Below are 72089 nucleotides of genomic sequence, written 5' to 3' on the forward strand. Positions count from 1 at the left end.
TGGGCCGCGGCTCCCGAATTCAAGTCCGGAGCCCCAATGCGACTCACCTCCTGGCTAGAGAAGGGCCTGAATTGGTCCTCGTCGCATGAGCTGACAGCGCTGCAAACGAGCATCCAAAGCATGGTGGACAAGAACATCAAGCTCGTCAACGTGGTCCGGGTGATGCTGGTTCGACGGATCCTTCCTTGCCAGAGCCGGACTTGCCATTTATGGGAGTTCGATCCGGCCGAGCACCAGACTTTGCACGGTTCTTCGGAACTACGCACGAAGATATCTGGAAGGTGCTCTTCAAGGGCAACCGCCGGAGACGACCAAGGACCGTCGGCACGCCCTGGCCCATCCCGCCAGCGCGGTAAGTCTTTCGGGTTTCAAGGTGTATCCTTTACTTTCTTGTTCAGGGAAGATACCTAAACCTCACTTGTTACTATCGTTTTTCAGGGATGGACAAAGAAGGCGGAGCAGATTAAGTGTCCGGCTCCACTGCCCGAGGAACCAGCCATCCCGCTCCTGACGAAGATGCTGGTTCCAGCGCCCTACAAGGCGCCGGAGAAGAAGGCCAAGAAGAAGGCCAAGGGGGCCAGAGGTGGCCTCCGCCGCAAGGGTGCTTCGGACGTGACGCCTGAAGACAATGAGACTCGCTCCTCCGCCGCCGAAGACGATGACGAGGAGGAGGAGGAAAGCAACTCCCCCTGAGTGGGAGAGGAAGAATAGGGCGGCCTCCACGAATCTGGAGGCATAGGCGTCCAAGAGGGGGAACGGCTCCCTCGCGGACAACTCCGCATGGGATGTCGACAGCAGCCCGGAGCCGCGCCCCCGAAACAAGCCCCTGGCCGAATCGTGAGTACTAAAACACCTGGACGCATCCATATATCCGGCCTCTCTACTTCATCGTCTTAACATGTTGAATCATTCACTTGCAGTCCGGCTCGGTCCAACCTCGAGCGATCCTAATCCCCGGGGAATTCGCTGGACCCGAAGGCGATGGACAGCGGGCCACAGCCGGAGGCCTCCTCCCCCAAGGCCATGGATGACACCGAGGTGTTGTCCCAAAGGATCCCTGGCCAGGGAGAGACTCAGGAGGACACCAGGGCAGCGCCGGAGGGTAAAACCTCGGCCGCCGGACACATGGGGGAGCAAATCCCCATGGAGATTGGCGATGGGGGCCGTGTTCAGTTTGGCTCCCAGCCGAATACGGTCCCGGAGACCTATGCGGCTCCAAAATCCGGCCAGCAGCCTCCTTCGAAAGAAGGAGGTGCGCATATTCCGCTGGTGACCTCTGTCCAACCAGAGGCACCGGATGCTCTCCGGGAAGCGCTACGAAGTGCTTCCATCGTGGAGGAACACCGTACCCTCATGGGTGCGGTGATTGAGAAGATTCAGTCCGCGAAGAGCGGTCTACCGAAGCCTGCAGAAGTCTTCTAACAGGCTTTGAGGTAAGCAACGTAATTACCTAAAAAGAATGTCACAGTATAGACAGTAGCCTCTGAGACTCTATTCGGTGTTCGGAAAGAAAAGCCGAAAAGAGGACCAAAGAATCTTCGCAGGAGACTAACCATATGTGTCTATGTGATTAAGCAGGCGTCGTTGCTGACTGCGACCTCCCACGCTGCCGAAGTCTCTGGACTGAAGCAGAGACTGGAGCGGGCCGAGGACGAGCTCGGCCAAGCAAGGAAGCAGATAGAGGATAAACAAGGTATGCAATGACCTGCTGTGTATTCGGAAAAAATAAATGATGTGTATTGACCAGAGTGCCACGATATTTGTAGGAGCGGCTCCGAGGTCGAGGCCCTTAAAAAGGCGCTGGCCGAGGCCGAGGAGAAAGCTGCCAAGGAGCAAGCCGCCCGTGAAAAGCACGAGGCCAGGCTCGATGAGGTCCAGCAAGAGCTTCAGGATGCCGTGAAGAAATGTGAGTCCTTGGAGCGCAAGAGTGCGGATCAAGAGTCCGAACTTGCCAAGGCTCGCCAGAGCGCACAAGATGCCTGGGTGGAAGCCCAGGGCGCCCTCCAGGAAATCCAAGAGGCTAAGAAAATTACGGCAGGTAAGGACTTCATTATGCAAAGCAAATATATGAAGAAGAAGTATCTCTTACTAACCCAGATTTGGAGTTCTCCAAGGGCATTTGCGGATCTACCGCACGGTGTTTCTGACGCTGCGTCATTCTTCCGAGCCAAAGAAGGGAGCTCATGGAGAAGCTGTTTTGGTCGCAGTACCTTGCGCCAGAACATTCGGTGCCCTTTAGCGACCACCTAAAACAGCTGGTCGAGCTGCATATGGTGGCCGAACTAGCCATGAAGGATGTAATAATCCGGTTGTGGCCTGCCGAAGCTATACCCAGCAGCTACTTCGTACTCGTGAAGCGGTTGGTCGACGCTTGCCCCCGGCTTGACGTTATCAAGCGATCGGTCTGCATCGAGGGTGCGCGGATGGCCTTCACCCGCGTCAAAGTGCAGTAGGCGAAGATGAACGCCGTCAAGCTCGCGACCGAGGGACCGCCCGAGGGCAAGGAGCACCGCATGCCCGAGCTATATTTTGATAATGTCCTGGAGGGATTCCGCATTGTGGCGGCGCAGTGTGCCAAAGATGTAATCTTTGAATGAGAACATTTGTATTACCTTGCCCTGTATTATGAAACAAGTCAATTATGTAAGATAATATGTGTTAAAAAAATTCCTCCTGTGCGGCCGTTTTATGAAATCTGAGAGTTGGCAAGTCGTCGGCTTCAGCCCCCACTTAGGTAGTACGGGGGTGTTCGGGATGGAATCTAAACACTCTTGATCCAATTGTTTGGTCCTTGAAGGAGGTGTTTAGCGCAACGAACAAGGCAATCGGACTATGTGGCTTTATCACCCTCACTTAGCCATAGGAGTTTGACAATAAAATTTTAGGCGCAGCCCCTAGTATTCGTAAGTTCGAACTTGGGGTACTGTAAACACCTGATCGGATAGAACCAATTCATCGCGAAATGCGGAAAAAATCGCTAAAGATTTGAAACCTCCGAAGAGCTGACCGGCTCTCGCCGCATCATTGTCGGTGTCAAAACCGGCGGATCTCGGGTAGGGGGTCCCGAACTGTGCGTCTAAGGCAGATGGTAACATGAGGCGGGGGACACGATGTTTACCCAGTTGCGGGCCCTCTCGATGGAGGTAATACCCTACTTCCTGCTTGATTGATCTTGATGATATGAGTATTACAAGAGTTGATCTACCACGAGATCGTAGACGCTAAACCCTAGAAGCTAGCCTATGGTATGATTGGTGTTGTCCTACGGACTAAACCCTCTGGTTTATATAGACACCAGAGGGGGCTAGGGTTACACAGAGTCGGTTTACAAGGGAGTAGATATGCATATCCGTATTGCCAAGCTTGCCTTCCACGCCAAGGAGAGTCCCATCCGGACACGGGTCGAAGTCTTCAATCTTGTATCTTCATAGTCCAACAGTTCGGCCAAAGGATATAGTCCGGCTGTCCAAGGACCCTCTAATCCAGGACTCCCTCAGCAGCCCTTGAACCAGGCTTCAATGACGATGAGTCCGGCGCGCAGATTGTCTTCGGCATTACAAGGTGGGTTCCTTCTCCGAATACTTCATAGAAGATTTTGAACACGAGGATAGTGTACGGCTCTGCAAAACAAATTCCACATACCACCGTAGAGAGAATAATATTTCTACAAATCTAATCTGCTCACACATTCTGTAGTGTGACATCACACCACGGCCCGGCCATTATTCGAACCATTTTTCATAACCAACCACTGCACATATCGCGAGGCAGTTTTCTTGGCACGTCTTGTCGAAGCAGAGATCGTGTCCCCTTATCATGGGATTCTCATCAGTACGGGTGTGGGTAACCCAACTGCGCCATCAATTACGGCGCTTGGGGAATAGGCGAGTTTACCAGGCAAGTGGGGAGGCGCATAGTTTCTTCCGCCCTTATAAAGGGACAAAGATTCACCCTTTTCACCCACGCCTTCTTCCTCCTTGCTCATCCATTCCTGCGCACTCGAGCTCCGGCGCCGAAGTTCACGTTTTTCTCCTCAAACCACTCCAAGCATGTCCGGAGCGGGAGGCAAGTGGATGGTCTCCTCCGTTATGGAGGAGGACATCACAAAGCTGCAGAGAGCCGGATATCTGGCCGCGGATATCGCACACCGGCTGCCAGATGCGGGGCAGATCATCCCTACTCCAGAACCCCATGAGAGGGTTGTTTTTCTTACCCACTTCGTCCGCGGACTGGGATTTCCCCTCCACCCGTTTGTCCGCGGGCTCATGTTCTACTACAGGCTGGACTTTCACGATCTGGCCCCCAATTTCATCCTCAACATCTCGGCGTTTATCGTCGTGTGCGAGGCCTTCCTCCGCATCGAGCCCCACTTCGGCCTGTGGCTGAAGACCTTCAATGTTAAACCGAAGGTGGTGGTCGGCCAGCAAGCGGAGTGCGGAGGCGCCATGGTGGGAAAAATGCCCAACGTCACCTGGTTCGAAGGCTCCTATGTGGAGACCATAAAGGGGTGGCAATCGGGGTGGTTCTACATCACTGAGCCGCACGACACCAAATGGGTGGCGGCCCCCGAATTTCGATCCGGAATCCCCATGCGGCTCACCTCCTCGAAAGAGAAGGGTCTGTCCTGGGGTTCCTCGGTAGAGCTGACCAGACTCCAGACATGCATCAAAAACATGATGAGCAAGAAAATCAAGCTCGTCAACGTGGTCCAAGTCATGCTCTTCCACCGGATTCTCCCGTGTCAAACACGGGCATTCAATATGTGGGAGTTCGACCCAGCCGAGCACCAGACGCTGCGAGAGCTCTTCGACACGACGCACAAGGACGTCTGGAAGGTGCTGTTCAAGGGCGCCGAGGTACCTCCTCCCCTTACCGAGGACCGCGGACTCAGCGCAAAGCGCCTGCCAATCCGGTAAGTTTTTTACATCTCATAAGATGTTCTTTTCCCCAGTATAACCCTGCGCGGGATCTAAGCCTTCACGCCTTTTAACAGGACTGGGTAGCGACAGCGGAGCAGATCGATTGTCCGACTCCCCTGCCCGAAGATCTAGCACATGCTCTTCTAACGAAGATGCTGGTTCCGGCACCTTATGAGGTGCCAGAGAAGAAGGCCAAGAAGAAGGCCACGGGGACCAGGAAAGGTCTCTGGCGCAAGGTGATATCGGACTCATCATCCGAAAGCACTGAGGTGCACTCCTCCCACGAAAACGAGGAGGAGGAAGAGGAAAGTCCCCCCCCCCCCAGCCGGGGGGGACAGGAAAAGGAAGGCCGCCCCGTGTGGGGCGGCCGAAGGGTCCAAGAAGGGACAAACCCTCCTTCCGGACAACTCCACCGCCGCCGCCTTCAGCGAAGAGGAGTGGTCGCCAGGGACAAGCCCCTGGCGAAGTCGTAAGTATCCGGATACCATAATAGTTTTGGTATGTTTCATTTTATTGCTCCTTATCATGCCGAACATGATCATGCAGTCCCTGCAAGGCCCATATCGGTGTATCCTCTTCGGAGGAGTCTTTGGGTGAGTCGGAGATGAACAGTGATTCGCTCCCGACCGCCTCCTCCCCCCACCCTACGGACAACGTCGAGGTGTTGTCTTAAAGGGCACTGAACCAAGGGGAGATAGTCCCGGAAGCGCCCCAAGGCGACATTCCGGACACTGGGCGCATGGGGAGCAAGACTCCCATGGGCCCACATGGCGGGGGCGGCAAGCTTGGCCCCCAGCCGAACACTGTGCCGGAACCTCCCGTGGTTCCAGACTCTGTCAGGCGACCCCTCACTAAGGGGGGCGAGCCATCTGTGCCGATGACCTCTGTCTATCCAGAGGCATCGGACAACTTGCTGGAAGCGCTTCGTGGCGCTTCCATTGATGAAGAGCACCGCACTATCATGAGTGCGGTGGTCAAGAAGGTTCAATACGCCAAAAGCGGACTGACTGAAGCCTGTGCCAGCCTCCTAACAGGCTTTGAGGTAAGTAATCAAATTATAAGAAAATATTACGGCATAGACAGTAGCCCCTGATGCTCTGTTTGGCGTTCGCGGAGGAAGGCCGAATAGAGGATCAAATAATAATCGCAGGAGTCTAATCAGAATATGTGTATGTGCATATGCAGGCTTCACTGTTGGCCGCTACCGCACGTACTGCGGAGGTCGCCGCACTGAAGCGGGACCTTGAGCGGTCCAAGGAAGAGCTCGGCCTTACCAAGAGGCAGCTCGAAGAGAACAAAGGTAAGAAATACCCCGTCTGTATATTGATAAGAAAAAAAGGGTGGTTTCTTAGATCATAGGATCGTCTTGAATTTTGCTAGGGGCCACGACCGAAGTGGCGACCCTGAAGAAGGCGCTGTCCGAGGCCGAAGACAAAGCGGCCAAGGAGCGCGTCGAGCGAGAGAAACAAGAGGCCCAAGTAGGCGAGGTGCAGCAAGAGCTCCAGGCTCTCGTCAAGCAGCACGAGTCCTTGGAGCTTGACTCTAAGACGCAAGGGTCCGAGCTTGCGAAGGCCCTCGAAAGTGCACAACATGCCAAGGCCGAAGCCCAAAAGGCCCTCCAGGAAATTGAGGCGGTTAAGAAGATAGCGGCGGGTAAGGCATTCATTATGCAAAGCAAGCATGTGAAGGAAACTTTCTTTTTACTTACCCGAGTTCGGAGCTCTCCAGGAGCATTCGCAGATCTACCCCGTAGTGTGTCAGATGCCGCGGAGTTCTACCGGGCCGAAGAGGGGAGCTCGACGGAGAAGTTGTTCTAGTCTCAGTACACTGGGACTGAACATCCGATGCCCTTGAGCGACCAGTTGAAGCAACTGGTCGAACTTCACAAGGCGGCCGAACAGGCCATGAGGGGCCTTTTAGTCCGGATGTGGCCTGGCGAGCCCCTGCCTGGCAGCTACTTCGGCCTGGTAAGGCGGCTTTTGGATGCCTGCCCAAGGCTTGAAGTCATAAAGCGGTCCGTATGTATTGAGGGTGCCCGCAGGGCCTGTTGGAAATATGCCCTAGAGGCAATAATAAATTGGTTATTATTATATTTCCTTCTTCATGATAATCGTTTATTATCCATGCTAGAATTGTATTGATAGGAAACTCAGATACATGTGTGGATACATGGACAACACCATGTCCCTAGTAAGCCTCTAGTTGACTAGCTCGTTGATTAATAGATGGTTATGGTTTCCTGACCATGGACATTGGATGTCGTTGATAACGGGATCACATCATTAGGAGAATGATGTGATGGACAAGACCCAATCCTAAGCCTAGCACAAGATCGTGTAGTTCGTTTGCTCAGAGATTTTCTTATGTCAAGTATCATTTCCTTAGACCATGAGATTGTGCAACTCTCGGATACCGTAGGAATGCTTTGGGTGTACCAAACGTCACAACGTAACTGGGCGGCTATAAAGGTGCACTACAGGTATCTCCGAAAGTGTCTGTTGGGTTGGCACGAATCGAGACTGGGATTTGTCACTCCGTGTAAACGGAGAGGTATCTCTGGGCCCACTCGGTAGGACATCATCATAATGTGCACAATGTGACCAAGGAGTTGATCACGGGATGACGTGAGTTACGGAACAAGTAAAGAGACTTGCCGGTAACGAGATTGAACAAGGTATCGGGATACCGACGATCGAATCTCGGGCAAGTAACATACTGATAGACAAAGGGAATTGTATACGGGATTGATTGAATCCCCGACATCGTGGTTCATCCGATGAGATCATCGTGGAACATGTGGGAGCCAACATGGGTATCCAGATCCCGCTGTTGGTTATTGACCGGAGAACGTCTCGGTCATGTCTGCATGGTTCCCGAACCCGTAGGGTCTACACACTTAAGGTTCGATGACGCTAGGGTTATAGGGAATAGATATACGTGGTTACCGAATGTTGTTCGGAGTCCCGGATGAGATCCCGGACGTCACGAGGAGTTCCGGAATGGTCCGGAGGTAAAGATTTATATATGGGAAGTCTTGTTTTGGTCACCGGAAAAGTTTCGCGTGCTATCGGTAACGTACCGGGACCACCGGGAGGGTCCCGGGGGTCCACCAGGTGGGGCCACCAGCCCCAGAAGGCTGCGTGGGCCAAGTGTGGGAGGGGACCAGCTCCAGGTTGGCTGGTGCGCCCCCCCACCAAGGCCCAAGGCGCAGGGAGAGTGGGAGGGGGCAAACCCTAGGTCCAGATGGGCCTTAAGGCCCACCCTAGTGGCGCCCCCCTCTCTCCTCCCCTTGGCCGCACCCTAGATGGGTTTTGGGGGCTGCCGCCACCCCTAGGGAGGGAACCCTAGATGGGGGCGCAGCCCCTCCCCCTCCCCTATATATACTTGAGGTTTTGGGGCTGCCATACAGACGAGAACGTCTCTCTCTTGGCGCAGCCCTACCCCTCTCCCTCCTCCTCTCCCGCGATGCTTGGCGAAGCCCTGCAGGATTGCCACGCTCCTCCACCACCACCACGCCGTCGTGCTGCTTCTGGACGGAGTCTTCCCCAACCTCTCCCTCTCTCCTTGCTGGATCAAGGCGTGGGAGACGTCACCGGGCTGCACGTGTGTTGAACGCGGAGGCGCCGTGGTTCGGCGCTTATATCGGAATCAACCGCGATCTGAATCGCTACGAGTACGACTCCTTCATCCGCGTTCTTGCAACGCTTCCGCTTAGCGATCTACAAGGGTATGTAGATGCACTCCCCTTCCCTCGTTGCTAGATTACTCCATAGATTGATCTTGGTGATGCGTAGAAAATTTTGAATTTCTGCTACGTTCCCCAACAGTGGCATCATGAGCCAGGTTTATGCGTAGTTTCTATGCACGAGTAGAACACAAAGTAGTTGTGGGCGTCGATTTTGTCAATTTACTTGCTGTTACTAGTCTTATCTTGATTCTCCGGCATCGTGGGATGAAGCGGCCCGGACCGACCTTACACGTACTCTTACGTGAGACAGGTTCCACCGACTGATATGCACTAGTTGCATAAGGTGGCTAGCGGGTGTCTGTCTCTCCCACTTTAGTCGGATCGGATTTGATGAAAAGGGTCCTTATGAAGGGTAAATAGAAATTGGCATATCACGTTGTGGCTTTTGCGTAGGTAAGAAACGTTCTTGCTAGAATCCCATAGCAGCCACGTAAAACATGCAACAACAATTAGAAGACGTCTAACTTGTTTTTGCAGGGTATGCTATGTGATGTGATATGGTCAAAAGGATGTGATGAATGATATATGTGATGTATGAGATTGATCATGCTCTTGTAATAGGAATCACGACTTGCATGTCGATGAGTATGACAACCGGCAGGAGCCATAGGAGTTGTCTTAATTTATTGTATGACCTGTGTGTCAATGAAAACGCCATGTAATTACTTTACTTTATTGCTAACCGTTAGCCATAGTAGTAGAAGTAATAGTTGGCGAGACAACTTCATGAAGACACAATGATGGAGATCATGATGATGGAGATCATGGTGTCATGCCGGTGACGAAGGTGATCATGCCGCGCCTCGGAGATGGAGATCAAAGGCGCAAGATGATATTGGCCATATCACGTCACTTTATGATTTGCATGTGATGTTTGTCATGTTTACATCTTATTTGCTTAGAACGACGGTAGCATAAATAAGATGATCCCTCACTAAATTTCAAGAGACGTGTTCCCCATAACTGTGCACCGTTGCGAAGGTTCGTTGTTTCGAAGCACCACGTGATGATCGGGTGTGATAGATTCTAACGTTCAAATACAATGGGTGTTGACGAGCCTAGCATGTACAGACATGGCCTCGGAACACATGCAAAACACTTAGGTTGACTTGACGAGCCTAGCATGTACAGACATGGCCTCGGAACACAAGAGACCGAAAGGTCGAACATGAGTCGTATAGTAGATACGATCAACATGGAGATGTTCACCGATGATGACTAGTCCGTCTCACGTGATGATCGGACACGGCCTAGTTTGACTCGGATCATGTATCACTTAGATGACTAGAGGGATGTCTATCTGAGTGGGAGTTCATTAAATAATCAGATGAACTTCATTATCATGAACATAGTCAAAAGGTCTTTGCAAATTATGTCATAGCTTACGCTTTAGTTCTACTGTTTAGATATGTTCCTAGAGAAAATTTAGTTGAAAGTTAATAGTAGCAATTATGCGGACTGGGTCCGTAAACTGAGGATTGTCCTCATTGCTGCACAGAAGGCTTATGTCCTTAATGCACCGCTCGGTGTGTTGAACCTCAGCGTCGTCTGTAGATGTTGCGAAACATCTGACATACACGTTTTGATGACTACGTGATAGTTCAGTGCGTAATGCTAACGGTTTAGAATTGTGGCACCAAAGACGTTTTGAAACGTTGCAGAACATATGAGATGTTCCGAAGACTGAAATTGGGATTTCAGACTAGTGCCCATGTCAAGAGGTATGAGACCTCTGACAAGTTTCTTAAGCCTACAGACTAAGGGAGAAAAGCTCAATCGTTGAGAGTGTGCTCAGATTGTCTGAGTACCACAATCGCTTGTATCGAGTGGGAGTTAATCTTCCAGATGAGATAGTGATGGTTCTCCATAGTCACTGCCACAAAGCTATTGGAGCTTCGTGATGAACTATAACATATCAGGGATAGATATGATGATCCTTGAGCTATTCGCGATGTTTGAGACCGCGAAAGAAGAAATCAAGTAGGAGCATCAATTGTTGATGGTTAGTAAAACCACTAGTTTCAAGAAGGGCAAGGGAAGAAGGGATACTTCATGAAACAACAAATCAGTTGCTGCTCTAGTGAAGAATCCCAAGGTTGAACCCAAACCCGAGACTGAGTGCTTCTGTAATGAGGGAAACGGTCACTGAAGCAGAACTACCCTAGATACTTGGTAGATGAGAAGGCAGGCAAGGTCGACAGAAGTATATTGGATATACATTATATGAATGTGTACTTTACTAGTACTCCTAGCAGCACCAGGGTATTAGATACCGGTTCGGTTGCTAAGTGTTAGTAACTCGAAATAAAAGCTGCGGAATAAACGGATACTAGCTAAAGGTGAGATGACGATATGTGTTGGAAGTGTTTCCAAGGTTGATGTGATCAAGCATCGCATGCTCCCTCTACCATCGAGATTGGTGTTAAACCTAAATAATTGTTATTTGGTGTTTGCGTTGAGCATAAACATGATTGGATTATGTTTATCGCAATACGGTTATTCATTTAAGGAGAATAATGGTTACTCTGTTTATTTGAATAATACCTTCAATGGTCTTGCACCTAAAATGAATCTCGATCGCAGTGATACACATGTTCGTGCCAAAAGATATAAAAATAGTAATGATAGTACCACATACTTGTGGCACTGCCATTTGAGTCATATTGGTATAGAACGCATGAAGAAGCTCCATGTAGATGGACCTTTGGACTCACTCATTTTTGAAAAGATTGAGACATGCGAACCATGTCTATTGGTATATATGCATGAAGAAACTCCATGCAGATGGATCGTTTGGACTCACTTGATTTTGAATCACTTGAGACATGCAAATCATACCACATGGGCAAGATGACCGAAAGGCCTCGTTTTCAGTAAGATGGAACAAGAGAGCAACTTGTTGGAAGTAATACATTTGATGTGTGCAGTCCAATGAGTGCTGAGGCACGCAGTGGATATCGATATGTTCTTACTTCACAGATGATTTGAGTAGATGCTGAGAATATTTACTTGATGAAACACAAGTCTGAATTATTGAAAGGTTCAAGTAATTTCAGAGTGAATTTGAAGATCGTCGTGACAAGAAGGATAAAATGTCTATGGAGATGAACATCTGAGTTACGAGTTCACACAATTAAGACATTGTGGAAAGGGTTTCACAATTAATACCGCCTGGAACACCACAATGTGATGGTGTGTCCGAACATCATAACTGCACCCTATTGGATATGGTGCATACCATGATGTCTCTTTACCACTATCGTTTATGGGTTAGGCATTAGAGACAACCGCATTCACTTTAAATAGGGCACCACGCAATTCCGTTGAGACGACACCATTTAGAGAAACCTAAGTTGTCGTTTCTTAAAAGTTTGGGGCTGCGATGCTTATGCGAAAAAGTTTCAGGCTGATAAGCTCGAACCCAAAGCGGATAAATGCATCTTCATAAGAATACCCAAAACAGTTGGGTATACCTCCTGTTTCAGATTTGGAAGCAAAAGTAATTGCTTCTAGAAACGGTTCCTTTCTCGAGGAAAAGTTTCTCTTGAAAGAATTGAGTGGGAGGATGGTGGAGACTTGATGAGGTTATTGAACCATAACTTCAACTAGTGTGTAGCAGGGCACAGGAAGTTGTTCCTGTGGCACCTACACCAATTGAAGTGGAAGCTTATGATAGTGATCATGAAACTTCGGATCAAGTCACTACCAAACCTCGTAGGACGACGAGGATGCGTACTACTTAAGAGTAATGCGTGTTCCTGTCTTGGAAGTTATGTTGCTAGATAACAATGAACCTACAAGCTATGGAGAAGCGATGGTGGGCCCGGATTCCGACGAATGGCTCGAGGCCATAAAATCCGAGAGAGGATCCATGTACTTGATGGTCGTAAGGCTGTTGGGTGCAGATGGATTTTAAAAGGAAGACAGACAATAATGGTAAGTGTCACCATTAAGAAAGCTCGGCTTGTCGTTAAAATGTTTTCCGACAAGTTCAAGGAGTTGACTACGATGAGACTTTCTCACTCGTAGCGATGCTAAGAGTCTGTTGGAATTGTATTAGCAGTCTTGCAGATAGGATGTCAAAACATTGTTTCCTCGAAGATTTTCTTGAGGAAAGGTTGTATGTGATACAACCAGAAGGTTTTTGTCAATCCTGAAAGATGCTAACAAGTGTGCAAAGCTCCAGCAATCCTTCTAAGGACTGGAGTAAGCATCTCGGAGTTGGAATGTACGCTTTGATGAGATGATCAAAGATTTTGGGTTTATACAAAGTTTATGAGAAACTTGTATTTCCAAAGAAGTGAGCGGGAGCACTATAGAATTTCTGATGAGTATATGTTGTTGACATATTGTTGATCCGAAATGATGTAAAAATTTCTGGAAAGCATAAAGGGTTGTTTGAAAGGAGTTTTTCAAAGGAAGACCTGGATAAAGCTGCTTACATATTGGGCATCAAGATCTATAGAGATAGATCAAGACGCCTGATGATACTTTCAAAGAACGCACACCTTGACATGATTTTGAAAGAGTTCAAAATAGATCAGCAAAGAAGGAGTTCTTGGCTGTGTTACAAGGTGTGAGCATTGAGTAAGACTCAAGACCTGACCACAGCAGAAGAGAGAGAAAGGACGAAGGTCGTCCCCTATGCTTTAGACGTAGGCTCTACAGTATGCTATGCTGTGTACCACACATGAAGTGTGCCTTGCCATGAGTTGGTCAAGGGGTACAATAGTGATCCGGGAATGGATCACATGATAGCGGTCGAACTTATCCTTAGTATCTAGTGGACTATGGAATTTTCTCGATTATGGAGGTGAAAAGGAGTTCGTCGTAAAGGGTTACGTCGATGCGAACTTTGACACTAATCCGGATGACTCTGAGTAGTAAACCGGATTCGTATAGTAGAGCAGTTATTTGAAATGGCTCCAAATAGCGCGTGGTAGCATCCACAAGATGACATAGATATTCGTAAAGCACACGGATCTGAAAGGTTCAGACCCGTTGACTAATAACCTCTCTCACAAGCATAACATGATCAAACCAGAACTCATTGAGTGTTAATCACATAGTGATGTGAACTAGATTGTTGACTCTAGTAAACTCTTTAGATGTTGGTCACATGGTGATGTGACCTGTGAGCGTTAATCACATGGTGATGTGAACTAGATTATTGACTCTAGTGCAAGTGGGAGACTGTTGGAAATATGCCCTAGAGGCAATAATAAATTGGTTATTATTATATTTCCTTGTTCATGATAATCGTTTATTATCCATGCTAGAATTGTATTGATAGGAAACTCAGATACATGTGTGGATACATGGACAACACCATGTCCCTAGTAAGCCTCTAGTTGACTAGCTCGTTGATCAATAGATGGTTACAGTTTCCTGACCATGGACATTGGATGTCGTTGATAACGGGATCACATCATTAGGAGAATGATGTGATGGACAAGACCCAATCCTAAGCCTAGCACAAGATCGTGCAGTTCGTTTGCTCAGAGATTTTCTTATGTCAAGTATCATTTCCTTAGACCATGAGATTGTGCAACTCCCGGATACCGTAGGAATGCTTTGGGTGTACCAAACGTCACAACGTAACTGGGTGGCTATAAAGGTGCACTACAGGTATCTCCGAAAGTGTCTGTTGGGTTGGCACGAATCGAGACTGGGATTTGTCACTCCGTGTAAACGGAGAGGTATCTCTGGGCCCACTCGGTAGGACATCATCATAATGTGCACAATGTGACCAAGGAGTTGATCACGGGATGATGTGAGTTACGGAACGAGTAAAGAGACTTGCCGGTGACGAGATTGAACAAGGTATCGGGATACCGACGATCGAATCTCGGGCAAGTAACATACCGATAGATAAAGGGAATTGTATACAGGATTGATTGAATCCCCGACATCGTGGTTCATCCGATGAGATCATCGTGGAACATGTGGGAGCCAACATGGGTATCCAGATCCCGCTGTTGGTTATTGACCGGAGAACGTCTCGGTCATGTCTGCATGGTTCCCGAACCCGTAGGGTCTACACACTTAAGGTTCGATGACGCTAGGGTTATAGGGAATAGATATACATGGTTACCGAATGTTGTTCGGAGTCCCGGATGAGATCCCGGACGTCACGAGGAGTTCTGGAATGGTCCGGAGGTAAAGATTTATATATGGGAAGTCCTGTTTTGGTCACCGGAAAAGTTTCGGGTGCTATCGGTAACGTACCGGGATCACCGGGAGGGTCCCGGGGGTCCACCAGGTGGGGCCACCAGCCCCAGAAGGCTGCGTGGGCCAAGTGTGGGAGGGGACCAGCTCCAGGTGGGCTGGTGCGCCCCCCCCCCCACCAAGGCCCAAGGCGCAGGGAGAGTGGGAGGGGGCAAACCCTAGGTCCAAATGGGCCTTAAGGCCCACCCTAGTGGCGCTCCCCTCTCTCCTCCCCTTGGCCGCACCCTAGATGGGTTTTGGGGGCTGCCGCCACCCCTAGGGAGGGAACCCTATATGGGGGCGCAGCCCCTCCCCCTCCCCTATATATACTTGAGGTTTTGGGGCTGTCATACAGACGAGAACGTCTCTCTCTTGGCGCAGCCCTACCCCTCTCCCTCCTCCTCTCCCGCGGTGCTTGGCGAAGCCCTGCAGGATTGCCACGCTCCTCCACCACCACCACGCCGTCGTGCTGCTGCTGGACGGAGTCTTCCCCAACCTCTCCCTCTCTCCTTGCTTGATCAAGGCGTGGGAGACGTCACCGGGCTGCACGTGTGTTGAACGCGGAGGCGCCGTGGTTCGGCGCTTAGATCGGAATCAACCGTGATCTGAATCGCTACGAGTACGACTCCTTCATCCGCGTTCTTGCAACGCTTTCGCTTAGCGATCTACAAGGGTATGTAGATGCACTCCCCTTCCCTCGTTGCTAGATTACTCCATAGATTGATCTTGATGATGCGTAGAAAATTTTGAATTTCTGCTACGTTCCCCAACAGGGCCTTCGCCCGAGCCAAAGTGCACTGGGCGAAGATGGACGCCGAAAAGCTGGTGAAGGAGGGGCCGCCGGAGGGCAAGGAGCATCGCCACCCCGAGAAGTATTATTACAGTGTCCTGAAGGGTGCTCGTCTTGTGGCGGAGGAGTGTGCTAAGGATGTAATCTTTGAATGAATGTACTCATGTGATCCTGTAATATGAAACTAGTTCATCTGTGCTATGCAACGCTTTATTAATTTAAAATATTACCTTCTGTGCGGCCGTTCATAAAATCTGAGAGTTGGCTAGTCGTCGGCTTCTGCCCCCATGTAACTAGTATTGAGGTGTTCGGGATAAACCTGATCACTCTTTATCCCAATTTTGGGTCCTTCGAAGGAGGTGTTCAGCACAACGAACCAGGCAATCGGACTATAAAGCTTTATCACTCTCACTTAGCCATAGAAGTCTACAATTTTAAATTTTGGCGAAGCCCCTATTATTCGGAAGGCCGAACTTGGGGCGCTATAAAAGCCTAAATCGGACAAGGCCGACTCCTCGCCCGAAGCGGAAAAAGTCTTTAAGGACTTGAGACCTCTCGAACAGCGACCAGCTCTTGCCTCATCATGACAGTCAGTTTTCGGCTTTCTCTACTGAGGTGCTCGTCCGGAAGAACCGGGACACAATCGCAGTAGTTCTCCCAGCGCTACCTTAGCCGATATAGCGGAACGTAAGGTACCAAAACATGGGAGCCGGGCAAACCCAACTATTGACCCAAGACATGATTCGGAGCTGATGCATATAATGCTATAAGTTCGGGGTGCCGCACTGTTGAAAGTGTTCGGACTTCTCACGCCGTATTTATGGGGTAAACTGAAGCCCCTGGCGTACTGGTCGTACCAAAATGTACGGGTGCAATTTGTCGTAAATAAGCGGACAAGAGAAAAAAGAAAGGGTAATGCAATAATAGACTAAAGCTATGCATTGTTATTAAATAATACGTCGAAGCGTACTTGATACAAGTAGGGCAATAAGCGAAAAATAGGACTATTTGTCATGTCCTATCCAAGGGCAAGCTGCGTATGGGTATTTAAAACAGGTATTTCGATCGTTATCAGAGACCACCTGGGGATTCGATTGTACGTCTTAGCTTCTTGCCTCCTTGGTATTTCCTTCCCATAATGCGTCCAGCAATCAGACTGCCGGAAAGGGCTTCCATAGAGTAAGGTCCTGAAAGAGAAAAAATGATAAAGGTATACGGGCCCTGGGGCGGTTGAGCCGCATTGTGGGCCGTGCCATAGCCGTGCCTCCGCCTATGCCCATGGTATTTTTAGTGCGTAATTATGTACGCGCGGCATAGATTTCATCGCTTGACTGGGACTAGGACGGAGGCTGAGTTGCTAGGCGAGCTCTGAACGTGCCAGGCGATCCTGTTGCAGGTTACTCCGGACTCGCTTGAAGGTGTCCGGGGGCTTTATCGCCGAATTGGCGATTTGCCTTAAAAGGCTGCTTTGTGCTTCTGCTGCGAGGGCCGCAGTGTGCTCCTCCGTGCGGAGCGAGCGTTCTGTGTTTCCATTGACTGTTATAACCCCACGAGGTCCTGGCATTTTGAGCTTGAGGTATGCATAATGTGGTACCGCATTGAATCGGACAAATGCGGTTCGTCTGAGCAGTGCGTGATAGCCACTGCGGAACGGGACGATATTGAAGATTAACTCCTCGCTTCGGAAGTTGTCCGGAGATCCGAAGACTACTTCCAGTGTGATTGAGCCCGTGCAACGGGCCTCTACACCTGGGATGACACCTTTAAAGGTGGTTTTAGTGGGTTTGATCCTCGAGGGGTCTATACCCATTTTGCGCACTGTATCCTGATAAAGCAGGTTCAGGCTGCTGCCACCGTCCATAAGGACTCGGGTGAGGTGAAATCCATCAATGATGGGATCAAGGACCAATGCGGCAGAACCGCCATGACGGATACTAGTGGGGTGGTCCCTACGATCGAAAGTGATCGGACAAGAGGACCATGGGTTGAACTTTGGCGCAACTGGCTCCATCGCATAGACGTCCCTTAGTGCATGCTTCCGTTCCCTTTTGGGAATATGGGTTGCGTATATCATATTCACCGTTTTCACTTGGGGAGGAAATTTCTTCTGTCCTCCTGTGTTTGGCGGCCGGGACTCCTCCTCATCGTCGCTATTTAGCCCCTTTTCCTTGTTTTCGGTATTCAACTTGCCGGCCTACTTAAACACCCAGCATTCTCTGTTGGTGTGATTGGCTGGCTTATCGGGGGTGCCATGAATTTGACACGAGCAATCGAGTATGCGGTCCAAACTGGATGGGCCCGGGTTGCTTCTTTTGAACGGCTTCTTCCACTGACCGGATTTAGAGCCACTGAATCCGGCATTGACTGTCGTGTCTTCGGCGTTATCACCGTTGTTGCGGCGCTTGTGTCTGTTGCGACGTGGTCTGCCGTTTCTATCCTTGGCATCTGAATTGCCATGACTTCTTGATGTGTTGTTGCTGCGAGCCAGCCAGCTATCCTCGCCCGCGCAAAAGTGGGTCATGAGTGTCGTGATGGCTGCCATAGACTTCGGCTTCTCCTGGCCGAGGTGCCGGGCGAGCCACTCGTCACGGATATTATGCTTAAATGCCGCTAAGGCCTCTGCATCCGGAAAGTCGATAATTTGGTTTTTCTTAGTTAGGAACCGGGTCCAGAATTTCCTGGCCGATTCCCCTGGCTTCTGAGTTATGTGGCTCAAGTCATCAGCATCCGGTGGTCGCACATAAGTGCCCTGGAAGTTGTCAAGGAATGCATCTTCCAAATCCTCCCAACTGCCAATGGAGTTTGCTGGCAAGCTATTCAGCCAATGCCGAGCTGGTCCTTTGAGTTTTAGTGGGAGGTACTTGATGGCATGTAGATCATCGCCGCGAGCCATGTGGATGTGGAGGAGGAAATCCTCAATCCATACCACGGGGTCCGTTGTACCATCATATGATTCAATGTTTACGGGTTTAAAACCCTCTGGGAATTCGTGATCCATTACTTCATCAGTGAAGCATAGGGGGTGTGCGGCGCCTCTGTGCCGGGCTATATCACGACACAGTTCATACGAGTCTTGTCTGCTGTATTCGGCCCGGCCGAATTTGCTTTTAGTATATCCGGCGTGACGGTCATCGTCCCGCGTTGGGGCGTGCCCCCGTGATCCGTAGATCGATCTTGCATGTTTTGCTTTGTTTTCCAAGACGTCTCGCAGGTCCCGCGTGTTGCCCTGGGCCTTGGTATTTTTGTTTGAATGGCAGTGGGGTGCGGGCTGGACTTCGGGCTGATATGCCTCTCTGTCTCGGCCACGAGGTGGCCGATCAGCCGCATCGTACGATGGTGATGTAGGTTTCAATGCTTCCTCCTCAAGTTGGGGTAGCAACCTGCGCTTTGGGTAACTCTTGGTTGGGCGCTCGAGTTCGTATTCCTCGGCCGCCAAGACTTCAGTCCATCTATCCGCTAACAGATCCTGATCAGCTTGAAGCTGTTGTTGCATTTTCTTCAGGCTGTTTGCTGTGGCTATAAGCCGGCGCTTGAAGCGCTCCTGCTCGACGGGATCCTCCGGCACGATAAATTCTTCGTCGCCGAGGCTCACCTCGTCTTCAGAGAGAGGCATGTAATTTTCATCCTCTGATTCTCCGTCTGCTGCTTGTTCTGGAGGGCTAGCTTGTTCATCCTCCCGCTCGAGATCTGGCTGGAGGGGATTGTCGTCGTCTTTGGCACTATCCGGAGCGTTATTGTCTCTTGTGCCGGTATCGCTGCTTTTGCTATGGCGGGACTTAGAGCGGCGCCGCTGACGTCGGTGCTTGGATTGCTTCTTGGAGGGATTATCCTCCGTTGTCTTATCGCCATTGCCTTCTTTGGGGTGGCCACCATGTATATATCATATGATGAGGTGGCAGTCCAGTGCCCTGTGCGCGGTGGTTCCTGTTCGTCTCCCGCATCATCGTCCATACCGTCAATGTCTTCGGAGCCGAAATCGAGCATGTCGGTTAAATCGTCGACAGTGGCTACTAAGTGGGTGGTGGGTGGGCAGCGAATTTCTTCATCGTCCGCATCCCATTCTAGCCGGACATAGTTCGGCCAAGGGTCTCCTGACAAGGAGAGAGACCTCAATGAGTTTAGCACGTCGCCCAGGGGCGAGTGCTGAAAGATATCCGCGGAGGAAAACTCCATGATCGATGCCCAATCAGATTTGATAGGCACGGATGCAGGTGGTTCGGAGCCCGTGGCCGGGAACGAATCCAAGTGTCCGGCAACACGGGTCTCATAAGAGGTGAAATCGGTATTCGGCTCTATCGCCGCTGAGTGTGCGGCCTCCGTGGCAGGGTCCATCCACCCGTCCTCGGACGGTGTAATCTGCTCCGGATCGAGGGCCGGAGTAGCTGCAGGTGGGATCTCCCGATCATTGTCCGTCAGCAGAGCTAAGTCATGCCTGTCGTGACTGTGCGGCGCACCTGACATGGGCTCGAATCCGTCGAAGATCAAGTCTCCGCGGATGTCGGCAGTATAGTTCAAGCTTCCAAACCTAACCAGATGGCCAGGGGCGTTACTTTCGATCTGCTCCAGATGGCCAAGCGAGTTGGCCCGCAGTGCGAAGCCGCCGAATACGAAGATCTGTCCGGGGAGGAAAACCTCACCCTGGATCGCATCGCTGGCGATGATTGGAGGAGCCATCAAGCCTTTATCGTGACGACACAGTGGAACTCTCAATGAAATCACCAATGTCGGTGTCAAAACCGGCGGATCTCAGGTAGGGGGTCCCGAACTGTGCGTCTAAGGCAGATGGTAACAGGAGGCGGGGGACACGATGTTTACCCAGGTTCGGGCCCTCTCGATGGAGGTAATACCCTACTTCCTGCATGATTGATCTTGATGATATGAGTATTACAAGAGTTGATCTACCACGAGATCGTAGAGGCTAAACCCTCGAAGCTAGCCTATGGTATGATTGTTGTTGTCCTATGGACTAAACCCTCCGGTTTATATAGACACCGGAGGGGGCTAGGGTTACACAGAGTCGGTTTACAAGGGAGGAGATCTACATATCCGTATTGCCAAGCTTGCCTTCCACGCCAAGGAGAGTCCCATCCGGACACGGGTCGAAGTCTTCAATCTTGTATCTTCATAGTCCAACAGTCCGGCCAAAGGATATAGTCCGGCTGTCCGAGGACCCCCTAATCCAGGACTCCCTCAATCATGGCAGTCAGTTTTCAGCTTTCTCTACCGAGGTGCTCATCCGGATAAACCAGGACACAATCGCAGTAGTTCTCCCTTTACTACCCTAGCCGATATAGCGGAACGTAAGGTAGTAAGCACAGGAGTCGAGCAACCCAACTATTGACCATAGACGTGATTCGGAGCCAATGCATATAATGCTAAATTGGGGGTGCCGAACTATACTGTGAAAAAGTGTTCGGACTTTGTTGTCGTATTGTGGGGCGCAATGAAGCCCCTGGCGAATTAAGGCGTACCAGAGTGTACGGGTGCAATTGATAAGAATATCAAGAAAAAGAAAAAATGAAGTAATAGGCTAATGTCGCAGAAATTGGGCTGCAAACTATTTTCCATTATAGTTAGGTCAATACGTCAAAGCGTATGCGTACAAGTAGTGCGGTAAGCAACAGGGCTATTTAACATGCCACGACAAAGGGAGAGCTGCGTGCGGGTCCTGAAAACAGGCATAACGATCGTTTAAAGAGACCACCTAGAAATTCCCTTATACGTCAAAGCTTCTCGCCGTCTTGGTGTATCTATCCTTCTAAAGGAGCGGTGATCGTGCCGTCGGAAAAGGCATGTCGAAAAGAAACCTGGAAAGGATAAAGAAAAAAGAAGTTAAAGTATGTGTGTCCAGGGGCGGTCCAGCCCTATTATGGATCACATTCTAGTTATGCCTCCGTCTATGCCCATGGTATTTCAGTGCGTAGTTATGTATGCGCGGTACGAACGCCGCCACTCGGTCGGGACTGGGATGGAGGCCAAATTGCTAGTTGAGCTCTTGACGAGCTGCGATGTCCTGCTGCAGAGTAGTTTGGACTCGTTTGACCGTGTCCGAGAGCTCGGCTGCCGAATTAAGGTTTTGCTTGAAAAGGCCGCTCTGTACTTCTGCTGCTAAAGCCACAGTGTGCTCCTCAGTACAGAGGGAGCGTTCCGTATTTCCATTGACTGTTATGACGCCGTGTGGTCCGGGCATCTTGAGTTTAAGATAAGCGTAGTGTGGCACCGTGTGGAATCGAGCAAATGCGGTTCGTCCAAGCAGTGTGTGATAGCCACTGCGAAAGGGGACGATGTCGAAGATCAACTCTTCGCTTTGGAAGTTGTCCGGAGATCCGAAGACAACCTCTAGTGTGATTGAGCCCGTACAACGGGCCTCCACACCTGGTATGACTCCTTTGAAGGTAGATTTTGTGGGCTTGATCCGTGAGGGATTAATGCCCATTTTGCACATTGTATCCTGACAGAGCAGGTTCAGGCTGCTACCACCATCCATGAGGACTCGCGTGAGATGGAATCCATCAATGATTGGGTCAAGGACCAGTGCAGCTAAACCGCCATGACGGATACTGGTCGGATGGTCCCTGCGATTGAAAGTGATCGGGCAGGAAGACCATGGGTTGAACTTTTGGGCGACTGGCTCCATCGCGTAGACGTCCCTGAGCGCGCGCTTGCGCTCCCACTTGGGGATATGGGTAGCGTATATCATATTCACCGTTTTAACTTGGGGGGGGGGGGGGATTTCTTCTGTCCCCCTGTGTTCGGTGGTCGGGGTCCTCGTCATCGTCGTCGCTTTGCGACCCCTTCTCCTTGTTCTCGGCATTTAACTTGCCGGCCTGTTTAAAAACCCAACAGTCTCTGTTGGTATGATTGGCTGGTTTGTCTGGGGTGCCATGAATCTGGCATGGACGATCGAGTATGCGGTCCAAGCTGGAAGGTCCCGGATTGTTTCCTTTATATGGCTTCTTCCGCTGACCGAACTTAGAGCCACTGAATCTGGCATTGACCGTCGTGTCATCGGTATTGTCACCATTGCTTCGACGCTTGTGTCTGTTGCGTCGGGGCTTGCCGTTGCTGTTTCTGGTCTCAGAAGTGCCAGGTTCGCTTGCATTGTTATTGCTATGGGCCAGCCAACTATCCTCGCCCGCACAGAAGCGGGTCATAAGTGTCGTGAGGGCTGCCATGGACTTCGGCTTTTCTTGGCCGAGGTGACGAGCGAGTGAGGGAGTCCTGGACTAAGGGGTCCTCGGACATCCGACCTATTAGACATGGGTCAGACTGATGGGCCGTGAAGATACGAAGACCGAAGACTCTCTCCCGTGTCCGGATGGGACTCTCCTTGGCGTGGAAGGCAAGCTTGGTGTCCAAATATGAAGATTCCTTTCTCTGTAACCGACTTTGTACAACCCTAGTCCCCTCCGGTTTCTATATAAACCGGAGGGCTTAGTCCGTAGAGGAAGAATCATAATCATCATAGTCATATTGGCTAGACTTTTAGGGTTTTAGTCATTACGATCTCGTGGTAGATCAACTCTTGTAACACTCATATTCATTAAGATCAATCAAGCAGGAAGTAGGGTATTACCTCAATAGAGAGGGCCCGAACCTGGGTAAACATCGTGTCCCCTGTCTCCTGTTACCATCGACCTTAGACGCATAGTTCAGGATCCCCTACCCGAGATCCGCCGGTTTTGACACCGACATTGGTGCTTTCATTGAGAGTTCCACTGTGCCGTCGTCAAAAGGTTTGATGGCTCCTTCAATCATCTACAACGATGCTGTCCAAGGGGAAGTCTTCCTCCCCGGACAGATCTTCATATTCGGTGGCTTCGCACTGCGGGCCAACTCGCTTGGCCATCTGGAGCAGATCGAAAGCTACGCCCCTGGCCATCAGGTCAGATTTGGAAGCTTGAACTACGTCACGGATATCCGCGAGGACTTGATCTTCGACGGATTCAAGACCACGGTAGCCGCTCCCTGCCACCACGATGAATATGACGTAAAACTGCCATCGGACCATACCCAAGAGATAGCACCTGTAACTACTCTGGCCTTAGATCCGGAGCAGATCGCGCCATCCGAGGACGGGAAGCTTAACCCCGCCACGGAAGCCGTAGACTCAGCGGCGTTGGAGCCGCACACAGACCTAACTTCAAGTGACATCTGTGTCACTGGAACCATGGACTCATCTCCGGCTACAGGTTCCGAACCATGTACGTCCGCGTACGCCGAGCCTGATCAGTCATCAATCATTGAATTCTGCTCCGCGGACATCTTCCGGCACTCGCCCTAAGGCGACGTGCTAAACTCATTAAAAAATCTATCCTTAGCGGGGGACTCACAGCCGAATTATATCCGGTTCGAACTAGAGGCTGATGACGGAAAATTTCGCTTCTCACCCACCGCCCACTTCATAGCCACTGTCGAGGACTTAACCGACATGCCCGATTACGGCTCCGAAGACATCGACGATATGGACGACGAAGCTGATGAGGAGCAAGGCCAAAACCGGGCCGTTTACCGGACGTTGGACGGCCACTTCTTCTTGCGACGTGTACATGGTGGATACACCTAAAAGAACTAACGACGACGACAAAAATTATCCAGTCGAGGATAAACCTCCTGAGACACAGCCAAAGCGCCGGCGTCAGTGAGGCCGCTCTAAGTCATGTCGTGAGAAAAACAGCAATACCGGCACGGGAGACGATAACACTCTGGACGATGCCAAAGACAGAGAAGACCCCAACGAACAAACTGCCGAACAGGACGATCGGGAAGATGGGCAAGTTAGCCCTAATGAACAGGCCATACACGAAGACTCGGAGGACACTAACTATCTCCCGCTCTCCGAGGAGGAGGTGAGCCTCGGAAACGAGGATTTTATCATGCCTGAGGAACCTCTCGAGTAGGAGCGCTTTAAGCGCCAGCTAATAGACACGGCAAGGAGCCTAAAAAGAAGCAGCAACAGCTTCAAGCTGATCAAGATCTGCTAAACGATAGATGGACTGATGTCCTAGCAGCCGAGGAATACGGCCTCAAGCACCCAGCCAAAAGTTACCCGAAGCGTAAATTACTACCTCGGTTCGATGATGAGGAACTGGAGCCCGTACCATCATCGCACAATGCGGCTGACCGACCACCACGTGGCCGGGATAAAGCGGCAACTTAAGCCGAACACCAGCCCGCCCTACCTCACTGTAAAGGCAGAGAGAAAATAGCTCGGGTCATACATATGACCTTCGGCAGGACCTGGACAATAGAGCAGGACATACCAGATCGATCTAAGGATTGCGAGGGCGTGCCCAAACACGCGACAACGGCTCCCAATTCGGACGTGACAAGCCTAATCACGCCCGGGCCGAAAACCGTAGACGAACTCCATGCGAGCTACGTCGCGATGTGGCCCAATATAGAGGCGCCGCACACCCTCTTTGCTTCACTGACGAAGTAATGGAGCACGAATTCCCATAAGGGTTTAAACCCACGAATATAGAATCATACGATGGAACAACAGATCCCGCGGTATGGATTGAGGACTTTCTTCTCCATATCCACATGGCTCGCGGTGATGATCTCCATGCCATCAAATATCTCCCACTAAAATTAAAGGGCCCAGCGCGGCACTGGCTAAACAGCCTTCCCGAGAACTCCGTTGGCAGCTGGGAAGACCTGGAAGATGCCTTTCGCGATAACTTCCAAGGAACATATGTCCGGCCACCAGACGTCGATGACTTAAGTCACATCACCCAGCAGCCCGGAGAGTCAGCCAGGAAACTCTGGACTAGGTTCTTAATTAAAAAGAACCAAATTGTCGATTGTCCAGACGTCGAAGCCCTCGCGGCCTTCAAACACAGCGTCCGGGATGAATGGCTCGCTCGCCACCTCGGTCAAGAAAAAACAAAATCCATGGCAGCCCTTACCGCTCTAACGACCCGCTTTTGCGCGGGAGAGGACAGCTGGCTCGCTCGTAGAAGTAACAACGCCATCGATCCGGGTACTTCCGAAGTCCGAGACCGCAACGGCAAGCCACGACACGATAAACACAATCATCGCAATAATAATGAAATAACGCGAGACACATCGCCAAACCCGGTCAACGGAAAAAGCCATTCAAGGCAAATAGAGACGGACCATCCAATCTAGACAAGATACTAGACCGGCCCTGCCAGATACATGGCACCCCCGATAAACCAGCTACTCACACAAACAGAAGCTGCTGAGTCTTCAAACAAGCCGGCAAGCTTAATGCCGAAGACAAGGGGAAGCAGCCGCCTAGTTACAGCGATGACGAAGAGACTCGCCAGCCGAACACCGGGGTTCAGAAGCAATTTCCCCTCGAAGTGAAAACCGTAAACATGGTATATGCAAAGCACACCCCTACAAGGGAGCACACGCACGCACCACGGGACATATACGCCATAGAGCGGATCCCCCCAAAATTTAGTCATATCCTTCCCGAAGGTCTGGCAGCTCTCATCATCGATCCAATTATCGATGGGTTCCATCTCACGAAAGTCCTTATGGACGGCGGTAGTAGCCTTAATCTACTCTACCAAGGCACTGTCCACAAAATGGGCATTGATCCTTCAAGAATCAAGCCCACCAGAACTATCCTCAAGGGAGCAATAACCAGCGTAGAAACTCACGGCATGGGCTCTACCACACTGGAAGTCGTTTTCGGTTCGCCGAACAACTCCTGAAGCGAGGGCTTGAACTTTGATATTGCCCCGCTCCACAGTAGCTACCATGCACTTCTGGGGCATACCGCTCTTGCTCGTTTTAATGCGGTCCCACTCTATGCCCGCGCAAAACTTAAAATGCCCGGTCCACGCGGCGTCATAACAGTAAATGGAAATATGTCGCTTCATGATTCCTGTTGCTTGATGACGTTGCTGCCCGATGGCATCTTCATAAAGCCTCTCGACGAAATTTGTCGTGATCACCATCAATATGCTGCCTTGTCTAAGATACCAATCGAATTATTGAGGAGAAATACCATCCTAGCCCGTCGATGATTCGTGTTGTCATCGACACCATCCTTGACCTCCTGCCAATACAGACTTGGTCATGTTTTGGTTATATCTTACATTCCTTAACATTCTTGGAATTGTTCCTTTGTACTTCTTGTGACCTTCAGATTCAATCTTGCTTGAAACACCATGTTAATGTTCCTCGAAGCATAACTATGGTACGCCAAACAACAACAAGAACATTGGAAGTGCATTGCCAAATGTTTGTTGCTCTATTATCCAAACACCGTTGTATGGATAACATCATGAATTCCCTTGCCCCTTTATCCAAATGGTGATGTACTTCTTGATCTAACATGTATATCATGCTCTACTTTTCCTTGGGAAAAGTTACACTCCTAAATCTTGTGTATAAACACATTTTCCTTTCCATTGGTTTGTTTAACCTTTCTTGTGATCTATATATGTTCTAAGCAGAAATAATTCCCTGCTCATGTAAACACCTCGGTGTACAAGCTCTGTCAGCAAGACCTTGTTACTATTGTTGATGACATTCCGGTAACCACCGATGGATGAGAACTTTGCCTATTGGTCCGCCTCATCTTAACGAGCAGGAAAATGGTTCTCTTCGTCCCTCGCCCTTGGTACCAATGTTGTTGCCAACATAACTGACAGGCTATCCTCTGACCTGCCTTGCTATCATGACCGTGTAAGATGTCAGCGCCCTTTCCACTTTTAACCCACATGGTGGGCTCATAACCCACAACTCCACAGGATCGGAACCTGACTCTCCTGTATATCTTTGATTCCGAAATATTCTTGAATTTAGCTTCGTATCATGTCACGAGCCACCTTTCGAGAGATGATCTATTCCCGACGCTCTGAACCCCTTTCTCACACTCTATTCAGGTATCAATCGTTTGCACATTCGGCTGAAACTTCCTATTGCACCTTCATACTTTGCTCTCGATGTATTTTTTTTAGTTTCAACTCGAGAGATATTTCTACCTCATTCCCTGAATTGTTCACCAGATAATTAACCCTATAAGGGTCAGTTCTCCCGAAGTTACTCTTTACTTCCCCACTTAAATCTTGGGACGAGATTTCTTGTAGTGGAGGAGATTTGTAACATCCCTAGTGGCATGCTACAGTAATCCCCTGTTTATGGTGCCATGTCATCATGTTACTGTTGCTAATCTTCACTTGATCCAAATCACAATTCAAATTCAAATCCAATTTAAAGTCAAAAATTCAAAATTCTCAAACATGCAAACTAAAATGTTCAAAGTGTGGCAAATACTCCATAACTAGTTATGGTTGTGACCCAACATCTTTGCAAAGTGGTTTAGTGGCCTAAAGTAATTAAAACAGTGGCTTAAACAATTATTAAAATGCATTTTAAATAAGAAATAAATGCAAACTATTTTATTAAAGTGCCAAGTTATTTGTGGCAGTGGCCTAACTACTAATACTAATTTTGGGGCTTAGACCATATTTTATAAAACCTAAAATAAATAAAACTAATTAGAAAACAGAAAAGTTTTAAAAGGAAAATGCAAAGGAACACAAAAAGGAAAAGAAGGCCTCCCCCTTGTTTCCCTGGACCTTCACCCACCAGTCGGCCCACCCCATCCAGCCGACTCCCCGCACCGGTCCTCCTCCCCTCCCTCTTCCTCTGTTCCGGGTCGCAACAGGGGCGCGTCCCCATCAAACCACCTCGCCGGCGTTGTCCCGAGGGGATAAGGGCGACAGCCGCGCCCCCTCGATCCCTCTCCCACTCAGTCCCCACTCCCCTCTCCTCTCGGACTCTCTCTCTCCCATCCTTGCCCAGATCCTCTTCTCCTCGTCGCTCACCGAGGTCCCTGTCGCCGTCCGCCATCGTCCGCGCGCTCCGACGCCACCCCGGGGCTGCGCCAGGACGACCAGAAGCTGCTCGTGCCTCGTCCTCGTCCTCGCGTCCAATGCTACCTCTTGAGCACTGCATTGGTTTTCCCTTGAAGAGGAAAGGGTGATACAGTAAAGTAGCGTAAGTATTTCCCTCAGTTTTTGAGAACCAAGGTATCAATCCAGTAGGAGATCACGCACGAGTCCCTCACACCTATACAAACAAATAAGAACCTCGCAACCAATGCGATAAAGGGGTTGTCAATCCCTCAACGGTCACTTACGAGAGTGAGATCTGATAGATATGATAAGATAATATTTTTGGTATTTTTATGATAAAGATGCAAAGTAAAATAAAAGGCAATAAAAATAACTAAGTGTTGGAAGATTAATTTGATGGAAAATAGACCCGGGGGCCATAGGTTTCACTAGTGGCTTCTCTCAAGAGCATAAGTATTACGGTGGGTGAACAAATTACCGTTGAGCAATTGATAGAATTGAGCATAGTTATGAGAATATCTAGGTATGATCATGTATATAGGCATCACGTCCGCGACAAGTAGACCAAAACGATTCTGCATCTACTACTATTACTCCACACATCGACCGCTATCCAGCATGCATCTAGAGTATTAAGTTCATAAGAACAGAGTAATGCTTTAAGTAAGATGACATGATGTAGAGGGATAAACTCACGCAATATGATATAAACCCCATCTTTTTATCCTCGATGGCAACAATACAATACGTGCCTTGCTGCCCCTGCTGTCACTGGGAAAGGACACCCCAAGATTGAACCCAAAGCTAAGCACTTCTCCCATTGCAAGAAAGATCAATCTAGTAGGCCAAACCAAATTGATAATTCGAAGAGACTTGCAAAGATAACCAATCATACATAAAAGAATTCAGAGGAGATTCAAATATTGTTCATAGATAAACTTGATCATAAACCCACAATTCATCGGTCTCAACAAACACACCGCAAAAGAAGATTACATCGAATAGATCTCCACAAGAATGGTGGAGAACTTTGTATTGAGATCCAAAGAGAGAGAAGAAGCCATCTAGCTAATAACTATGGACCCGAAGGTCTGAGGTAAACTACTCACACATCATCGGAGAGGCTATGGTGTTGATGTAGAAGCCCTCCGTGATCAATGCCCCCTCCGGCGGAGCGCCGGAAAAGGCCCCAAGATGGGATCTCACGGGTACAGAAGGTTGCGGCGGTGGAATTAGGTTTTTGGCTCCGTATTTGATAGTTTGGGGGTACGTAGGTATATATAGGAGGAAGAAGTACGTCGGTGGAGCAACGTGGGCCCGACGAGGGTGGAGGGCCGCCCAGGGGGTAGGCGCGCCCCCCTGCCTCATGCTCTCCTGGTTGATTTCTTGACGTAGACTCCAAGTCCTCTGGATCACGTTCGTTCCGAAAATCACGTTCCCGAAGGTTTCATTCCGTTTGGACTCCGTTTGATATTCTTTTTCTGCGAAACACTGAAATAGGCAAAAAATAGCAATTCGGGTTGGGCCTCCGGTTAATAGGTTAGTCCCAAAAATAATATAAAAGTATATAATAAAGCCCATTAATCATCCAAAACAGAATATAATATAGCATGGAACAATCAAAATTTATAGATACGTTGGAGACGTATCAAGCATCCCCAAGCTTAATTCCTGCTCGTCCTCGAGTAGGTAAATGATAAAAACAGAATTTTTGATGTGGAATGCTTACTTAGCATAATTTTCAATGTAATTCTCTTAATTGTGGTATGAATATTCAGATCCGAAAGATTCAAGATAAAAGTTTAATATTGACATAAAAATAATAATACTTCAAGCATACTAACCAAGCAATTATGTCTTCTCAAAATAACATGGCTAAAGAAAGTTATCCCTACAAAATCATATAGTCTGGCTATGATCTATCTTCACCACACAAAGTATTTAAATCATGCACAACCCCGATGACGAGCCAAGCAATTGTTTCATACTTTTGGTGTTCTCAAACTTTTTCAAATCTTCACACAATACGTGAGCGTGAGCCATGGATATAGCACTATATGTGGAATAGAATGGTGGTTGTGGAGAAGACAAAAAGGTGAAGGTAGTCTCACATCAACTAGGCGTATCAACGGGCTATGGGGATGCCCATCAATAGATATCAATGTGAGTGAGTAGGGATTGCCATGCAACGGATGCACTAGAGCTATAAATATATGAAAGCTCAACAAAAGAAACTAAGTGGGTGTGCATCCAACTCGCTTGCTCACGAAGACCTAGGGCATTTTGAGGAAGCCCATCATTGGAATATACAAGCCAAGCTATAATGAAAAATTCTCACTAGTATATGAAAGTGATACCATAGGATACTCTCTATCATGAAGATAATGGTGCTACTTTGAAGCACAAGTGTGGTAAAAGGATAGTAACATTGTCCCTTCTCTCTTTTCTTGTCATTTTTTTATTTGGGCATTTTCTCTTCTTTTAATGGCCTCTTTTTTTTAATCCGGAGTCTCATCCCGACTTGTGGGGGAATCATAGTCTCCATCATCATTTCCTCACTTGGGACAATGCACTAATAATGATGATCATCACACTTTTATTTACTTACAACTCAATAGTTAGAACAAAAATATGACTCTAGGTGAATGCCTCCGGCGGAGTACCGGGATGTGCAATGAATCAAGAGTGACATGTATGAAAGAATTATGAACGGTGGCTTTGCCACAAATACGATGTCAACTACATGATCATGCAAAGCAATATGACAATGATGAAGCGTGTCATAGTAAACGGAACGATGGTAAGTTGCATGGAAATATATCTCGGAATGGCTATGGAAATGCCATAATAGGTAGGTATGGTGGCTGTTTTGAGGAAGGTATATGGTGGGTGTATGATACCGGCGAAAAGTGCGCGGTATTAGAGAGGCTAGCAATGGTGGAAGGAAGAGAGTGCGTATAATCCATGGACTCAACATTAGTCATAAAGAACTCATATACTTATTGCAAAAATATACAAGTTATCAAAGCAAAGTATTACGTGCATGCTCCTAGGGGGATAGATTGGTAGGAAAAGACCATCGCTCGTTCCTGACCGCCACTCATAAGGAAGACAATCAATAAATAAATCATGCTCCGACTTCATCACATAACGGTTCACCATACGTGCATGCTACGGGAATCACAAACTTTAACACAAGTATTCCTAAAATCCACAACTACTCAACTAGCATGACTCTAATATCACCATCTTCATATCTCAAAACAATTATCAAGCATCAAACTTCTCATAGTATTCAACACTCATAAGAAATTTTTTATTAATCTTGGATGCGTATTACTTTAGGACTAATTTTTTAATTTAAGCAAATTACCATGCTGTTTTGTAGGACTCTCAAAATAATATAAGTGAAGCATGAGAGAACAATAGTTTCTATAAAACAAATCCACCACCATGCTCTATTAGATATAAGTGAAGCACTAGAGCAAAAACTATATAGCTCAAAAGGTATAAGTGAAGCACATAGAGTATTCTAACAAATTCCGAATCATGTGTGTCTCTCTCAAAAGGTGTGTACAGCAAGGATGATTGTGGTAAACTAAAAAGAAAAGACTCAAATCATACAAGACGCTCCAAGCAAAACACTTATCATGTGGTGAATAAAAATATAGCTCCAAGTAAAGTTACCGATGGAAGTAGACGAAAGAGGGGATGCCTTCCGGGGCATCCCCAAGCTTTGGCTTTTTGGTGTCCTTAGATTATCTTGGGGTGCCATGGGCATCCCCAAGCTTAGGCTCTTGCCACTCCTTGTTCCATAATCCATCAAATCTTTTACCCAAAACTTGAAAACTTCACAACACAAAACATAACAGAAAATCTCGTGAGCTCCGTTAGCGAAAGAAAAGAAAACACCACTTCAAGGTACTGTAATGAACTCATTCTTTATTTATATTGGTGTTAAACCTACTGTATTCCAACTTCTCTATGGTTTATAAACTATTTTATTAGCCATAGATTCATCAAAATAAGCAAACAACACACGAAAAACAGAATCTGTCAAAAATAGAACAGTCTGTAGTAATCTGTAACTAAGGCAAACTTCTCGAACTGAAAAAAAATCTACCAAAATAGGACGATCTAGAAAATTTGTTTATTGATCAGCAGCAATTGGAATCAATATTTTATCACGTTCTGGTGATTTTTAAAAATTGTTTTCGTGAACAGAAAGTTTCTGGAATTTTCAGCAAGATCAAATAACTATCATCCAAGAAGATCCTATAGGTTTAACTTGGCACAAACACTAATTAAACCATAAAAACAAGTCTAACCAGAGGCTAGATCAAATATTTATTCCTAAACAGAAGCAAAAGACAAAAAACTAAAATAAAATTGGGTTGCCTCCCAACAAGCGCTATCGTTTAACGCCCCTAGCTAGGCATAAAAGCAAGGATAGATCTAGGTATTGCCATCTTTGGTAGGCAATTCTTCAATAAGACACTTATAACCTTTAGGAGTTCCTTTCTTTCTATGAATTATCAAACTTTTAGGCACGTAATTGAAAAAATCATTTGTAGCAAATGGTTCCTTAATGATAGCAAAAAGATTGGGATGAACACTTATTGATTTTAGATCCGGAGTTTCCTTACTAGAGGATTCACTCTTATTTTTAGGAACGTACATAAGCTTGGCAATTTTGGTAGGAGTATTGGGAGTGTTTTTTACGGAAGAAAAGGCGGTCCCCAAGTTGGTAATAATACCCTCAAGTTTATCGATTCTAGTAGAATCTTGAACTATTCTTTCATTAACTATGGGTTCCTTCTCCTTAAAAAATTTCAAAGTAACTCCTACCTTAGATCCACATTGAGTAATTTGATTATGGATCTTTTTATCCAAATTCTCAATCAAATCCCTATTAGCAACTTTATTTTCAATAATTTCAAGCCTTTGCATCACATGTTCCAAAGTTAACATAGTTCCATTAACCAAAAGAGGTGGTGAGCCAAACAAATCTATCATAGCATTGTAAGAATCAAAAGTATGGCTACCCAAGAAATTCCCTCCGGTAATGGTATCAAGAATATATCTATACCAAGGAGTGACGCCTACATAAAAGTTGCGAAGAAGAATGGTAGTAGATTGCTTTCGGGTAGATATATTTTGAGCATTGCAAATTCTATACCAAGCATCTTTTAGATTTTCTCCCTCCCTTTGTTTAAAATTAAGAACTTCATTCTCGGGAGATAAAGGAGTGGATAAAGGACTAGCCATAACGACAAGACAAGAAAGAAAGCGACGAACGGAAAAGAGAGGGCGAATAAAACGGCAAGGGTGAAGTGGGGGAGAGGAAAACAAGAGGCAAATGGCAAATAATGTAATGCGAGGGATAAGAGTTTGTGATGGGTACTTGGTATGTCTTGAGTTGACTTGACTTGGCGCGAATCTCCCCTGCAACGGCGCCAGAAATCCTTCTTGCTACCTCTTGAGCACTGCGTTGGTTTTCCCTTGAAGAGGAAAGGGTGATGCAGTAAAGTAGCGTAAGTATTTCCCTCAGTTTTTGAGAACCAAGGTATCAATCCAGTAGGAGACCACGCACGAGTCCCTCACACCTACACAAACAAATAAGAACCTCGCAACCAACGCGATAAAGGGGTTGTCAATCCCTCAACGGTCACTTACGAGAGTGAAATCTGATAGATATGATAAGATAATACTTTTGGTATTTTTATGATAAAGATGCAAATTAAATAAAAGGCAATAAAAATAACTAAGTGTTGGAAGATTAATATGATGGAAAATAGACCCGGGGGCATAGGTTTCACTAGTGGCTTCTCTCAAGAGCATAAGTATTACAGTGGGTGAACAAAGTACTGTTGAGCAATTGATAGAACTGAGCATAGTTATGAGAATATATAGGCATGATCATGTATATAGGCATCACGTTCGCGACAAGTAGACCGAAACGATTCTGCATCTACTACTATTACTCCACACATCGACCGCTATCCAGCATGCATCTAGAGTATTAAGTTCACAAGAACAGAGTAATGCTTTAAGTAAGATGACATGATGTACAGGGATAAACTCATGCAATATGATATAAACCCCATCTTTTTATCCTCGATGGCAACAATACAATACGTGCCTTGTTGCCCCTGCTGTCACTGGGAAAGGACAGCCCAAGATTGAACCCAAAGCTAAGCACTTCTCCCATTGCAAGAAAGATCAATCTAGTAGGCCAAACCAAACTGATAATTCGAAGAGACTTGCAAAGATAACCAATCATACATAAAAGAATTCAGAGGAGATTCAAATATTGTTCGTAGATAAACTTGATCATAAACCCACAATTCATCGGTCTCAACAAACACACCGCAAAAGAAGATTACATCGAATAGATCTCCACAAGAATGGTGGAGAACTTTGTATTGAGATCCAAAGAGAGAGAAGAAGCCATCTAGCTAATAACTATGGACCCGAAGGTCTGAGGTAAACTACACACACATCATCGGAGAGGCTATGGTGTTGATGTAGAAGCCCTCCGTGATCAATGCCCCCTCCGGCGGAGCGCCGGAAAAGGCCCCAAGATGGGATCTCACGGGTACAGAAGGTTGCGGCGGTGGAATTAGGTTTTTGGCTCCGTATCTGATAGTTTGGGGGTACGTAGGTATATATAGGAGGAAGAAGTACGTCGGTGGAGCAACATGGGCCCCACGAGGGTGGAGGGCACGCCCAGGGGGTAGGCGCGCCCCCCTGCCTCGTGCTCTCCTGGTTGATTTTTTGACGTAGACTCCAAGTCCTCTTGATCACGTTCGTTCCGAAAATCACGTTCCCGAAGGTTTCATTCCGTTTGGACTCCGTTTGATATTCTTTTTCTGCGAAACACTGAAATAGGCAAAAAACAGCAATTCGGGTGGGCCTCCGGTTAATAGGTTAGTCCCAAAAATAATATAGAAGTGTATAATAAAGCCCGTTAATCATCCAAAACAGTATATAATATAGCATGGAACAATCAAAAATTATAGATACGTTGGAGACGTATCATCTAACAGCAGGAGCCGGGGAGGCCCCGCGTCTCCTGCTTCGAGCTCCCGTCCCCATCGGCCACCGGCGCGCCTCCGTCTGCGTCAAGCTCCTACGCGTCTAAGCTACTGTCGGCCACCGTGTGCCTCGCCGTGAGCATCCTTCTCCTCCCCTCCCTCTGGCTACCCATGCCCCCTACGTTTCCAGGGCCGTAGAACTACGCCGTGCCGCACCAGTCCGGCCGGTGGCCGCGGTCGACGCGCGCTCACCGCGGTCACATCCGCGTCCCGTGCGCTCTCGCACTCGCCTGGCTGCGCGCGTCTGCGACGCCCGCTGCGCCCCCGACAGCTGCTGCCGTGCTGCTTTCCGCCGCCACCCGCCCGCGCCGTCCGTCCCGCCCCTCTCTGCACCACGCCACTGCGCCCCGATGCCCGCTCGCGCGCTGTGTTGCTGCTGCTCCCCGCTGCCTGCAGATGTGCCGCTGCCGGCCGGCCTCCCCGCGCCGCCTCCAGCCGCCGTCGCCCCCGTAACTCGCCTCCGCGCAGCGCTGCTGCTGCTGCCTGGTGTCACCGCTTCCGCCGTTGCTGCCTACGCTCCCTGCCGCTCCTACCTCCCCCCCCCCGCACGCCCGCTGCTGCTACCGCCTGCTCGCACTGGGCCGCGCTCGACCACGCGCGCGCCCGCTACCTCCCGCGCCTGCACACCTCCTCCTTCATCGCCTACCGCTTCAATTCCATCCGTGATCAAGTCAAGGAGGGAGACATAGAGATTTGCAAGATACATACGGATCTGAATGTTGCAGACCCGTTGACTAAGCCTCTCTCACGAGCAAAACATGATCAGCACCAAGACTCCATGGGTGTTAGAATCATTACTATCTAATCTAGATTATTGACTCTAGTGCAAGTGGGAGACTGAAGGAAATATGCCCTAGAGGCAATAATAAAGTTGTTATTCATATTTCCTTATATCATGATAAATGTTTATTATTCATGCTAGAATTGTATTAACCGGAAACTTAGTACATGTGTGAATACATAGACAAACAGAGTGTCACTAGTATGCCTCTACTTGACTAGCTCGTTGAATCAAAGATGGTTAAGTTTCCTAGCCATAGACATGAGTTGTCATTTGATTAACAGGATCACATCATTAGAGAATGATGTGATTGACTTGACCCATTCCGTTAGCTTAGCACTTGATCGTTTAGTATGTTGCTATTGCTTTCTTCATGACTTATACATGTTCCTATGACTATGAAATTATGCAACTCCCGAATACCGGAGGAACACTTAGTGTGCTACCAAACGTCACAACGTAACTGGGTGATTATAAAGGTGCTCTACAGGTGTCTCGATGGTACTTGTTGAGTTGGCATAGATCGAGATTAGGATTTGTCACTCCGATTGTCGGAGAGGTACCTCTGGGCCCTCTCGGTAATGCACATCACTATAAGCCTTGCAAGCAATGTGACTAATGAGTTAGTTGCGGGATGCTGCATTACGGAACGAGTAAAGAGACCTGCCGGTAACGAGATTGAACTAGGTATTGAGATACCGACGATCGAATCTCGGGCAAGTAACATACCGATGACAAAGGGAACAACGTATGTTGTTATGTGGTTTGACCGATAAAGATCTTCGTAGAATATGTAGGAACAAATATGAGCATCCAGGTTCTTCTATTGGTTATTGATCGGAGATGAGTCTCGGTCATGTCTACATAGTTCTCGAACCTGTAGGGTCCGCACGCTTAACGTTCTGTGACGATCGGTATTATGAGTTTATGTGTTTTGATGTACCGAAGTTGTTCAGAGTCGCGGATATGATCACGGACATGACGAGGAGTCTCGAAATGGTCGAGACATAAAGATCGATATATTAGATGGCTTTGTTTGGACATCAGAATGGTTCTGGGTGAGTTCGGGCATTTACCCGAGTACCGGGAGGTTACCGGAACCCCCCGGGGAGTGTATTGGGCCTTAGTGGGAGAGTGGAAGAGGCGGCCTAGGAGGGGGCGCGCCCCTCCCAAGCCCAATCCGAATTGGGAGGGGGGGCGGCCCCCCCTTTCCTTCCTCCCTCTCTCCTCCTTCCTTCCTCTCCTACTCCTACTTGGAAGGGGGGATCCTACTCTCGGTGGGAGTAGGACTCCCCTAGGGCGCGCCATTGAGAGGGTCGGCCCTCCCCCTCCTCCACTCCTTTATAAACGGGGGAGAGGGGCACCCCATAGACACACAAGTTGATCATTGTCTTAGCCGTGTGCGGTGCCCCCCTCCACCATAATCCACCTCGGTCATATCATCGTAGTGCTTAGGTGAAGCCCTGCGCCGGTAGCTCATCATCACCGTCATCACGCCGTCGCGCTGACGAAGCTCTCCCTCGACACTCAGCTGGATCGAGAGTTCGTGGGATGTCACCGAGCTGAACGTGTGCAGATCGCGGAGGTGCCGTACTTTCGGTACTAGGATCGGTCGGATCGTGAAGACGTACGACTACATCAACCGCGTTGTCATAACGCTTCCACTTACGGTCTACGAGGGTACGTGGACTACACTCTCCCCTCTCGTTGCTATGCATCACCATGATCTTGCGTGTGCATAGGAATTTTTTTGAAATTACTGCGTTCCCCAACATACACATCATAAGAAGCCTTGCAAACAATGTGACTAATGAGTTTGTTGCGGGATGATGTATTACGGACGAGTAAAGAGACATGCTGGTAACGAGATTGAACTAGGTGTGAAGATACCGACGATCAAATCTCGGGCAAGTAACATACCGATGACAAAAGGAATTACGTATGTTGTCATTGCGGTACGACCGATAAAGATCTTCGTAGAATATGTAGGAACCAATATGAGCATCCAGGTTCCGTTGTTGGTTATTGACCGGAGAGGTGTCTCGGTCATGTCTACATAGGTCTCGAACCCGTAGGGTCCGCACGCTTAACATTCGATGACGATTTTGTTTTATATGAGTTATGTGATTTGGTGACCGAATGTTGTTTGGAGTCCCGGATGAGATCACGGACATGAAGAGGAGTCTCGAAATGGTCGAGAGGAAAAGATTCATATATAGGACGATAGTATTCGGACACCGGAAGTGTTCCGGGGGTACCGGGTACGTATCGGGTCACCGGAAGGGGTTCCGGGCATCCCCCCGGCAACAACATGAGCCTAATGGGCCAAGAAAGGGACAAACCAGCCCCTAGGGGCTGGTGCTCCCCATGTAGGCCGAATATAGGGGGGAAGGAAAGAGGAGAAGAGGGAAAAGAAGGGGAGGGATTCGGCCTCCCCTTCCTTCTCTGCTCCCTCCTCCTTCCTTCCCCCTCCGGATGAATATGGAAAAGGGAGAGGCCGAATTGGGAGGCGCCCAGTTAGGATTCCTCCTACTTGGGGCGCCCCCTTAGCTGCCTCTCCTCCCCTCCAACCTATATATATGAGGGGGCACCGCTAGAACACACAATATTGATTCCTAGCCGTGTGCGGCGCCCCTCTCCACAGTTTACGCCTCAGGTCATATTCACGTAGTGCTTAGGCGAAGCCCTACGTGGATCACTTCACCATCACCATCACCACACCGTCGTGCTGACGGAACTCTCCGTCGACACTTTGCTGGATCAAGAGTTCGAGGGACGTCATCGAGCTGAACGTGTGCAGAACTCGGAGGTGCCAAACGTTCGGTGCTTGATCGGTCGGAACGAGAAGAAGTTCGACTACATCAACCGCGTTGTCAAACGCTTCCGCTTTCGGTCTACGAGGGTACGTGGACACACTCTCCCCCTCTCATTGCTATGCATCTCCTAGATAGATCTTGCGTGAGCGTAGGATTTTTTTTGAAATTGCATGCTATGTTTCCCAACACTAGGGCTGTCTTTGCTTGTTTGGTGGCAGCTATTACTTTCTGTTTGGCTTGTTTTGCAGCGTGGGGGGGGGGGATGACTTGTAGGTCGCCGAGGAGCGACAGATGCTCGGCACGTGGAGATCCCCTGCCATGGATACGCAGGCATTGTCCACGACGCCTCTGTAAATAGAGGTAGGAGAAAGGGGGGACTTGGGCTGGGTTGTGCACTGTAGCAATGGGCTACAAGTGCACAATAGTAGTTAGGCTTTTTTTGTTGTTGTTTTCTAATCCACTTTTATTTTTAAAAAGCAAATGACTTTTATTAAATATGAGACTTGGCCCAATATTCTTAATGCAATTTTAGGTACTGCCATAAAATGATTTGGTGAGCATTTGAAAAAGTTTGGAATTCTTATAATTTTAAAAGCAATTAAAATATTGTTTTGACACCTGTTTTAATTGTTTTAGGGTATTTGAATAATTTGTATAATGTTGGTTTCTCCGCGACAATTACTCAATGATTATTGGCAACATTATGAACATTTTGTCCTAGTGTTTGGTGAAATAAATTCTGGACTTTATATTTTGAATTGAAATTGGCTTTGATTTTTATCAAGTGGCAAATTGGCTTAGCAAACATGATTACATGGCATCATTATCATGAGATCACTATAGCATGATTCTCGGGGTGTTGCAGACGTCCCGCCGCCACACATCGTGGCAGACTCAGACCTGGCGTACGCCTGGGCCCTGGACCGCTCCGTGACGACGTCGTAGACGGCCAAGCGCCGTCTCCGCCGCCTCGACGGGGAGACGGCAAGGTACGGCAAGGAATGGTCCCTCGTCGAGATCGCCGCCGCTGCCAACGACGACGCCTCCAACGACCGTGGCCCTCTCCCCCAGCCCACGTCCTCGGTGGCCGCGACCGCACTGCGCACGACGCAAGAGGAGACAGACGAATGCGGGAGGTTTTTTGCGGGTTGTCGTTGAAGATGCCCTAACTAGATCCAGACATAACTCTAAGCCTAGCTTTCTTAAAGCAATCGTTAGAAAACACTTTTTAAAAAAATTCTCTTTTAGCTCTAAGCATAGTGGTTCTTTTCTTAATTTCATCCATAGAAACATATAAAGCTTTAATTGATTCTTCAACCTTAGGCACAAAAAATTTCATCTTGAGATTTTCCACATGATAAGAAATTATATCAATGTTTCTAGACATATCATCAATCTTACTCAACTTTTCTTCTATCGTTGCATTAAAATCATCAATCTTACTCAACTTTTCTTCTATCGTTGCATTACAATTCTTTTGAGCATTGATAAATTCTTTAATATTATTGGTTATTGATGTGGGTTCAACCGAACAAAGTGCCCAGATGAGTTTCATAGCAGCCACTGCCGCGGTCTCTAGGAGCATCCAGCAACTGGTTTGTAATTATATGGAGCAAATTAACTTCAAAAAAGATAATATGGAACAAATTTAGTCATGGAACTAAAATTAAACAATTCTTTCGAATCAATGAGTTTGGGTTCTCTCTCTCTCTTTTTTGCGGTTGAAGTTTGGGTTCTCTTGTCAACACCAACAGATAATAAATAATCGAATAGAATTAAAAAGTACACTGGTGAAGCTACATGACTACTCAGTCACGACACTTAATTTGAAATGGGGTATACTATACATGACTCGATCACATTTACAGTCGCTACGCCAGCAGATTACACATCAAGTGATTTTGCTCTCTCCAACTAAAAAAAAAGTGATTTTGCTCCATAACAGAGAAGACAATCTTTGCAGCCAAAATAAAATGCCGAGTACTCCTACTATCTCCCGACGATCGAAGAGCGGGAGTTGCTGTAATCCGAGGGATCCCAATCCAGCGTGGAGTTGTACACCGCCGACAGCGTGACGAACACCTCGTCCATGGACGGCCGCCCCCTGGGCTCCCTCGCCACGCACCGCACCGCCAGCGACGCCACGGCGACGGCCAGGTCGAGCGGGTAGTCGCCATTCAGCCGCGAGTCCATGAACGCCCGCACCTTGCCGCGCGCGTCCTCGCCGTCGACAACCAGCCCCTCCGCAGACTCCCACAGCAGCGTCTCCCCTCTTTTGGCGCCGCCGTCGAACGTCGCCTCCTTCCCGGACAGCAGCTCGAGGAGGATGACGCCAAAGGCGAAAACGTCGAGCTTGGGCGTGATGAGGCCGTGCTCCAGGTACTCCGGGGCCAGGTACCCCTGGGTGCCAACGACGTGGCGGGTGAGCTGCGCGTCGCCGCCATCAACGCCCGTGGGGACCGACCGCGCCAGCGCGAAGCTTGACACCTTGGCGCGGAGGTCGGCGTCGAGGAGGACGTTGCTGCTCTTGAGGTTCTTGTGCACGCACGGCGGGTTGCTGTAGTGGTGGAGGTAATTGAGACCGTCGGCGACGTCAAACGCCGCCTGCACGCGCTGCTTCCACACGAGGGTGTCGCCGCCGCCGTGGAGCCAGTTGCTGAGCGCGCCGTTCTCGGCGAACTCGAAGACGAGGTAGGTGTCGCCGTGGTGGACGCAGAGACCGGAGAGGCGGACGAGGCTGGAGTGGTTCACGCGCTTCAGGATGCCCACCTCGCCGCTCACATCGCCGGCCACACGCTTCACGGCCGCCGCGTCGCCGTTGATCACCGCGCGGTACACGGACGCGTCCTTGACCCTCCGGTCCTCCGAGAACCCTGCCGTCGCCTTCTCGAGTTCCGAGTACTTGTACACGGTCAGGGACTCCACCGCCGCGCGCGCGTCGGTGGACACAAACGCCGACGATGACGAGGAGTTCGTCGTAGCCGAGGACGTATGCTTGCCCGAGGCAAGAGGGTCGTAATCGGCAGACGAGGGCACGTCGAGAACGCCCTTCCCCGGATGGCCGTCTTCCACAACGCCGGGCCGCGGTCGCCGCCGCCGCCGGACACATAAGAACATCAGGCCAAGAAGTCCCGCCAGCGCAAGAACGCCGACACCAACACCGACCCCGACGGCAGCCCCCTTCCCGCTGCCCGACCCTCCAGACGGCGGCGGCTGCTGGGCCTGCGGTGGCGCCGGTGCTGGCGGTGGCGCCGGCGACACGAGCATGTCCGGCGTGGGCGCGCTCTTGAGCGGGATGAGCAGAGTGGTGAAGGGGTATATGTTCTCGCTGTCGGTGAGGTTGTTGGCGTGGAGCACCGCCTGGGCGTCGACGCGGAAGCGGGCGGCGATGTCGGCGATGCCGTCGCCCCACGTGACGAGGTAGGTGAGCAGGTGCCTGACCCCGGAGGCGGCCTGCGCCGGCGAGGGGCACGCGCAGCGGATCGGCACGGTGAGGTTGTTCCCGACGACGAGCTTGCGGCTATCGTGGTTGGGGTTCTGCGCGATGAGGGCCTGGCAGGTGGTGAGGCCCTGGTAGGTGATGTTGGCGGTGATGAAGTAGGTCTCGTTGCTGAACTGGATGGTATAGGACGCGTTGTGCTGGTAGTAGCCGCCGGGCGCGCAGCCGCAGTTGAGCGGCGCGAGGACGAGGCGGGAGGCGGCGACCGGGGAGACGGTGGGCACGGCGTTGGCGCCCGCGAGGGCGGCGGTGGTGGCGTTGAGGAGGTAGGAGATGGTGACGGGCGAGTCGTAGGGCGGGGAGGAGCGGAAGACGACGTAGGAGGCGCAGGGGCGGGCCGCGGCGGTGGCGTTGCAGGTGTAGCCGAGCACGGAGCTGCCGTTGGTGCCGTAGCAGTTGAGTTGCTTGTTGGCCTCGTACTGCTGCTGCGCGCGCGCGACGCGGCACCGAGGCGCGGCGACGGCGAGGAGGACGAGGAGCGCGAGCGCCGCCCTGCCGGTGGCGGCGAGCCCGCGCGGGCGCGTCGGAGCGGCCATTGCTTCGGTTGCGCTTCTTGGAAAGGGGATGAGTGGGCACGCCAGGGATGGTGGTGTGGCGTGCTCGGTCGGTCGGGTAATGTGTGGTGAGATGGTTGGACGGAGTCAAAGGTCGTCGCTTCTAGTTTCTCCATGGGTGGCGGCGGGCAGGGGGCGGGATGTGCAGCCGGAGCCAGCACGCAGGTCAACTGGTATGGGGAGTCAATTATCAAACCTTTCGCTCTCCTTTGAGTCTTTCATTTGATCATTTCCCTTGCTCAGTTAACAACATAACGAATAGTTTACACAAGCTCACGTATTGTGGCGCCAACTCACAATATCACTCCCTTTAGTGATCTAAATGTTTTTATATTTCTTTATAGAAGGAGTATTATTTTTTATGTATAGCTTTTGTGGTAGAATTCACACTATTTGTACTGGCGGTGAAGACGCGCACCGCAGAGCAATCAGATCCAACCATCAAAGGCTTCTGGTTGGCCTGGTTAGCCAAATTAATCCCTTTTGCGAAGCAAGGTTATCCCCGAGCACAGCCACAGACCAGATGCGCCACCTACATGTCTGAACGTCTGAAGACGCGGAAATTCTACTACCATCCGAGCCTTTCCATCCAGCCAGGTGCAAGGAACGTTGGACATGGCGTATGATGACCATCTTCATTGGCCAATCGTCGCGTTCAATATTCAAAGCAACTCTCGGTAGTGGACGACGACCTGCACCTGCAAACGCAGAGGGACGAACGACCATGTACCCATGACACTGACGCGCGGACGGAAGTTGGGAGCGACAGGAGTGGTGGGACACCTGTCCCTGAGCTCCGTGCCTTCGCGGAAACTGACGGGGATGCCCACCAGCCTCTCTTCTTTCAAACCCGGGCAATTGGCCTCACCAGCAAGATCTACTACTACTACTACTCAGCTGCTGTTGCGTATGCCACTCGCTGACTGTGCTACTGCTAGTTCAGTTCAGTGTAGCTCCTCCATCATACCTGCCGCGCCACGGCCAATAACTTTTTAAAGAACCAGATAATTGACCATTGCAACGGGATGGAAACATTTTAATAAGTTAGCCCATGATTTATCTGTTCATATTGATGGATTTTAAAATTTTATTAAATACTTACTCGACTTCAAACGGACTATGCTTCGGTGCCTTAAGGCACCTGCCTTTGTGTCTATGACATGTGGCTCCAACAGGTGGCTCGCCCACATGTCAGTGACCCAACGGCAGGTGCCTTTAAGGCACCGCAGCTGCGTCCACTTCAAACCATCAACCACAAAGACTCCAGAAAGCCAACCTAATAGCACATGAGCTAAACCGGGGGCAATAAAAAGCACTAGACCGTTGTAGGCGCACGTTGCTATGCCCATCTATTTTGGCACTATAGTATTAGGGAAAAACTATTTTTCATCTCTGAACTCTCTGAAAAGTATAGAAATGGTCTCTCAACTCTAAAACCGGCAAACATTAGTCTCTCAACTTTGAAAACCGGATTAGTTTGGTCCCTTGACACAACAAAAGTAGTTTTCATGCTGAGTTTGGCGTGGTTTTGACCCGGCGTTGCCAATGTGGCAGTCTTCTTCCTTCCCATGTTTAACTCAGCTGAGCATTTCGTCGAGCAGTTGGCGCGCGCCAAAAAACATAAGGAGGTCTACCTGGAGCTTGCGGCGGCGCACGTACTGGGTGTAGGCAGTCGGGGAGCTGCGGCACGGCGAGTATTGTCGGTGATGCACACACGCCAGCACGCACACACTCGCACGACACAGATGCACACGCACAACACAGACGCGCGCTGGCAGAGGGAGAGAGCACCGGCGGTTGCTCCAGCGCTCGTCCGCGCGACCATAGCGTGATGTCACGACCCCAACACAACGATGGGATGAACAATCAGATCAGTACCAATTTGGGATACAAGAGGAGGGATTTGAGGTGAGAAACAACAGCAAGGGGGTGAGATACAGTAGGATATAAGTGAGGAACAGGAGCAGGAGGACGAAGGGGGTTCAAGACGTTTCCATTGATCAATCCCCTCCTATGTGCTGCCCATCCTTCTTATAGGCACCACTGCAGATTCTCGTAGCTGGGCCAAGCCCCAAACCCGATAGCCCATTCTAGAGAGAAGGCCCAAGTAGTGTAATTGGGCATGACCTTGGGGCATGACATTCTTGCCCCCTTAAATTGTGGCTTGTCCTCAAGCCGGTGACGTGGTACCAAGTAACAACATAACCACCAGGGTCCCATGGTCAATGGACCTGTGTATCCATCCTGGCTGACGAACACCCAACCACATAATCATGTTGAACACAAGCATCATGATCTTCAAGGGAGTAGACTTTGAAGCTCAAGTTATGTAGATGATTTCCAAGAAGCATCAGGCCACAACCATGATGTGTTCTACACGGTAACAGTTGCATATCTGCACTTGTATGTTGACACTTGATCTTCTTTTCAGTTGTTGCCCGACCATGACGATGCAAGATTCTAGGATCCGACTGTGTTGCAGCAGAAAACTCAAGTCCATGACCAAGAGAATCTCTCACAGTAGGAACAAATAAGCATGACAACTGTGCAGCTGAGAGCAACAAAAAAGATTCGATGCAATGAACATCAAGAATTCCTAGGTCCCATAGTTTAGAAGAACATGGTACCATAGGAAGCACCAGCTGTTCCACATTTTGATTTGCAAGGATGGAACTTGAATCGCTTATCAGAGAGCTCTGTTGAGTGCAAACCAAAGGTCTTCTGTGTGATTGCAATGATCTCGCAACCATATATGGTATCATGAAACCATTGTTAAAACCAATCTGCTTTCTACTAGCTGCAGCTGCACTCCGAGTTCTAGAATCCCAGCACTTAGTTGTCCTTTGTATGACCTGAAACTGTAGTAAGAAACTGAACCATATAGTTATGCGCATGTTGGATACAGAAAAGCACTCAAGAAGGCAATGTTCCTGCTCTCTTTAGTGTAGAACTTCTCGCTAATATAAACAGGGTCATGTGTCCTGAATAGCCAATGTTTACTTTGAAGGAATTCCATTTTATCATGCACACAGTAATCTGGAACCGAATATTGTGCTATAAATTGAGGTGCTAACTCATGCTTGGCGGCAACAAAACTGGTGTTCACTGGAAAATTCCACAATCTTGAGCATGTTGCAAGTGTGCTTCACCTTTTGGATCCCAACTCTGGTAGCAAGCAATATCAAACTAGAGAAATTAAACAATGCATGCCACGACCAATGTATCGAGAGGTCTACATGTAAACACAATATCTCAAGAGTGCCCATTAAGGGTGTAACACGGGGTTTCCAAGATTTCAGTTCCACAAAGCACTAGCCCTGATCTTGATCAATTGATGCACCAATCAGTTTTTCCTTATTGTGAGGTCTGTTCTAGAAATAATACACTTCACCCTCTTGCCAAGCTGCAAATGCCACTAGAAGTTCTCCATAGGAGTTTGCCCTTTCCTTACACTTCAAATCATTGCCATCCTCCAAGAAATCCATTAATTTCAGCACGTGCAATCTTGTAGCTAGAAATGTGGTTGAGAAGGCACACTGAAGAAACCATAAGAAATTCATGTTCTCACAAACACCAATGATTTAACAAAGCCAAGGTTGTAACTCCACCATTATCACCATACCTTGATGTATGTTCATCGAGGAACAACAAGCAACAACTGTGTTGCTAGCTTGATGAACAAAAATTAACACTGCTATCTGCTTGTTGAGCACCATTTTCTTGCAGCAAGAATTACGAAGATCACCTCCAAGAAAATTACTTGAGAAGACAAGAACCATGGTGGCTTTGGTTGCAGAGATGACAAACCTTTCCAGATTGTCTCAATGTCAAACAAAATAAATCTCAAGTGCCAAACCACATGTGAACCACCGAGCAGAACCTCAATAGAAACACCTTTGGCACTAAACCTCCAATTAAACACAAAAGCATAACTTGGGTTGTAGCAAGAATCACAGGATGCAATGATAATACTATAAGTTGGCTTTTCATGTAGTGTGTTGTGTGCAAACAGAATAAAAGTGTGACGTGCTTGGCCTAAAGGTTTCCTGTTTGCTTTAAATAATCTTATGGCCCTCTTAGCCGCTGCACAAGTATAAGGTGCATAATGTGCTCTCCATAGATGTCCACCCACCATAAATGATGTCACTAGAGAACTAGGTGCAGCCACACTAAAAAATAAGTTCCAAACTGAACTGACAACCAAGACTTGCAAAGGAACTCCAGTATTGTGTCGTTCCGCAGAAAAAAGAGCTTCAAAAATCGCACTAGCTGACTGCACACATTGAGTATGTGACCACAAGTTCTGAAACCTCCAGAACACCTCAACCAAACACCCAAGAGAGTCGACAAAAGTACCACCAGGAGAATTTAAGGGATTACTCCTTGACTATAGCGCCTCAGATTTGGCTTGCCCAAAAGGTCGAGGGGTCAGTGGCGGCTTGCCAATGGCGTTGTGAGCTGTATTGGTATGCTCATCGATGAACGAAGGCCATGGTACTGGTCGGATATCCTGTCCTTTGGGCTTCAAACCCATCGAGCAGATGGTAGGCATTTGTGCAGCAACGCTACCAGTGTCGATGTCGTCAGCCTCTTCGCACCCAACAGCGGCTGCGTGCTCGGGGAAGATGTCGACGGTGGTGTTGCGACTCGGGCACTCCGTCGAACATGTGATAGGCGTCGGTGCAGCAGGGTCATTGTTATCCATCGCGATGATGTTGTGGTCTGCACCACACTCTAATGGGGCACTGAGCTTAGGGAAGGCATCCTCACCGCAGGCATGAGGAAGTGAACTCCATGGCCATTGTCAAGTTTCTCCCCAGCCATCGCCGCCTCCTGAAAAATTTCATCCTCCCTTATCCTGGCAAGGGACGAAGCCCCAGTGATGCTTGATGGAGATAACGACCGCACAAAATATTGGATATCTTCCTGCAAGCCCTCGATGTATTGGTGGACGAAGCCCTTCATGCTGAGGTTGGGGTTGAGATCTAGCACGCGACGTACACATTCCCAGAATGCCACCATGTACTCGACCACGGTTGCGGTCTGCTTCTGTTCGAACAACGAGCACAATTGCAGGTTGTACTCCGGCGACACATCCTGAATGTCGAGGAGGCAGGCTGATACGTCTCCAATGTATCTATAATTTTTTATTGTTCCATGCTATTATATTATCCATCTTGGATGTTTTACATGCATTTATATGTTATTTTATATGATTTTTGGGACTAACCTATTAACCTAGAGCCCAGTGCCAGTTTTTAATTTTTTCCTTGTTTTTGAGTTTTACAAAAAAGGGATACCAAACAGAGTCCAAATGACCTGAAAATTTGCGGTGATTTTTATGGACCAGAAGAAGCCCCCGAAGCAAAAGAGTTGGGCCAGAAGAGCCACGAGGCCTCCACAAGGGTGGAGGGCGCCCCCTAGGGCGCGCCCCCTATCTTGTGGTTGCCTCATGGACCCCCTGACTTGTTCTCGATGCCAAAAATTCCTATAAATATATAAACCCCCACAAATAAATCTAGATTGGAAGTTCCGCTGCCACAAGCCTCTGTAGCCACAAAAAACCAATCGGGGCCCTGTTCCGGCACCCTGCCGGAGGGGGGAATCATCACAGGTGGCCATCTTCATCATCCCGGCGCTCTCCATGACGAGGAGGGAGTAGTTCACCCTCGAGGCTGAGGGTATGTACCAGTAGCTATGTGTTTGATCTCTCTCTCTCTCTCTCATGTTCTTGAGTTGGCACGATCTTGATATACCGCGAGCTTTGCTACTATAGTTGGATTATGTGGTGTTTCTCCCTCTCTACCTTGTGATGAATTGAGTCTTTTCCTTTGAGGTTTTGTTATGTCGGATTGAATCTTTGGATGTGAGAGCACTTGATGTATGTCTTGCGATGGGATATCCGTGGTGACAATGGGATGTTCTATTATCCACTTGATGTATGTTTTGGTTATCAACTTGCGGATTCTCGTGGTGACATTGGGGTAATCTATGCATAGGGGTTGATGCATGTTTTCATATTCCTTTCTCCGGTAGAAATCTCGGGATGCTCATGAAGTTCTTTGTGTTGGATCGAATATTATGAATCTGAAGTTGTTTGATGCATATCGTATAATTGACCCATGGATACTTGTGGTGACATTGGAGTATCCAGGTGACATTAGGGTTGATTGATGTGTGTCATATGGTGTTATTTTACTATGAACTCTAGGGATGTTTGTGACACTTATAGGAATAGCTCAATGGATTGATCGGTAAGAATAACTTTGAGGTGGTTTCGTACCCTACAAGCAATTTCATCTTATGTTCTCCGTGATAGGAACTTTGGAGTGACTTTTGTCGCACGTTGAGGGATTTCCATATGATCTAATTATGTTATCATTGTTGAGAGAACTTGCACTACTGAAAGTATGAACCCTAGGCCTTGTTTTCAAGCATTGCAATACCGTTTTCGCTCACTTTTACCACTTGCTACCTTGCTGTTTTTTTTTACATTTTCATATTACAAAAACCTATATCTACTATCCATATTACGCTTGTATCACCATCTCATTGCCGAACTAGTGCAACTATACAATTTACCATTGTATTGGGTGTCTTGGGGACACAAGAGACTCTTTGTTATTTGGTTGCAGGGTTGTTTGAGAGAGACCATCTTAATCCTACGCCTCCCACGGATTGATAAACCTTAGGTCATCCACTTGATGGAAATTTGCTACTGTCCTACAAAACTCTGCGCTTGGAGGCCCAACACGAGTCTACAAGAAGAAGGTTGCGTAGTAGACATCGCATGCATGCTCATAGATGCACCGGCCATGCAAGGCGAGAGCCCACGTTGCTCCGCATCTTGATCGAAGTTGAACAACCGCCTCGACCTGATTGATTCTCTGGAACATGGAGATCTTCACCATGCCATATGCTGCAAACACCTGTTGCAGCGTCCCCTCAGTGACCGGGTAGTATAGGTGGTGCACGGTGACGCGGAGAACGCCACCGGTGAACACCTCAGGGTGGCTCGACATTTCATCGAACATATGGTGGGCAGGAAGTGGGGTGGTAATTGTTTTGAATTTTTGTTGGCTCTGAATACCAAACTGTCATGACCCCAACACAACGATGGGATGAACAATCAGATCAGTACTAATTTGGGATACAAGACGAGGGATTTGAGGTGAGAAACAGCAGCAAGGGGGTGAGATATAGTAGGATATAGGTGAGGAACAGGAGCAGGAGGACAAGGGGGGTTCAAGACATTTCCATTGATCGATCCCCTCCTCTCTGCTACCCATCCTTCTTATAGGCACCACTGCAGATTCTCGTAGCTGGGCCAAGCCCCAAACCCGATAGCCCATTCCAGAGAGAAGGCCCAAGTAGTGTAATTGGGCATGACCTTGGGGCATGACACGTGAGTTCGGAGTTGGGAGCCCCTATTCGGCGCCTTCAGTGCCACCGAAGGCAGCTGGCGCCTACGGCAGCCTGCTGGGCGGGCCCACGAACGCGCACCCAAAAAAATTGTAATATTGTGCGAAAAAACATCTAAAAAAGTGAATCACTTTGAATCGAACTCGTGACCTTACACTCGTCTTCAAGTTTGGCGAACCGGTACACCTACAGGCTGCTAGTGATTCACTTCAGCGCGAATTGATTTAAGGACCAGCATAGCAGCACTAATTATTGTACAACCCCTCACTTAGATTATCAAATTATTTGAAAACATTAATGAAAAACTTGAATGTATGGAAAAATGTGAACAAATTTGGAAAGTTGATGAACATGCATAAAAAAGTTGGCCAACGTAAAAAAGGTTCATGTATTCAAATAAGTTCACGAATTCAAAAATAAAAGTCCATGAAATGGAAAAAAATACACTAATTCATTCTAAAAAGTTCATAACAATGAAAATCGACCATGAGCTTGGAAAAAGTTCACGGATTTGAAAAAGAGTTCACTGGATTTGGAAAAGTTCATCCAATTTTAAAAAAGTTCATCAACTTTTCAAAAAAGTTCATCGAATTTGAAAAAGAGTTAATTGAATTTGAAAAAAGTTCATCAAGTTTTAAGAAAGTTCATGGATTTTCAAAACAGTTCATCAAATTTTAAAAAAAGTTCAACGAATTTGAAAAGAGTTCTTTGAACTTGAAAAAAGTTCATCAAATTTGAAAAAGAGTTCATCGAATTTGAAAAAAGTTTATCAAATTTTAAGAAAAGTTTATCAATTTAGAAAAAATATTCCTGAATTTTAAAAAAAGCGTGCATTAAAGAAAACAAAATGAAGAAAACAGAAAAAGATAAGAAATAAATTAAAAGAAAAAAACAAACTAAAGAAGAGGAGAAAAACAGAACAAGTAGTCAACTAGCGAGGCGTAACCTGGTGGCTGGAACGATGCGCTCGCTACGAATTGGTTGTTGTTTCGAAACCATATTCCTGCATACTTTTTGCGTTTGTGAAACTGCTATATGGGCCGGCCCAGTGCGGGACGCTGCAGGCGCCCGTTTGTGGAATACACATTAACGGGCGCCTGTAGCGCCAAATAGGATTTGCCTTATGAGTTGGTTCGAGCGCGGTCATGGTGGTGATTCTCTGTCAGAAATGAGGTAGGCGAGGAGCTCTGGGGCGCGGGGTGGCTCTAGGTGCTCTCACGTAGGCGGGCGACTGCGCGCTATGGGCCGTGCCTACGGGCTCTGTACCGAGGACGTCCGCAGCGGGTAGAGGATGACCTGGGCGCGGCCTTGGGTCTCCTGTGATGCAGGTGTGCTCCAGGAAGGAGCGCGAGCTGCGCGCAAGATTGAGGTGCTTGGCCCGTGTGCAAGCGTGCGGTGGCCAGTCGAGTGCTTTCTGATGGAACACGAAGTGCAGACTAGCTGCTGGATTGATTCTAGCCGCCGGCAAAACATGCAGGTATACGTGCACGTACGTATTGATTCGACCCGCCGGAGATGAACATGCTGATTCGATCTCTTCGAGAATACACACACACGACGTGTGCTCCCTGGACTGCACCTTACACGCAACTGCATACGATCGGATGCATGCATGGCCAACGGCCCAACGCCGTCAGTGGAGGTGCGCGCGGAGGTCTTGCCCGAGCTCGCCGCCTCGAGCTCCTCCTACTCCTCAGGTCTCATGTCCACACTACGAGAAATACGTCAACTTGCGACCATCACTATTGGTCACTGAATGGTCATTGTTTTCCATTTGCGACATTTTTTGATCAAAAACAGATGGTCAAAAGATGGCCGTTGTAAACTGAAATTAACGACCTTCTTCAGGATAAGGTCATGGAAGGCAACGACCAAAACAAAAGGTCATTGATCATATGACCTTCTGTTTTGGTCGCTAGCTCTCTGCCCAGGCCATGTCGGATCCAACGTGGCAAGCTGACATGGCAAAATTGCGACCAAATGAAAAGGTCGTTGACAAGAATCAGCCTGGTCCAGTTCGGTGTTTTACATGGGCCGAGCCCAACAATTCAGCTTTTTTATATACTTTTTCCATCAATTTTTGGTCGGGCTCATGGGCCAAGCCCAATATGGCAGCCTTTTTTATTGTTGGGCCGTGGCCATTTTGTCTAAACAATTTCATTTTCTTTTTTTATTAAATGGGTCCATTAGTCAGATGGGTCCCAGTTGTCAGGTTCCGGTAACAGGTTTCCATCTATCAGACTCATATTCTTCATATTTCAAGCAGTATTTAGATTGGCAGAGACAAAAAACACACATAATACTTAAACAAGAGCAACCAGATCACATAATACAAGCTCTATCCGTGCCACTACAAAGGGCCATGTGTAATACAATAATTTACAAGCTCTACAAGTGTAACAAGCACTACAATTGTAATACAGTACTGCTTCAGAAGCTCCTGTCATGAACAACATACAACATACTGGACTCACTGGACTCGCTCGTATTTCTAAGCAACTTCAATAGGACAAAAACTTCTGTAGTCAGGGCTGGGACCATAGTCAGATGAATAACACGCCGGACTCGCTTGACGGTGATAGTCAGGGCTGGGACCAAACAAAACAGCAACATGGCTTCCTCTGTCATCCTGTTGCATGAATCAGAGAAGAATGAGAAAAACTGGGGCAAATATATTATGAACAGACCATTCAAGAAAAGGACATTTATTTAGAATGATAACACAAATTCAGCTAGTACCATGCTTTTTGTTGTCGAGCTAGTTAAAATGAGATACTAGTTCATATAAGAAACAGAGACCCAATATGAATATGCATGGCACATGTGCATGTTGTGCAAAAAACTGCACTACAACACATTGCGCCTAAAATAAAATACCAACAACATGCTGTCAAATTTTAAGCACCAGCAGAATAGATCTAACAAACCAGACCATGATCATCATGCATCAGGATTTATGGTTCTAGCAAAATAGTAAAGAGATGGACATACACGCATCAAGCATACCAGCTACTACAATAAGAGGTCCAGATGCTCCAGGAACTGGAGGGAGTATGCACTTCGGCAGTCATGTAGTAGCTAGGGATTGAGGAGGATGAGCTTGTTGTATCCATTGTACCTAGGTCATATTTAGGTACACAATTAGCTAATATGTCAAACATTTAGTTACCATGAACATAAAACAACGAACTCGGATAAGCATTAGCAGTGTAGTACAGAATGTATCACTATAAATTTGGGAAATAGTTAAGTCTGGTGGGTATCCAGTTTACTTGCCTATGGCCAACACTAACCAGTATGAGTTCGTTCAATAACTAAAAAGTACTCAGTAGCTGACAATGTATAGTTTACACATATAAACCGAAGATTTAGCAAAGGCATGTTGATAAAACAGTGAAAACAATGGTATCTGGTATACTGCCATGCATGAGCACTTCTTAATATTTATATTCATCATCACAGCAACCTATAACCACCTATGCTCATTGTTGCAAATCTATGCATAGTTCAAAAAATGACCTGATCTGCTTCAAATCTATGCAGACTTCAGATCTACTTCAAATTTTGACACACAACATAGAAATAATTCACCATAGAGAACATATAAATGGGCATGGGGATCTGAGACTCGACGATGACATCAAACTAAAATCTCGGCCCAGTAATTAATGCCGGAGCCAATCGGACAAGCATAAATAGTGGCGAGTAGGCTGAGATCGCCCCTAGAAAATTCAATATTTTGCAGGTTTCCAGAATCCAGGAAGAACCCATCAATTCTGCGCCGAAGCAGGAGATATGCAGGCAGATCAAATAGTAGATTCGAGCAAGAAGGATGTACTACCTGAAATAGGAAACGAGGAGGCCGATCTGACGAGTCCCACCCAAACTATGGAAGGAGCAGCGGGAGCAGCTGCAGAAGGACTCGGCGGCCCAGACGCCGTCGTGGAACTTGTAGGTGACGACGATGTGGTAGAGGTGGAAGCCGCCGCCGAGGCCGACGGTGCCTACGGTGTCCTCGTCGTCCTCGAAGGCGATGACGACGGATGGGTCGGCATCGAAGCAGGTGCGCTACAGGCCACATCATCATATTTGAGCATTAATATTTCTGTATTACTACACAACAACTACAGTACTAGGAGTACACAACAACTAGTAGCAGAACTAGAAGAAATAACCAAATTGAGTGTACACCAATATCATCAGGAACATGAGCATAACAAGCATCTTGCTTTACTGGGATACAGTGACACATCAGAATTACTAGGATATAGTAACACATACACATTGTTGATTTAACACGTTCAGAAACAGTCTAGTGTGTATATTGTACTCTGCAAGGCTTGACTTAACACACCGAGGAACATTATTGATTTAACACATGTCCCAAGAATGAACTACTCCTGCAAATCTCGGAAGAGCATAAGCACACACTACATCTACTCCCCAAACAATCACTTGCCAAACTCACAAGAGCATAAGCAAAAGACCAGTGCATATTACCCAAACCAGTTTCTTCAGTACTTAGGCATCACAAGGAAAAAGAGCAGTGCATCACTAGTGACTAAGTACAAACTAGTCGGATCTAGATGATTTCCCTAGTGCCTAATTATTTTCTGCCATGATATCAAACTGAAGCAAATCAGCCACATCAAAGAAAGGAGAAAGTGATACAACTAAAGAAAAAGATGGATGGAGGCAAGATAGAGAAGCAACAGCCAACCTCATACTGCTCGGTCCACAGGCTGGTCCCGGTGGCCTGCTGGTAGCGTTCGAGGATCCCCTTGATGCTGCAAGTAGCACATGAAGAAGAAGAACAAAACGAAGCTACCTTAGAGAGGTAATCAAGCAAGCAAACAGAGGCAACAGTGTAGTACAGAATGTATCACTATAGCAGGGGCATAATTTTTGTACTAGTTAAAACTGAACATGGTTTGTACTTCTCCGTAAATCTTTACTCTTGTAAATTCAAAGCTATGTTTGATCCCAGACGACAGGAGCTGATGATTATAATGTATGACACCCTACTGAAGCAACAATCAACTCCTGACTTATTACTACAAATAACATAGTTCTTGCCAAGCCTGTATTTTAACAATGTAAAAATCTACACAGGCATATACTGTTATGTCACTGCCTCCTAAGTATATAGTGACAGCCAATTTAAATTCAAGCATACAAAGTTTAATAGACGCTGGACTGGAATATGCCTTGGTCACCAAATATTAAAACAGGTTTGTATACTCTTAACTTTTCAGTGTAGAATAGTTATGATGGGTTAGGTACTTCGGGTAGCTCCACTGACGGTCACAGGTCTGCGTGGTGCCCTTGCTGCACAATGCTCCTTCTACTACTAAAGGATAGATGGGGTCGTGGTTACCTTCACGAGCCGATCACTACCTATTTTGCAGTACAAGATTGCAATTGTGTTGCTATAAGTAATAATACTATCAATTTGTCAAAACTAGTGGATGGTAAGAATAAAACCTCTGCCGGTTGAAATTTGATCAAGGTAAAAAAATACTATACTCATGATCGTTGCATGTGTTTCCAACATTTAGTTCCACACGTACTACTGTACATAAGATTTATCTCTTGTGTTTGGAACATTAATTACTTAACTTTGAGTTTAAGACTGAATTGTTAAGAGGAGATGCATACTCAAGCTGTCATTCCTAGAAAAAGAAAGAACAGTACTACTGATGCTTGCATTCGACAAGAACACAAGGTAAGATGCAACGCGTTAATCAACTTACATTAACTTGCATTCGACTGGGACTATTTCATATAGAACAAGTAGCTAGCTGCCATCAATTAACTTACATTACAGACACGCACGTGTTAATCAATAATCAGTGGCATGGGCAGCCGTGCATAGAGGGTGACTGAGAAGCTCACAAAGAACAGAACGATGTATGACACGGTGGTGAAGATGCAGGAGATGACGAAGTTGAGGTGGTACCCGACGGCGCAGTGCCCCCTCGACAATAGAGTAGAGGAAGCAGGCGTTGACGGTGCCGAAGATGTGCGCGATGACGGGAGCAACCGGCCAAAACATTGGAGGGGCAGGGACCCCGCCAAGGCCATGCCGGCCGCCGCGGCTAGCATCGTCTGCCCCGACCAGATGCTGCTATCGTCTGGTGGCGCAGCTGGGAGGGGGCGTCTGTGGGACGGGCCGGATCGAGCGGCGACGGAGCGGGGTCGGGTGGGCAACAACAACTTCCCAAACATCCACTCCTCCCGTCGATCCCGACCCCCTGCCACCGCAGGCCACGCGCGGGGCTCGTCGCCGCCGAAATCTTGAGCGCGGCAAAGGAGACCGCGAGAAGGAGACTGATGTCGACTACACAACCTTCTTCTTGTAGACGTTGTTGGGCCTCCAAGTGCAGAGGTTTGTAGGACAGTAGCAAATTTCCCTCAAGTGGATGACCTAAGGTTTATCAATCCGTGGGAGGCGTAGGTTGAAGATGGTCTCTCTCAAACAACCCTGCAACCAAATAACAAAGAGTCTCTTGTGTCCGCAACACACCCAATACAATGGTAAATTGTATAGGTGCACTAGTTCGGCGAAGAGATGGTGATACAAGTGCAATATGGATGATAGATATAGGTTTTTGTAATCTGAAAATATAAAAACAGCAAGGTAACAAGTAATAAAAGTGAGCGTAAACGGTATTGCAATGGTAGGTAACAAGGCCTAGGGTTCATACTTTCACTAGTGCAAGTTCTCTCAACAATAATAACATAATTAGATCATATAACTATCCCTCAACATGCAACAAAGAGTCACTCCAAAGTCACTAATAGCGGAGAACAAACGAAGAGATTATGGTAGGGTACGAAACCACCTCAAAGTTATTCTTTTCGATCAATCCATTGGGCTATTCCTATAAGTGTCACAAACAGCCCTAGAGTTCGTAGTAAAATAACACCTTAAGACACAAATCAACCAAAACCCTAATGTCACCTAGATACTCCAATGTCACCTCAAGTATCCGTGGGTATGATTATACAATATGCATCACACAATCTCAGATTCATCTATTCAACCAACACATAGAACCTCAAAGAGTGCCCCAAAGTTTCTACCGGAGAATCAAGACGAAAACGTGTGCCAACCCCTATGCATAGGTTCATGGGCGGAACCCGCAAGTTGATCACCAAAACATACATCAAGTGAGTCAATAAAATACCCCATTGTCACCACGGGTATCCCACGCAAGACATACATCAAGTGTTCCCAAATCCTTAAAGACTCAATCCGATAAGATAACTTCAAAGGGAAAACTCAATCCATTACAAGAGAGTAGAGGGGGAGAAACATCATAAGCTCCAACTATAGTAGCAAAGCTCGCGATACATCAAGATCGTATCACCTCAAGAACACGAGAGAGAGAGAGATCAAACACATAGCTACTGGTACATACCCTCAACCCCGAGGGTGAACTACTCCCTCCTCGTCATGGAGAGCGCCGGGATGATGAAGATGGCCACCGATGAGGGATCCCCCTCCGGCAGGGTGCCGGAACAGGGCCCCGATTGGATTTTGGTGGCTACAGAGGCTTGCGGCGGCGGAACTCCCGATCTATTATGTTCCTCAAAGGTTTTAGGGTATATTGGTATATATAGGAGGAAGAAATACGTCAGGGGAGCCACGAGGGGCCCACGTGGGTGGAGGGCGCGCCCAGAGGGGTGGGCGCGCCCCCTGCCTCGTGCCTCCCACGTTTCTTTCCTGACATGCACTCCAAGTCTCCTGTGTTGCTTTCTTTCCAAAAATAACTTTTCCGAAGGTTTCATTCCGTTTGGGCTCCGTTTGATATTCCTTTTCCGCGAAACACTGAAACAAGGAAAAAAACAGGAACCGGCACTGGGCTTTGAGTTAATAGATTAGTCCCAAAAATAATATAAAAGTGTTTAATAAAGCCCATAAACATCCAAAACAGATAATATAATAGCATGAAACAATCAAAAATTATAGATACGTTGGAGACGTATTAGCATCCCCAAGCTTAATTCCTGCTCGTCCTCGAGTAGGTAAATGATAAAAACATAATTTTTGATGTGGAATGCTACCTAGCATATTTCTCAATGTAATCTTCTTTATTGTGGCAAGAATGTTCAGATCCATAAGATTCAAGATAAAAGTTTAATATTGACATAAAACAGTAATACTTCAAGCATGCTAACCAAGCAATGATGTCTTATCAAAATAACATAGCCAAAGCAAGTTATCCCTATAAAATCATATAGTCTGGCTATGCTCCATCTTCCCCACACAAAATATTCATATCATGTACAACCCCGGTTTTAGCCAAGCAATTGGTTCATACGTTTTAACGCACTTCAGCCTTTTCAACTCTTACGCAATACATGAGCGCAAGCCATGGATATAGCACTATGGTGGAATAAAGTATAATAGTAGGGGTTATGTGGGAAGACAAAAAAGGAGAAAGTCTCACATCAACGAGGCTAATCAACGGGCTATGGAGATGCCCATCAATTGATGTCAATGCAAGGAGTAGGGATTGCCATGCAACGGATGCACTAGAGCTATAAATATGTGAAAGCTCAGCAAAAGAAACTAAGTGGGTGTGCATCCAACTTGCTTGCTCACGAAGACCTAGGGCATTTTGAGGAAGCCCATCATTGGAATATACAAGCCAAGTTCTATAATGAAAAATTCCCACTAGTATATGAAAGTGACAACATAGGAGACTCTCTATCATGAAGATCATGGTGCTACTTTGCAGCACAAGTGTGGTAAAAGGATAGTAGCATTGTCCCTTCTCTCTTTTTCTCTCATCATTTTATTATTATTTTTGGGCCTTTTCTCTTTTTTTTTGTCCGGAGTCTCATCCCGACTTGTGGGGGAATCATAGTCTCCATCATCCTTTCCTCACTTGGGACAATGCTCTAATAATGGTGATCATCACACTTTTATTTACTTACAACTCATGAATTACAACTCAATACTTAGAACAAAATATGACTCTATGTGGATGCCTCCGGCGGTGTACCGGGATATGCAATGAATCAAGAGTGACATGTATGAAAGAATCATGAATGGTGGCTTTGCCACAAATACGATGTCAACTACATGATCATGCAAAGCAATATGACAATGATGGAGCGTGTCATGATAAACGAAACGATGGAAAGTTGCATGGCAATATATCTCGGAATGGCTATGGAAATGCCATAATAGGTAGGTATGGTGGCTGTTTTGAGGAAAATATAAGGAGGTTTATGTGTGATAGAGCGTATCATATCACGGGGTTTGGATGCACCAGCGAAGTTTGCACCAACTCTCAAGGTGAGAAAGGGCAATGCACGGTACCGAAGAGGCTAGAAAATTGCGGAAAGGTAGGTGTGCGTATAATCCATTTAGTCATAAAGAACTTATATACTTATTGCAATAATTTATTAGCCCTCGAAGCAAAGTACTACTATGCATGCTCCTAGGGGAAGGGTTGGTAGGAGTTAACCATCGCGCGATCCCGACCGCCACACAAAGGATGACAATCAATAAATACCTCATGCTCCGACTTCGTTACATAACGGTTCACCATACGTGCATGCTACAGGAATCACAAACTCCAACACAAGTATTTTTCAATTCCACAATTACTCAACTAACACAACTATGATATTACCACCTTTATATCTCAAAACAATTATCAAGCATCAAATTTCTCCTGATATTATAATTAAAGCTAATTGCCATGCTATTTTAAGACTCTCAAAATGATATAAGTGAAGCATGAGAGAATAATAGTTTCTATAAAACAAAACCACTGCCGTGCTCTAAAAGATATAAGTGAAGCACTAGAGTAAACAACAAACTAATCCGAAAGATAGAAGTGAAGATCCATGGGTAGTCAAATAATTATGCAACTATGTGAAGACTCTCCCATTTAATAATTTCAGATCTTGATACTTTATTCAAACAGCAAGCAAAACAAAAGAAAATAAAAGGACGCTCCAAGCAAAACACATATCATGTGGTGAATAAAAATATAGCTCCAAGTAAAGTTACCGATGAACGAAGACGAAAGAGGGGATGCCATCCGGGGCATCCCCAAGCTTAGGCTCTTGCCACTCCTTATTCCATAGGTCATCGAATGTTTACCCAAAACTTGAAAACTTCACAACACAAAACTCAACAGAAAGCTCGTAAGCTCCGTCAGCAAAAGAAAATAAAACACCACTTCAAGGTATTGTAATGAACTTAGTCTTTATTTGTATTGGTGTTGAACCTACTGTATTCCAACTTCTCTATGGTTTATAAACTATTTTACTAGCCATATATTCATCAAAATAAGCAAACAACACACGAAAAACAGAATCTGTCAAAAACAGAACAGTTTGTAGTAATCTGTAACTAACGCAAACTTCTGGAACTAAAAAATTGTACCAAAATAGGACGTCCTAGATAATTTTATTATTGATCTTCTGCAGTTGGAATCAGTATTTTATCACGTTCTGGTGATTTTAAACAATTGTTTTCGTGAACAGAAAGTTTCTGGAATTTTCAGCAAGATCAAATAACTATCATCCAAGAAGATCCTATAGGTCTTACTTGGCACAAATACTAATTAAAACATAAAACCACATCTAACCAGAGGCTAGATGATTTATTTATTACTAAGAGAATCAAAAAGCAAGGAACAAAAATAAAATTGGGTTGCCTCCCAACAAGCGCTAACGTTTAACGCCCCTAGCTAGGCATGATGATTTCAATGATGCTCACATAAGACATAAGAATTGAAACATAACGGGAGCATCATGAAGCATATGACTAGCACATTTAAGCCTAACCCACTTCCTATGCATAGGGATTTTGTGAGCAAAAAACTTATGGGAACAAGAATCAACTAGCATAGGAAGGCAAAACAAGCATAACTTCAAAACTTTGAGCACATAGAGAGGAAACTTGATATTATTGCAATTCCTACAAGCATATGTTCCTCCCTCATAATAATTTTCAGTAGCATCATAAATGAATTCAACAATATAACCAGCACATAAAGCATTCTTTTCATGATCTACTTGCATAGAAATTTTACTACTCCCAACATAAGCAAATTTATTCTCATCAATAGTAGTGGGAGCAAACTCAAAAAAATAAATATCATGTGAAGCATAATCCAATTGAAAATTAAAATCATGATGACAAGTTTCATGGTTATATTTATTCTTTATAGCATACGTGTCATCACAATAATCATCATAAATAGGAGGCATGCTTTCATCATAAATTTGCTCATCAAAACTTGGGGGACTAAACATATCATCTCCATCAAACATGGCATCCCCAAGCTTGTGGCTTTGCATATCATTAGCATCATGGGTATTCAAAGAATTCATACTAACAACAATGCAATAATGCTCATCATTCACATATTGTATGACAAGCTTTCTATGTAATTCTTCTTCTAGTACTTGAGCACAATTTTCCTTCCCATCATTTTCACGAAAGACATCAAAAAGAAGAAGCATATGAGGCAAACTTAATTCCATTTTTATTTGTAGTTTTCTTTTATAAACTAAACTAGTGCTAAAACAAGAAACAAAAAGATTTGATTGCAAGATCTAAAGATATACCTTCAAGCACTCACCTCCCCGGCAACAACGCCAGAAAAGAGCTTGGTTGATGGGGTGTGAGTGCCGTTTACCTAGCCTCCCCGGCAACGGCGCCAGAAAAGAGCTTGATGTCTACTACACAACCTTCTTCTTGTAGACGTTGTTGGGCCTCCAAGTGCAGAGGTTTGTAGGACAGTAGCAAATTTCCCTCAAGTGGATGACCTAAGGTTTATCAATCCGTGGGAGGCGTAGGTTGAAGATGGTCTCTCTCAAACAACCCTGCAACCAAATAACAAAGAGTCTCTTGTGTCCGCAACATACCCAATACAATGGTAAATTGTATAGGTGCACTAGTTCGGCGAAGAGATGGTGATACAGGTGCAATATGGATGATAGATATAGGTTTTTGTAATCTGAAAATATAAAAACAGCAAGGTAACAAGTAATAAAAGTGAGCGTAAACGGTATTGCAATGGTAGGTAACAAGGCCTAGGGTTCATACTTTCACTAGTGCAAGTTCTCTCAACAATAATAACATAATTAGATCATATAACTATCCCTCAACATGCAACAAAGAGTCACTCCAAAGTCACTAATAGCGGAGAACAAACGAAGAGATTATGGTAGGGTACGAAACCACCTCAAAGTTATTCTTTCCGATCAATCCATTGGGCTATTCCTATAACTGTCACAAACAGCCCTAGAGTTCATAGTAAAATAACACCTTAAGACACAAATCAACCAAAACCCTAATGTCACCTAGATACTCCAATGTCACTTCAAGTATCCGTGGGTATGATTATACAATATGCATCACACAATCTCAGATTCATCTATTCAACCAACACATAGAACCTCAAAGAGTGGCCCAAAGTTTCTACCGGAGAGTCAAGACGAAAACATGTGCCAACCCCTATGCATAGGTTCATGGGCGGAACCCGCAAGTTGATCACCAAAACATACATCAAGTGAGTCAATAGAATACCCCATTGTCACCACGGGTATCCCACGCAAGACATACATCAAGTGTTCTCAAATCCTTAAAGACTCAATCCGATAAGATAACTTCAAAGGGAAAACTCAATCCATTACAAGAGAGTAGAGGGGGAGAAACATCATAAGATCCAACTATAGTAGCAAAGCTCACGATACATCAAGATCATATCACCTCAAGAACACGAGAGAGATAGAGATCAAACACATAGATACTGGTACATACCCTCAACCCCGAGGGTGAACTACTCCCTCCTCGTCATGGAGAGCGCCGGGATGATGAAGATGGCCACCGGTGAGGGATCCCCCCTTCGGCAGGGTGCCGGAACAGGGTCCCGATTGGTTTTTGGTGGCTATAGAGGCTTGCGGCGGCGGAACTCCCGATCTATTATGTTCCCCGAAGGTCTTACGGTATATTGGTATATATAGGAGGAAGAAATACGTCAGGGGATCCACGAGGGGCCCACGAGGGTGGAGGGCGCGCCCAGGGGGGTGGGCGCGCCCCTGCCTCATGCCTCCCTCGTTTCTTTCCTGACGTGCACTCCAAGTGTCCTGTGTTGCTTTCTTTCCAAAAATAACTTTTCCGAAGGTTTCATTCCGTTTGGACTCCGTTTGATATTCCTTTTCCGTGAAACACTGAAACAAGGGAAAAACAGGAACTGGCACTGGGCTCTGGGTTAATAGGTTAGTCCCCAAAAAATATAGAAGTGTTTAATAAAGCCCATAAACATCCAAAACAGATAATATAATAGCATGAAACAATCAAAAAATTAGATACGTTGGAGACGTATCAGAGACCGCGAGGAGGAGGGAAGAGGCGGCCGGCAGCTAGTTGGGGAATGGGGGGAGGAGGAGGAAGGGTGCGGGGTGGTCTAGTTGGTTCAGTTGCGTGGTGAGGGAAGGGGAGGGGCGAGAGGATGAGGGCGTGGGGGAGGCCATGAACGGCGACGGCGATGGATCTGGAAGGGAGGAGGCGAGCTCTCTCTCTCTCTCTCTCTCCATCGGGAGAGACAGCGAGGAGATGGGGGATCTGGAAGGGGATCGATGGATGGATGTGGAAAGAAAGGAGGCGGGGGTGGATGCAAAATTACCATCTAGGGTTTCGGGGTTGGTGTGGAAGGGTTGAGGACTGCCGTTGGATCTGCGAGCATCCGACGCTGTTTGATGCACGATCCGCGTGATACGTCCACGGACCAATTAGAATGCAGTACGACGTTATGACCATCTAAATTGGTCGTAGTTGACTAAAAATAATTTTTCGAGTGTCCAAAATGAGTTTTTTTGTGAAGGATCTACAATATATTTGTTGTAAAATTGGACCAAATAAATTTTATTAAATATTAGGCCATATTTAATGTATAATTAACCAAATGGTTGGGTTCCCTAAGGAGGTTTTCATTTTCTTTGGACGAAAAAACCATTTTCCATTTTTTGAGTGCCCAAAATGAGCTTTTTTGTGAAGAACCTACCAAATAATTGTTGCAAAATTATACCAAATCAATTTTCTAAAATACTAGGCCATATTTAATGCACAATTGACCAAATGTTTGGGTCTCAAAAGTTCTGATCCACCTCTCGTGAAAACGACAAATTTCTGCCGTTTTAGTTGGAAGCGGGTCAAATTTGAACTGCAGCTGCCTCATTGTTTGCTCTTTATTTTTTCTAAAAATTATTTTTAGGTACAAAAGTATCTATTTAATGAGAGAAACACCAAAAGTTTTTCAAGATTCAACCAATAGCTAGGAACGGTCATGCTCGCAGTTTTGACCGCATTTTGAAACGGACATGAAAAATTCAAACAAAATCAAAAAATTGGAAAAACTTTGCATTGTGTCATTATATGTGGCCAAGTTACCAGGAAAAATAATAAACTTGTAATACGATAATTATTTTAAAAAAGTGTTCTCAGAAACGAGATATCATGTGTGGAGATTCATGGCTTTTAAGCCAAAATGATCAATCTTATGGCCACATTTATGGCATAGTTTGTTCAAATGATCTAATATTGTGCACAAGGGTGCATATTCGAATGGCAAACAATGTTCCCTAAGGGAGTTTTTATTTTCTTTGGACGAAAAATCAATTTTCCATTTTTCGAGTGCCCAAAATGAGTTTTTTTGTGAATAACCTACCATATATTTGTTGCAAAATTGTACCAAATTAATTTTCTAAAATACTATGCCATATTTAATGCACAATTGACCAAATGGTTTAGTGTCAAAAGATTAGATCCACCTCTGGTAAAAAAGACAAATTTCCGCCGATTTAGTAGGAAGCGGGTAAAATTTGAACTGCAGCTGCCCTATAGTTTGGTCTTTATTTTTTTCCAAAAGTCATTTCTAGGTACATAAGTATCTATTTAATCAGAGAAACACCAAATTTTTTCCAAGATTCGACCACTAGCTAGGAACGGTCATGCCCGCCGTTTTGACCGCATTTTGAAACGGGCATAAAAAATTCAAAAAAAATCAAAAAATTGGAAAACCTTCGCATTGTATTATCATATGTGACCAAGTTACCAGGAAAAATAATAAACTTGTAATACGGCAATTCTTTGAAAAAACTGTTCTCAGAAATGAGCTATCATGTATGAAGATTCATGGCTTTCAAGCCAAATGATCAATCTTATGGCCATATTCATGGCATAGTTTTTTCAAATGATCTCATATTGTGCACAAGGTGAATCTTGGGATGGCAAACAATTTTGCCTAAGGAAGTTTTCATTTTCTTTGGACGAAAATTCATTTTCTATTTTTCGAGTGCCCAAAATGAGTTTTTTTATGAAGGACCTACCATATATTTGTTGCAAAATGGGACCAGGTCATTTTTATAATATATTAGGCCATATTTATTGTACAATTGACAAAATGGTTGGTCGTCAAAAGTATTATACACCTCTGGTGAAAAAGACAAATTTTCGCCGATTCAGTAGGAAGCGGGTCAAATTTGAACTACAACTGCCTCATAGTTTGCTCATTTTTCCAAAAATCACTTATAGGTACATAAGTATCTATTTAATCAGAAATACATGGTTTGGTGGCGATATGTTGAGGTTTGGATGGTGGCCGAGGGCCGCAACTCCAGAGCGCGTAAACTCGCATGCCCGCCGCATGGTCACCGCATGACCGTGGTGTTGCCACGCGTTCTGGGCGGCCTAGGCATGTCTAGTGGGTTGGGCACTCCCCCGATAGGTGTCAGGAAGAAGAAGGCAATAGAAGAATCTCACGAGGAGACTGAACTGAGCTCAAACATGAATTAGCACCCAAGTGTTTGATTAGTGGTGGGGAAAATGCACATGGCCAATGGGCCTGAGTTTTGTCCAAGGATGATCATCTACTAAGGAAACTATCTTGGAAAATTTGCCGCTCAAATGGAGGAGCCTAGGTGTCACTTTCTTTGCAACGTACCACACTGGACAGAAATATGAATGTTGAAGCTAGACTCAAATGAATGCATGGATTGATCTGAAATTTGGAGGATGATAATTTGGGCATATGAAGGCACTTTAAAATTTTCATACCATTTGGATAAATAAAAATGGTACTTCCTTCACAGTGCTCTCCACTGAACAGAAAATTGGGAAAAATGCTGAGGGAAATTGGCTAGAATAAATGAGCTAAAATTTGGGGGAGGGAGGTTCTATGGGCAGGGTCATGTCGTGGTAAATTTTCAGCAATTATAAATTAACATGAAACATAGTTGCTTCACAAACTGAAAATATCACCAGAAACAAAGATTGGATGCTGAGCTCACATGTATTATTAGATGGGGCTCAAATTTTGTGGAGAGCTATGATTTGGGAATATAGAAGATGTGGCAAAAATTCAGATCATTAGGATATGCCTAGCTAGTACTTCCTTCACAACAGTTCGAGCTGAATAAAAACTTTGGAAATTTGCCGATGAAGATTTACCAGGCAAATGGAGTTTAATATTGTCATGAGGCAATGATTTGGATAGTAAAGAATGCCCATTTTTTTGGGAATTTTGGGAATGACAGAAATATAGCTTGCTTCACAACCTAGGGTAAAAATTGACACATGGACATGACACATAGGCAAAACTGATGAGATGGCATCTAGTCATAGCAATCCACCACAATTTACAAGGTTATGACCATCTATATTGGTCGTGATCATCTAGAAATAAGGTAGCGGACCAGTGTTGTCTGCTTCATGACCATTTCGTGTAAGGAAATTATGACCTTTCTGACCAAAATGGTCGGTATAGTTTAGGGTTTGGAGCCCCCCGAACAGCTTTTGACGAATTGGTCTCAAATGGTCGCAGATTTATGACCAATTCTTCTAGGGTCACTGACAGAAGGTCACAAGTTGACATATTTCTTGTAGTGCCATAAGGTCAGCGGCGTCGCGCCGGGCATAGGCTGCAGCTCGACGACCCGTGCAACAGGGAGGCCAAGTCACTCGTCTGCCAATGCCACACCCCGGGTCACCGAGCTCCCGTGGCCACTCAAGCGCTTCATCTCCGCCGCATGACCGTCATGAACGACGTTGCCCGGGTTCTCATCCGACCTCACCGCGCCTAGGAGTATTGGGGACACTTGGTGACGTGGACTATGTTTAGAAAAAAATGACATGGACTGTGACATGGCGGTCAAATCTAGGTGACGTGTCAAGTTTTGGTCAAAACTATGTCCACATCAGATGGAAACCACTCGAAGCGGTATGAGGGACTAAACTAATCCGGTTTGAGAATTTGAGGGACTTAGGGTTTTTGAATTCAGGGGCCATTTCTATACTTTTGAAAGAGTTCATGGACAAAAAATATACTTTTCCCATAATATTATGATGGATGCAACTGTATGTAAATGTAGTAGATTGATTGTGTGATATAAATCACACTATATTTAAGGGTAATATTTCAATCATGTGATACAATTATCATAACCACGAATCATGTTTTTGACCTGGATTTTGAAACCAGAAATTAATATGATTGTGTGTATCTTTGTAATGTTTATTTTGATGCAAGCATGTTAGCTATTGATGGATAAGTTATTTAAGCCCGAGTAAAGGAGGAGGGTTGTGATAGGCTTGACGTGCCAACGTAAAAACTCAGCCACTCTTATGGAGCTGAAACACAACAGATTTTCGTTGGGGCGTAACCCTCTCACCAACGGCCACGTCTGAACTCAGTTGTGGTGTCAAATGGGCAAGGGTCGGGCCGTCACCCACCCCTCGGTGGCACACCGTATCTTGATCTAGATACGATGTCAAGTGAGCGAGGATTGGGTCTTCACATCCTTAGTGGCCGCTACATCGGCCCCAGATGTAGTGGAAAATGAGCAAGGGTCTTCGCATTTGACTCGAGGAGTGCGAGGGGTAAGGAAGCTAGCTGAGCCTAGGAAGATTTGATTAGGTAGCTGGAACGTAGGGTCTCTGACAGGGAAGCTCCGGGAGCTAGTTGATGCAGAGGTGACGAGTAGTGTTGATATCCTTTGCGTCCAAGAAACCAAATGGAGGGGTCAATGAAGGAAATATGCCCTAGAGGCAATAATAAAGTTGTTATTTATATTTCCTTATATCATGATAAATGTTTATTATTCATGCTAGAATTGTATTAACCGGATACTTAGTACATGTGTGAATACATAGACAAACAGAGTGTCACTAGTATGCCTCTACTTGACTAGCTCGTTGAATCAAAGATGGTTAAGTTTCCTAGCCATAGACATGAGTTGTCATTTGATTAACGGGATCACATCATTAGAGAATGATGTGATTGACTTGACCGATTCCGTTAGCTTAGCACTTGATCGCTTAGTTTGTTTCTATTGCATTCTTCAGACTTATACATGTTACTATAACTATGAGATTATGCAACTCCCGAATACGGGAGGAACACTTAATGTGCTATCAAACGTCACAACGTAACTGGGTGATTATAAAGATGCTCTACAGGTGTCTCCGATGGTGTTTGTTGAGTTGTCATAGATCGAGATTAGGATTTGTCACTCCGATTGTCGGAGAGGTATCTCTGGGCCCTCTCGGTAATGCACATCACTATAAGCCTTGCAAGCAATGTGACTAATGAGTTAGTTTTTTAGGGAATTGACAGTGGGAGGGAACTCCCACTGTGATTTTTATATATCTATATAAATGGGGTGTTTACATAGACATAAAAGGTGTACAACACATCTTCCCATCTCCCCCCCAAACCAGGGGGGGATGTAGACTACAAGCTCTCCACAGGAGGAGTCAAGTTACAAAGAGTTAGAAGAAAAAATTAACCTAGAGTAGCACAAAGGTTAACAAATGAGCCTCTATGGGCTTCCTTCACTCTATGTTGGAGCTGACCCAGGTCTTTTTTGAAGCGTGCAAACCTGGACCCCACAGTAGGCTCAACTCCACGGAAGTGTTTGTTATTCCTTTCTTTCCATAGACTCCACCCAACAGTGAGAAAATTTCCATGAAGAATGGGTCACGCCAGGAGTCTCTGTTAAATTTGAGGGCAGCGAGCCTGTTATCAAAGGGGGGCCATTGAACCTGGAGTTTATCCCAACATGTCTTGCTAAAATCACAGGTGAAGATCATATGGTCCACCGTTTCTTCAATTGGTAGCCCGCAAAGAAGGCAGTCAAAGTCATCACCGATGTTATAGTGCCTCCGCTTCAACATATTACGTGTGTTGAGTCTATCGTGGAAAAGCAACTAGCCGAACACCTTCAACTTCATTGTGCATTTTGATTTCCACAGGTGCTTGAACATGGGGTCGGTCTGAGCATCACGGAAGAAATAAGAATAGTAATCCTTAGGTTTGAAAGTGGCCGCTCCCCACAAATAGTGCCAAACATCAGTAGTCGATGTGGAAGGGCAGATCTTGGTCAAGGTTGTTTGTACATCGCGTATCTCATCCAATGCGAGTGGTGACACGGGTAGGTGGAAGGTTTCATGCAGATCGTTGGAGGCCCAGAAGTCGGCAACTGAGATGTCTTCTTGCTAGGCAAATGAGAAGGCATGGGGGTGAGAGTCCTGCAGCACATCATGCGCCCACAGGTCCTTCCAGAGCAAAGTGGTTGTGCCGTCCACCAGTTGAATGTGAGAGATGCCCCTGAAGATTGGTGTCAATTTTAGAATATCACGCCACCAAAAGGAGCCGGTAGGGTCCGCTGCATGAGGTATTTTGTTGACGTAATGGTTGTCCCACAGCAGGTGTACCCAAGGAACATCCATTTTGTTATATAATTTGTGGAGAAATTTGAGGAGTAGGGCTTCGTTATGGATTTTGAGGTTGATCACTCCAAGCCCACCTTTATTTTTGGGTCGACAAACCATGTCCCACGCAGCGAGAGAAGTGCATTTGTCACCTTGCTTGGTTTTCTTAGTCCAGAGGCAACGTCTTCTTATTTTGTCCAAAATCTCAAGAAGCTTGGGTGGAAATTTGAGAGTGCACATGGCAAAGATAAGAAGTGACGTGACTGAGGCATTTAACCTGGACAATCTGCCACCATAAGACATCATGGCAATAGTTGACGTCAATCGCCTTTCTAATCTGCAAACCAGAGGCATGAGGTCTTGGGCTGTAGGTCGAGTTGTTCCCAGAGGCAGACCGAGGTAAGTGAAGGGCATCGTACCAATAGTGCAACCAAAGACCCTGGCTAGTGCGTTCGTGGAGGAGGGGTCAAGGTCGATCGGAATCAAAGTGGATTTGTGAAAGTTGAGCTTGAGACCAATAGTGGTAGCATAATCCGATAAGATCTCCTTGATCAAAGTGGCTTGACATATGCATGCAGGTAGGACTATCAAAGTGTCATCGACATATTGAATAACGGGGTAGTCCGTTTGCCCATTGCATGGGAAGGGGAGCTCAATTTTACCTTGTCGGAATGCATCATTTATGGCAGATTGGAGTAAATCCGCAGCTAGGACAAAAATAAGAGGGGACAGGGGATCACCCTGTCTGACTCCGCAGCGACATTGGAATTGTCGGCCCGGCACCCCATTGAGAAGAACAGAAGATCGCCCTGAGGAGAATAAGCATTTGATCCAAGAGATCACTTGTCATTGAAGCCCATGTGACGCATAATCTGGAGCATCGGATCATGTGCAATTGTGTTGAAGGCCTTAGCAAAGTCAAGTTTGAGCAATATGATCTGTTTGCCCGAGGTTTGACACTGGTGTATGTATTGGTATGCCCATGCAAGGCAATCCTGTATAGTCCTCCCCTTAATAAAACCGTACTGGTTGCGGTGAACCAAATCCAAGATGGAGGTTTGGAACCGATCAACTAGAAGTTTTGATCAACTTGAGGCAGCAGTTCAGTAGCGTGATTGGTCTATAATCGTTAACCGTTTCAGGGGAGTTGATTTTTGGGATGAGTGTGATGAGCCCATCGTTGATGTTCTTGATGTCCAGAGTGCCATCATGAAATTGTGCACATAGATCATAGAAATCGTGTTTGATGATGGGCCAGCAAGCCTTGAGGAAAGCCCCACTGAAGCCATCAGGGCCAGGGGTGCGGTCCGGGGGCATTTCATTAACAACTTGGTCAATTTATTTTTGTGTGAACGGCTCTGTCAGGCGATCAAGATTATCAGATCGTTTGATGAGGTCCGGCAGAGAGAATTTCATCTCTGCGTTTGATGTGGAGCCAAGACGGTTTTTGTAAGTGAGGAACAAAAGAGCTTCTTTGCTAGGGTGATCATCAATCAGCATGCCATTATCATCACGAAAGCTTGCAATGTTATTCCTATGGTACCTTTCAGTTGCAATGGCCTGGAAGAACTTTGTATTTTCGTCCCCCAATTTGATCCACCGAATAGTGCAGCGTTTTTTCCAATAAAGCTTCTCGTACTATAGAAGTCTAAGCAGGTGGGTTT

General features: G+C 46.8%; 1 protein-coding gene and 1 pseudogene across 1 annotated transcript; one reads left to right on the plus strand and one right to left on the minus strand.

Moving 5' to 3' along the window:
• The first annotated feature begins 4049 nt into the window (after nucleotides 1-4049).
• LOC141025914 (uncharacterized) lies at nucleotides 4050-36059 on the plus strand (annotated as a pseudogene).
• A 4935-nt stretch (nucleotides 36060-40994) lies between these two features.
• Nucleotides 40995-43361, minus strand: LOC109735660 (protein LYK5). The gene has a single exon (XM_020294871.4). It carries the CDS (start codon nucleotides 43236-43238, stop codon nucleotides 41193-41195), a length of 2046 nt encoding a protein of 681 aa, XP_020150460.3. The 5' UTR covers nucleotides 43239-43361; the 3' UTR covers nucleotides 40995-41192.
• Nucleotides 43362-72089: the final 28728 nt, after the last annotated feature.

This window comes from Aegilops tauschii, chromosome 6 (genome assembly GCF_002575655.3).
Source record: "Aegilops tauschii subsp. strangulata cultivar AL8/78 chromosome 6, Aet v6.0, whole genome shotgun sequence".
In the NCBI taxonomy this organism is placed as follows: domain Eukaryota; kingdom Viridiplantae; phylum Streptophyta; class Magnoliopsida; order Poales; family Poaceae; genus Aegilops; species Aegilops tauschii.

What these genes read in the sequence shown, in the direction of transcription:
- LOC109735660 (XM_020294871.4), bottom strand. Translation starts at nt 43,238, where the DNA reads ATGGCCGCTCCGACGCGCCCGCGCGGGCTCGCCGCCACCGGCAGGGCG.